This window comes from Plectrocnemia conspersa, unplaced genomic scaffold (assembly GCF_051122295.1).
Source record: "Plectrocnemia conspersa isolate PC_06_02 unplaced genomic scaffold, ASM5112229v1 ptg000014l, whole genome shotgun sequence".
NCBI classification, from domain to species: domain Eukaryota; kingdom Metazoa; phylum Arthropoda; class Insecta; order Trichoptera; family Polycentropodidae; genus Plectrocnemia; species Plectrocnemia conspersa.
In genome coordinates this window covers 20,983,481-21,055,569 of record NW_028277178.1, presented here as the reverse complement: position 1 = coordinate 21,055,569, position 72,089 = coordinate 20,983,481, and the positions used below count along the sequence as shown (strand labels likewise).

At 30.4% G+C, this 72,089-nt stretch overlaps 5 protein-coding genes across 45 annotated transcripts in view; 3 read left to right on the top strand and 2 right to left on the bottom strand.

Moving 5' to 3' along the window:
• Positions 1 to 9,047, top strand: part of LOC148226500 (glucose dehydrogenase [FAD, quinone]-like) — a 16,816-nt gene extending 7,769 nt beyond the window's left edge. Inside the window, exons 2-4 of the mRNA XM_088204608.1 lie at positions 4,534 to 4,691; positions 7,533 to 7,647; positions 7,722 to 9,047. Of these exons, the coding sequence (XP_088060734.1) occupies positions 4,534 to 4,691; positions 7,533 to 7,647; positions 7,722 to 9,047 (1,599 nt within the window). The remainder of the gene's footprint in view (positions 1 to 4,533; positions 4,692 to 7,532; positions 7,648 to 7,721) is intronic.
• A 3,948-nt stretch (positions 9,048 to 12,995) lies between these two features.
• LOC148226499 (uncharacterized) lies at positions 12,996 to 19,048 on the top strand. Its single transcript, XM_088204197.1, has 3 exons — positions 12,996 to 13,318; positions 13,384 to 14,082; positions 16,620 to 19,048. Exons 1-3 carry the CDS (start codon positions 13,199 to 13,201, stop codon positions 16,911 to 16,913), a joined length of 1,113 nt encoding a protein of 370 aa, XP_088060323.1. The 5' UTR covers positions 12,996 to 13,198; the 3' UTR covers positions 16,914 to 19,048.
• A 2,514-nt stretch (positions 19,049 to 21,562) lies between these two features.
• Atg3 (Autophagy-related protein 3) lies at positions 21,563 to 23,496 on the bottom strand. The gene is made up of 7 exons (XM_088204200.1): positions 23,251 to 23,496; positions 22,908 to 23,096; positions 22,731 to 22,844; positions 22,406 to 22,552; positions 22,183 to 22,338; positions 21,988 to 22,115; positions 21,563 to 21,915 (listed from the first exon to the last, which is right to left on the bottom strand). The coding sequence occupies exons 1-7, from the start codon at positions 23,320 to 23,322 to the stop codon at positions 21,765 to 21,767; spliced, it is 957 nt and encodes a 318-aa protein (XP_088060326.1). The 5' UTR covers positions 23,323 to 23,496; the 3' UTR covers positions 21,563 to 21,764.
• Positions 23,497 to 25,582: 2,086 nt separating this feature from the next.
• On the top strand, positions 25,583 to 26,820 carry Fis1 (Mitochondrial fission 1 protein). Its single transcript, XM_088204206.1, has 4 exons — positions 25,583 to 25,647; positions 25,728 to 25,841; positions 25,922 to 26,089; positions 26,279 to 26,820. Exons 1-4 carry the CDS (start codon positions 25,603 to 25,605, stop codon positions 26,393 to 26,395), a joined length of 444 nt encoding a protein of 147 aa, XP_088060332.1. The 5' UTR covers positions 25,583 to 25,602; the 3' UTR covers positions 26,396 to 26,820.
• Positions 26,821 to 33,839: 7,019 nt separating this feature from the next.
• On the bottom strand, positions 33,840 to 50,191 carry ab (BTB/POZ-zinc finger protein abrupt). Of its 41 annotated transcripts, none has more exons than XM_088204141.1 (14): positions 50,093 to 50,191; positions 49,452 to 49,582; positions 43,918 to 44,176; positions 43,688 to 43,835; positions 43,196 to 43,341; positions 42,973 to 43,120; positions 42,655 to 42,883; positions 41,835 to 41,882; positions 37,939 to 38,139; positions 35,864 to 36,002; positions 35,644 to 35,790; positions 35,367 to 35,578; positions 35,118 to 35,300; positions 33,840 to 34,931 (listed from the first exon to the last, which is right to left on the bottom strand). In XM_088204141.1, exons 2-14 carry the CDS (start codon positions 49,468 to 49,470, stop codon positions 34,462 to 34,464), a joined length of 2,349 nt encoding a protein of 782 aa, XP_088060267.1. In that variant the 5' UTR covers positions 49,471 to 49,582; positions 50,093 to 50,191; the 3' UTR covers positions 33,840 to 34,461. The 41 variants fall into 41 exon arrangements, with proteins under 41 accessions (XP_088060267.1, XP_088060274.1, XP_088060277.1 ...); XM_088204148.1 differs by having other exon boundaries at positions 42,973 to 43,069; XM_088204151.1 differs by having other exon boundaries at positions 35,118 to 35,201; positions 35,653 to 35,790; positions 42,973 to 43,069.
• Between the last annotated feature and the right edge of the window lie 21,898 nt (positions 50,192 to 72,089).

Genomic DNA, 72,089 nt, shown 5'->3' with positions numbered 1-72,089 from the left:
CAAACTCTTGCTTGTATATCAACTCGAATTTTAAATAACGTTTTTTAACAAGATCCATTTCTATCCGGCGATTAAATGCCCCTATTTAACTTTTTAGCTAACTTGATTCCCGAGAGGAGAACGCCGTGTTAATACACGACGTTCTTCGCTTGGGAAGTTACCTAAAAATCTCATTTCTGTAACACAACAATCCAAGAACTCTTATTTCAAAACGAGAGATAATTTAACTTTTAATAATCGCATTACATAATACAGTTTAGTATGTTTATATTTATTTCAATGGTCGGTTTAACATAACACATCGGAATTCTAATAATTTATAGAATTATACTGATGAATTTTAATTCGCGACACCTTGAGATTGAAATAAACTACCTTTTAGTCTGAGATTTTCCATATAAAATAATAATAATGAAACATTTAGAATTTGCACATCTCATAGTGAATATTAATTTAACTATGCGCCCCCGTCTCGAACCGTGCTTCCGATTCCCGAAATCGTTACTTTAACGATTAAACTATAAAAGTTAACGACCGTTCGTAATTCATACAACATATATAATAACATAATTTCGGATCAAATTTAATTTCACGCATGAATAGTACAAAAGCGACCGTAGTCACGCCCCACGCACCCCAACCGTGCGGTGTGCGCAAAAAGTTGCGTGAGGCGATTGCGCACTGCGGTTTTGTTTAAATAACGTATGCACGTTTACGTTCACGCACAATTAAGCAGATGTGCAGTTTGCACTTTAATGTCGTCTCTAGGCCGTTAGTGCCGCCACGTTCAATGTTGTGAGATGAATGAGAGCTACTCTCCAACTTTAAAAGTAGTCTCCCATGAACATATAATACACAATTCGTTATCGTTTCATATTTCTATGACGATGAATAGAGAAGCTTTGTGTGAAAGAAAATATCGGAACTGAATACAGTGGATATAAATTCAGGAAATATCGGGGAGAAATTGCGTTTAGTTATAGTCTATGATACATTTACATACAATAAAATATATTTTCTTCTTAAATAAAATTTGCTTTCATGATTCAAGATATCAATAATAAAAAAAACACGCTAGAGATGTTGTATAGACGACGAATGATGATGTGGACCGCAGATCACAATGCCATATTGTTACTTTAAAGTAAAAATTTCTGAACAATGCAACATAAAATAAAAATAATGTATTAAGTATAACTGAAAGTCTCGATTAAGGTCCGATATTGAAAGGGTTCTTTGACCAGATTTTTTTATATGTATTGAAAAACCAGATTTCCATTTATCCGAATCGTTTTGTGAACATTTTTACCGTCTTTATAAGATCTTTATGAATGCTTCGTCTTGTATCGCTTAGTTTCCCGTTTTGGAGTGCCAAATAAGTTTTACTTGTTAGCTAAATTAGACATTTCGTGAATCTGCCTTAAATATATGTATATAGTGCAATAAATTTCTGTCAAGTAAGTTGTCCCAATTCTGGCTTAAAGTTGCGAAGTTCTTGTAAAGTTTGAGGGCAAAGGGTGAAGATATTGGGCCCCAAAATTGAGTGATGTGGCTTTTCTATAAAGGTATCATATACGTTTGATCTCCGACAGCCAAAGAATAAATCCACCCCTTTTGCACTACCCTAACTACAAGTCAGTTTTTAGTTGTTACTCACAAAGCCCTTTAGTATATATTTATTTGACCCTAAGCCCTATGATGATCCTTAGAGGTGGTCAGCTATAATGAATAAGCGTCCATAAATATTCACATTGTTTGTCACTTTTTGTAATTTTTTCAGGCTTTTTGTATTTATTAGGATTAAATTAAATATATTCTTGATATATATTGACTCGGTTGTAACGCATTAGGCTTACGCTTATCAGGTTACAACAGAAGATTGAAAATAAAAAATAATTTAAAAAAAATGATGATGATTTATTGAAATTATACATAATTACTAATTACATAATTTAGATCTCTTAGACATGATAGACATTTAATTACATTTGGATCCATATGCAGTTTGAACCCAAGTCTCTCAGATTTTAGTCACCGACTTATACCGTGCTGATTATAAATATTTATAAAAATATACAAATATTTATAACCTTCACAATCATGATCCTTTTTGGAACTTGTTCCTAATTGAAAATATATTAGTCGATTAATGCATCGTCTATAATATATACATATAAATCTGTAAAGCATTTTACTAGTTTTTTTAATATATTTTTTTATTAACACTCTTTAATCTATTAATATATAGATATTTAGTAATAAAATAATTATAGAAAAATAGTACTAAAAATATATTGATGCGATAAAATAATTGTTGACGAAAATGTTTTAAAATCCTTCAATATATTAAAGAAATTGTGTTTTTTGCTGAGCCAATGTGATTTAAGATCAATAGGAATGAAGACGATGGTGCATGGAGGCATTTAAGAATTGATAAGATTTTGTTTTGGCACAATCTACGATGACAGATGACACTACTCTGAACATTAAATCTCCAACCGAGCTGAAAGATCTACTCCATTGAGTCGAAAGAGAAAGTGTCTGTGAAAAGTGAGTGGTCTGAAACTAATAAAAAACAAAGGTTATTAATCATTGATCAAAAAAAATAAATATAAATTATCAATCTGATTTGGGCAAATTGGGCAATTTTATAAAACTTATTATAAATTTTCATGATCAGTTATAGAAAAGCTTAAGATTTATTATATTATTATTGTATTTAAATATATTACTTTATCTGTTTTTATCGAATTATTCTTATATATATTTTAATTTATTATATAATTATCACGAATAGGATAAAATATACTAAATACGTTGCACATCAATTTTAAACCGAATCACGAAACACAATACATAATTAAATTATTTATTCGATTCGAATTATCCGATTGAACGCTGTACAGTTTGATGCAAATAATTCGTTGGTTGATTCACAAATGGAGTTTGTCAATTGCTCTCATTAAATCTATTCGCGTATTACAAATAAATCCTGTTATGGATTTTCTAAAGTGGCTAAATAAATATCGTCTTTCTATGAAATACTACCTGGCTATTGGCGAATTATGTCGCGGTATGTATATTAAGAGAGCGTAAAAATATCTAGATAAAAAAGGTAAGCTGTAAAGTAAACGGGATTTGGTTTTTCCCCATTTGGTGGAAAAATATAATCCAGCGTAGGGCTTTTCCTTGAAACGTTCCTCGTGTTTTCTATAATCCCTTATCTAGCGGAAAGTGGTGCGAGAGCTTGGGAAATTTTTCGACACACGCGCGAAAATATTATAGAGAATGAGTAAAACGAAGCACGCAAGCTTATATAAAAATATGACATACCCACATATATAATATAAATTTAATTTAAAAAAACGAACCTTTTCATACGCGTTTTTATCTTCTAATTAAGGTATGAATGTACCTTAATATATAATCTGGCGAGATTATATACGGTATTCGTACGTATTTTCTTGAAATTTTGAAACAAAGCAAATTAAATACACTTTATTATTTTATTTAATAATATCTAGATTCAATGTTAACAGCATATAAAACTGGTCACGTGATTAGATTTTAACTATATAAAGGTTATATTTTTGATATACTGTTTCATTACGGTAAAAAATTACGATGTTCATTCATAGTGATTAAAATAAAGTACAAATGCAAATATGGTGAAGTAGGCACAAATTTATATATATTGATCCTGTAATAAAAAATATGGTTTTGTAATAATATAATAGTCGTAATGGCATTACAAACACTACCCTATGAAATCGTTGCGAATTCATGCAATTTTTTATTGCAAATTGCATATTTATTTACTACTTAAACACATTTTCCAACGTTCGTAACAAATACCTTAACATTACATTGTTAAATTGTCTTAAGTGACACAATCATTCACAGTATCAGAACCATTTATACGCATAGAGATTATAGATAACATCAAATAATATAAAATAAAGGTTTTATGTAAGATACAATTTTTGTGTATAAAAATTCTATAGCTACACGTTCTCTAAACGTGTGCGATATTGTTTTCAGTTTAAGGCTAATGTGTATCGTCTGAAACACTCGAGACTGTATCCCCCCTTTTCAAGAACAAAAGTAATCCCCGTGTATATTTTCACGTGTGTTCTGTAGTGTATGTTTATTTTTTTATTTTCACAGCCGCTCATATGGAATATGGAGTCTTTATCTTGAACCATAAAAGCTGCTGCCAGTTTCTGTCTCCATAAGGGTTCAAATATTCAGAGCATTTTTTTTTATTTGTCCTATGTATATCATTAATATAATGCTTGCTGTAAATGATTTATCACACTTATTTACATATATGTTTTTTTATGTAAACGTAATGGTAAAAATTTTACTTTTTATAATGTACATAAGTAAACAAATTGTGATTCACAGATCATATAACTTTTTCATCATAATTTTACATATATAATAATTTCCAACTCAATACATAATTGTAGTGATATCTAATATATATATGTTCTTGAATATATAATTGAAATACTAATTTGTTTTTAACAGGTCCTTCTATTAGAAGCTGGCATTGAAGAGCCCGAGGTCGCAGATGTTCCAGCCCTCGCTCCAATTTTGCAAAGATCAAACATCGATTGGAGTTATAGAACTCAACCGGATAAACGCTATTGCAGGTCCAGGAGGAACGGAGGTTGCGGCTGGTCAAGGTAATTATTATTACTTTTAATCATTTCGTGATACTATTTTTTACCCGTGCCTAGATAACAATATAACGTTTCAATCAGAGCTCGGTTGATTTAGTACTCAAAAGCATTCGCCGCTGACAAATTGCTTACGAAAATAGATTGATTGATTTACGTAAATGTGTTTTTGTGGCCGGTTTCCTAACGACCGAGCCCCATAACAAAAATTCGCCAATGAAAAGGCAGAAAGTAGAAAGTTTACTTTTTTCATAGAATCTGGTTTACGGTCGAACGTTGACTTTTTGTGGCCTTTGACTTGAACGGAATTCAGTTCGGCCTTTTTACTTATAACCGATGACAATTAATCAGCAAAATCGCAAGCACGCATGTGAAATGAACAAAACCTTTATAAACTTATATGTACTTCTTTAGAACTCTAATCAAAGTCATATTTATATTCAAGCTTTAAAGTGTATTTATTCACTAATCCGGCATTAAAATCTAGATGTATCGTATAACTTTAAGATTAGATTTGACATATTAGCATTGAGTATATGAACTATTAATATAACAATATTTTCTACTATGATAAGGATACTACAGATCTTGATCCTAGCATGGTTTAAAAATTAGGTTTTCTTCTAAATTTAAATGAAAATGTTTAACTAGTAAAATGATATGTGTTTTTTATAAATATCATGAAAAAAGAGTATACAATAACATATGTACATAACCGATATGCTTTTTAACGCACTTATTCTGATTTGCTCATACAAATATGTTCATCAGTAAAATAAGCTTATATTTATTATATGAAGACCAACGACTAAATCACCGGCGATTATCAAAGCTTTTATTTTGAATCGAGTTCAACTCGATCTTCGAGCGCTACTGCATCTTCAGATGCAGACAATGCTACAAAAACGTATAAATAAAAATAATTATCAAACTATATGTGGACTAGCTTAAAATTGTTGATATAATCATATATAACAAATTCATCAATTTGTCTTCTATAAAAATAAACACCCTAAAACACAGGTAATGATAATTAACTAAATAAATAAAATATTGCCATAACGTACCGCTATATTTCTATCACTTACTCGAAAAACAATTTTTTTTGATAGCCGGTAACTAAACAGTCACGATTGTGCCCTTTATTCCTAACCGATTAGGCCATTGTGCCAGCGCTCAACGACGCCACTCAAACACTAGCCATCCAGCTATTTTTTTAGCGATAGCTACGGGAAATTAGTACAATTAATGTGTGTAAATATGTTGTATATACGCCAATTTTATGCATTTGAAATACCTATAAAATTTATAATGAATACTATAAAATGACAGACAGACTCAACTTTTAATCTTTCTATGTTACCTGATAGGCCTAAGCCCAATGCGGTACAACATAGTCAATCAGAGATAATGAATACCTACAAGTAAATATTAACCACGAGAGTCCAGGAATCAGTGACGCCTATATAAATAATTTTGAATTATTATTTTCATTTTTAATTATAATCAATAGATTTCACTTTTCAGCTGGATTGATTTTTAATAATAACACACGAGTCTCTTGCCGTGGTTGTAACCCGTGGCCTCAGGGTTGACAATCTAGATCTTAAAAACTACGCTATTCCGACTTTATGCTATAGATGTCGTAGACGTTAATTTTAAGAAACGACGCCATACTTCTTTTATTTTTAGCCATAATGATAAGATAAACTATTTTTTTCTATGGTCTTGTCTTGTTTTTTAAATATTGTCGATTTTGTTTGAAAATTTTAGGCGAAATTTATTGTTTTTTAAACTTTTGCTTTCATAAAATACTTTTCAATAATATTTTGTGATACATTTTAATTCACATTTCATATTAAATGATTTAACATTTTTATCTTCTTTTTGGGATTTTTGCCACAAAGATAAGATAAACTAATGTTTTCCTATAAAATAGTGGTTTTCAAATATCTGAAATTTTGTTTAAAAAATATTTTAAAATAATACATTGTAATAAAATATAATATTTTTTCATAAAAATAAATTTAAGTAATTAATCTTCTTTTTTAGGTTCTTGCCACAAAGATAAGATAAACTAGTGTTTTTCTAAAAATTATTATTTTTCAAATATCGTCGATTAAAAAATATTCAGCGAAATTTATCGTTTTCTTTAACCTTTTGCTTCAAATTTTAATAATACATTGTAATATATTATAATACATATAACATAATAATTAATCTATAGGTTAGTTTTAAAGCTTTGAATATATAAGAAAGTATTTAAAAGTTAAAAAATTTATTATAAAAATGTTATATTGTTTATTTATTTATGCATATAATTATATTATGACTGTGGTAAACAAATATTTACATGTTTACCGTATAATCTATTAATAATAAGCATTATGTCTTATAAATTTGAAGCACCTTTCAACTATTTGCATAAAACTAACGACCTACATCTTATCGCAACTTTATACTTTATAATTTTAGTAATTATTATTATAATTAATTCCGATCTCTTAATTAATTTACAATAAAGTATACCACTAATATTAAAATAACCATAAATATTTTATTAATAACACAGAGGTAATTAACTGATGTTGATGTTTGTATTTTAAAAATCATGAATGAATAACCTGTTCTGAAAAGAATTCTACCTATAACCATATAAATCTCAATTTCGTTATGATTTTATTATGATAATAAAAAGCGTCTCTAAAACGCAAATCTAATAAAAATTAAAAATAAACCCATTCCTATCGTAATTTATCACGATCGAAAGTCGAGACAGTGGGTGCTTGGCGTTTTTGTGTCTGTAATAACCACGAATCACGTCATTTATAATCTTTATCATTTCAGAGGCAAAGTAATGGGCGGATCCAGTACCATAAATTACATGATATATATGAGGGGAAATCGCCAAGATTATGACGAATGGGCGGAGTTAGGAAATCACGGATGGAGTTATAGAGATGTGAGTCGTTTTCCACTTTATCTCAACATCGCACATAAAAAAATATATGAAATATGTATATTCGCTTCTTTCAGGTACTTCCTTATTTCAAGAAATCTGAGAATAACGAAGACGTGGAATCGCATGATAAAAAATATCACGGTAAGGGTGGATATATGAACATAGAACGCTTCCCTTACGTTGACGATAACGTTGTCGCCATGACTACCGCTTGGAAGCAGTACGGTCTTCAAATTACGGATTTGAACGCGGAGAAACAGATAGGCGTCATGGTGCTTCAGACTACTTCGCTTCATGGACAAAGGTATTCGACTAACTCTGCTTTTATACGACCGGTGAGATACAAGAGGCCCAATTTGGATATTAGAACTCAAGCGCACGTCACTAAGATAATCGTGGATCCGCATAAAAAAATAGCTGTTGGAGTTGAATATCTTAAAAATAATCTATTGATCAGAGTGTACGCCAAGAAGGAAATTATATTGTCAGGCGGAACCGTTAATTCTCCGAAAGTGCTTATGCTCTCAGGAATCGGACCCAAACAATTTTTAGAACCGCTTCATATCAAAGTAATTAAAGATTTGCACGTAGGATACAATTTACAAGATCACGTGACTACGGATTCGGTTTTAATTGTACTGAATAAGACCGCAACGACTGTAACGGATGATGAAAGGGAAGAGGAAGTTGTGAAGTATCGTCATGCAAAGAAGAAGGAAGGACCTTTGACGACTACTGGTCCTTTATCTTGTAATGTATTCTTGCAGACTAAATACGAGCACTCGCATGACGTTCCGGATATGCAATATCACATGGATGTGGCGAATGTTAAAGAGTATTTGAAATCTCCCGGTACGGCTTCAGAGGATAATCTATCGGTCTTGGCGTATTATGACGGTATAGCAGCTAGGCCTACCCTGATCCATCCGAAGAGTAGGGGATACATCACACTCAATCAGACGCACCCTTTATTCGGCGCACCTCTTATCTATCCAAGGTATTTTTCAGAAAGGTCCGACATAGACGTGTTGATCGCCGGCATAAGAGAGGTCCAGAAACTGGAAAAGACTGAAATATTCAGAAAGATCGGCGCCACTTTTTCAAGATACCCCTTGCCCGCATGCAGACATCACAAATTCGACTCTGACCAATATTGGGAATGCTGTCTGCGTGAATACACGTCGACGATTTTCCACCCTGTCGGAACGTGTAAAATGGGACCCCACTGGGACAAGACGGCCGTCGTGGACCCCGACTTGAAAGTTTACGGGATAAAGAAACTTCGTGTCGTGGACGCCTCCATTATGCCGACGATTGTCAGGGGGAACACGAACGCTCCGGTGATAATGATCGCCGAAAAAGCGTCCGACATGATCAAGCACGAATGGCTATCCCGTTGAATTTATATAATCTGTGTTCAAGTTTATAAATGTGATAATAGATTATTTTTCAATTGTGTACTTAAAAAATGTGAAAATGCTTCGCGATAATGTTTTATTATTTGACAAAATATCAAAGAAAAGGGGTCGGGATTTGACTTAGTTAAAATTATCATTTCACTATATATTATGGTAAAACATATACAAATCCATGACTCCTGAAGTAAGAACTGAGTTTTAGAGTAACTGCCGGACTTATTACAATTATCAAGATATGACTTAATCCTTTTTACCTTATCTCTTTAAAAGTAATAAATGCATTTTTATCATATTAATAATATTTTACGTTTTCAACAGACATACATATATAATCATTTTGCCATAAAATATTACTCAAAAGGACGTTTAAGGTTATAGTTTTTTAATCGAATATAAATATAGGTTAATTATAACAAAAAAAAACTGTTTATAATCCACGGTTATTATTCAAGTATTTATATAATACTTGAGATTTAGAAAAAAAAAATTATATATAAATATATATAGCCGACAATAATTACTTTTTATAATTAAATAAATATTATAAATGTATTTTGGGTATTTGTCATTTATTCATTAAACTGATAATAATCTGTAATGTTATATTATTATATTTATGATAATTTTACCTATGACTAAGTTTTTAACATGTCAGTTATTGTTTTTAATAAAAATATATTTTAAAATAAACCATATTTGTTTTTATAATATTTAATATTTTTTACAAATAAGTATTTATTTCTATTGTATATTTATTGATTATATAATGTTGATATTGACCACTTTAAAGTAGTCCCCATGGAATATAAAACACTTATGAATTAAATAAAAAAATAATAAATAATTATTTGACTTATATCAGAATGGCAAACCACATCCCTTAGTTCGGCGGAATAGCTGCACTATGGCGAAACTCCATTCCGGTCTGCGGGCGAGTAACGGCGGCTCTTAAACCAGACATCACCTTAAAACTTTTACTTAAATATTACTTTAATAGTTACTTGAATACCTGTACGGAGATTTCTCATCACGATTTCCAGAGAATTATCGAAAAAATTCAATCTCCAAAAAATCGTAATATTGCTATTGGTAATCGCGCACTAAAAACACTAGAACACCTTGAAGGTTAGGTTAACAAAACATGCATTTATTAAGATCGCCTTATATTTCATATGTCAAGATGAAAATTTTATATTTCGGATTCAGGCATGAAAATGTTACATAATATGAAATATACTTATTGCCATTATAATTTTCATTCTTTTCACCATCTGTATATCATATTATATTACCCATTTTTTCCAACCACGAACGCGTATCATCCCGTAAAGGTTTGAATAAGGCAATTAAACGAACATTCGCCCGGGATGGTGTGTGGTTAAAGATTTGCGGTGGTGATTAACCGTAACTAACGACCCAAAGTAATATTGGGACACAGGTGGAAACCTCCGTTGCCAAACGGACTAACGCTTTTGACTGAGCAACGAATTAGAATATATTATATTATAACATCGACGGTCTCATTAAAGCATATCGTCAAATACATGTTTTTTATTAAAACTTTATGGTATATATTTTATATTTTACTATTAGCGGTTTATACATACATTAATTAGTATGTATTAAAACGAATTGAAAAGTCTTTATCCAAGTTGCGCTTCGGATGGTCTTATTGCAAAATTTTTATTGCTGGCTATTAACTTGTGAATAATTGACCTATAAATTAAACAGTAAATCGCAGTCAACATATGTACATACGCAGGATACTAGTAATGCCTTCGCTTTCGCCCCATACCAAAAGGATACAGAGGATCAATTTCCCATTTAAATTTTGCAGACCTTTTGCTAGGGCAAGCAATTTTCGCGAGTATTAATATTAATGAAATCATAAACTATAACACCATACATGCGAAAACATACTACACAATTTAAAATACGATATATATTCATAAATCTAAAGTTTTAGTGTTTTTAATAAATATCTACATATTTATGTCTTTTGTCAATACGTCGCATTTTGGACGTTGTGACTTGAAACCTAAAGCTCTGTGTTATTAATAAATAAGAAAAAAATATTTTGAATATTTTATTCGTAGATAAGCGCATTCCCTATAATCATTGATAATTATGTGGGAGGCAATTTATTTGAATACAAAAACTAGACGACACTGGCATCACCGACGTGACGACGGCAAGAGCAGCAGATTCTTGGCATCATTGATGTTTTGTATATTATTATTTTATTTTTTAATGCTAATTTTGAAATACAACCTATTCACCAATACATCTTACGAAGCTAGAGTTCCAGTTGCTTCCTCTTGTTCCAGGTGTGAGTTCTCCAATTCAAGCCTCTATCAATGTGAATCCCTATGTATTTTTCACTTGTTGATGTTAGGTTCGCTTTGCCATTTTCCACGAGTGATATATAAGTCGCTTCGAAAGTCGCTCGTCGTATGAAAGCGTTCATTCAAACTCGTGATTTTATAGGTTGCGGCAACTAGCTAGTCGCCTGTGTGTCGCCGCTGCGCAGCGACTCGCTAGATGCTCGGGTGACTCGGCGATTACGTGCGTTTAAAACACCCATTTAAAACATATAAAGTAGGTCGCCGGCAACTAGTCGACAGTGCGTAATAGGTCTAAAGAAGACCGAATGAGAAATATCCCTGTTTAACGTGAAGATAACATAGAGAGATTTGTTCGTTGGCTTTGATTCTCTATTACAAGAACCATACTTCTATCTTAATTAAATGGTCTTTTAAGCTCTTTGCTACTACTTTCGACTGCACGTCTGATGCCATGTTAATTGTATCGTCTACAAAAGTTGCTATTCATATGTCATTCGCAGTTGATAGGCTTATTCTTTTATTGTGCAGAATTGGTGCGTTTGTTTTTTTAATTAAATAGATCAAGATTCGATTCAGGAAAATGGTCAGAAAATAAATCTATTAAATCAGTTTTTTTTCAACGATCCGAAAACCAGTATGTAGGCTCTCCTTTTATTATTGGTTTCATGTTGTTTTCTTGGAGCGACATCTATAATTGTCGGCCTTTATGAGAAGGGGCTTGTGATCGCGGACCCCACCAAGGTTATTTGCCATTGAAATCACTTCTGACCAATGTTCTGTTTCTCAGTATTTTGAAAAATTCTGTATACTCAGTGGCGTAGCTATGGCGGGGCGGAGGGAGCGGGCCGCCCCGGGCGGCTCTTGCTTGGGGGTGGCATATTCGCGATGGGATCGTCTAGTGTGATTCTTAACCCTGAATGCACTAAAACATAAATAAATCCACGAATAACAAGATCTTAATAATTACCAATTTATTATTTTAAGAAAAGCTGATTTTATGACCCTGCAAAAAATGTATGGGGGGGCAATTTTAAGGATCGCCCTGGGCGGCACATACCCTAGCTATGCCACTGTGTATACTGCTTTTTCTTGATTTGATGTTTGAAAGAACTATATATGACTATAAAAGATATTAGACCTATGCTGTATTCGACATTGACACTGGTGGCTTAAAGATAATATTTATTGTACTTTGGTTTATCATCGTATTTTTAAAAAGTTTTTCAATTCCTCCGTGAGCAAAACTGTCTGAATGTTCAGTATAATAAATATTTGACTTTTTGAGGTAAAGTGAGTCTCTAATATTATCATTATGTCAATGTTATGGTTTATTAAAAATATTTTTAGTTCTTGAGTTCTTAGCCATCCATTGGAATTACAAATTGCGATATTTGTAATTTTGGTCATAAGTTAATTTTGGTTATAAATATTTTATTAATAATAAATTGTTATTTCGTTGTATTTTAAATTCAAAACATTAAATTATATAATATACATTTAAATTTTATATATTTATAATTTATTATTTAGCAAAATTGGTTATGTTTTGGAAATTAAAATATTTTGTCTATGGCCGAGACATTTTGTCTTTGGACCGCTTAAGCTATAAAAAACATACTAACGTCAAAATATCGAGTTTGCCCTCACTCGATTACGGCATTAGTTTTGATTAAAATCTTACCATATTCAAAACGAATTCATTTTAATATTATCTTAATCGAATCAATGTATAGCTTTATACATTCTGTTTGAGAATTTGGGTTAAATAAGTGTATTAAAAACGTAAAAATGTTGAACGATGGCGAAGAAAGAATTTGTCGACTTTGTCTTGGCCGTCAAGCAACACATCCTATATTTGTCGAAGATTCTTTAATAATTGAAAAAATACAATCATGTTGCCCATTGCAGGTACGTTTTATTTGTTATTTACGCGTGTTTTGTATAGGAATAGTATTTATGTTATATGATTTCAGATGTATCAAAATGACGGACTACCGGATCACGTTTGCGAAGAATGCCTTAACACATTAGACTTGGTAATCACTTTTAGGAATCAATGCGAAGAAAACGACAAATTACTTCGCGAAGGCTTCGCCGACGTCAAACCAGTCAAATGCGAAGTCGAAATTCTCAAAGAAGAATACGACCATAACGACGATCAAGATCATAACGATGTAGACCTATCAAATTATTCCGAAGAAGAGCCTGACGAAGATGATCGATCGGATGATATGTTCGAAATGCCCAAAAAGAAATCGAGAAGAACGCGCAGCAGTAAAATTATAAAAATAACAAGCGAATCTTCAGAAATTAGATGCGTGCAGAAACGCGGGCGAAAAAAGAAAATAACTGATGACAATCAGGGTGGTTTATGTCCGTTCTGCGGAAAGACTTTTCTAAAAATCTCAACCCTGAATGTTCACCTGCGATTACACACGGTCGATAAGACGCACTCGTGTACCAAATGTGCAAAGTCGTTCCGAGAATTGAGATTGCTGAAAGACCACGAAAAGACACACTTGAACATTAAAGATTATCCATGCGAAGAATGTGGAAAGTTATTTGCAACCAAAAACTCAGCTAAAAAACACTTAGAAGCTGTTCATCGTAAATCAAAATATGTATTTTGCAAGTTATGCAACAAGAAGCTGGCTTCTTCTCGCAGTCTCAAAGTAATTTTATACAATTAATCATTAGGTTGTCTCAAATATCTATAAACATATATAATATATGCATATACAGGTAAATCAAAATAATCCATCAATAAAAATGTAACAATGTGGACTAATTAAAAAGTTTTTATATCAAATATACACTAAATAAAATAAAATTAATATACAATAGTCTTAGTTCAAAAAATATTATTTTATCACATTACCGACAGGAAGCCAAATAACACATATTGCTAAGCCAATATTTTGGCTTTGCGCTTAAATTTAATTCATTGCCTTTTTAATTACTTCTTTATTTAAATACTTAAAATTTAAGCTTTTTCAGCTCCGTCAGCAATATTTTGTTGATGTACTTTTATATTTAATATAAGTAAGTACCACTGATAATTTTATTTACTTTTTTTGATAATTAGGAGAACTCCGAAAATTAATGATGATACTTTAAATTCCATAGGAGTGAGATCTTAGTAAAACTCAAGGAATTATAAGTAGAACTTGATTGTCCATAGTCGTTAGCTCAAGATCTTTTAAAAAGGCTCAATAAATAATAGATAGGAAATTTGGATTTTTGTATGACCTTACACCGTCCCTGAGCAACGAATAACTCTTCATCGCTAATGTTTAAACCCGCAGATTAAAAAATATTAACAATAACTAATTTATTTTTTTAAGATAATATAAGTCGAGATAACGATGATAAAAATTTGCAAACTTGTGAGACAACCTTAAAAAACTTCATTACACCCATACCTCGCTTTACGGCCTAGATACGTTCCACGAAACTTGGCCGCTAAGCGAAAAGCCGTATAACGAATCAATTATTCTAATACAAATTCATACAAATTCAATGGGATCGGTTCCAAATTTGTTAAATATGTAACATGGTTTATCATTTAAAATGCATTTTATCTTTTTATTTCATTTAAATCAAAAATACATACATAACAAGTACATACATTTGTACATAAAATAATAACAGACTCCAAAAACCAACAATAATCCATAAACAAAAATGAAACAACTTCATGTTACATAAAATATGTGTATGAATACATACATAATTTTTTTTAAAATGGCTTTAATCTGAAGACGATGAAGAAATGGTAACCTGCAGATCACTGTCGTTCTCATTTTTCGCTGGTAAGGATGGGCCTGGCTTAAAAAAATTGTCCAACGTTGTTTGTCTTGCCTTTTTGTCTCTTTCGTTCTTCAGTGATTAATAACAGCTAATGGCTGAGTAAATTCCTCGAGAAACTTTAGCGCTACGTTCGACTTCAGGATCGTTTTCAAGGAAGATGTTTATTCCTTGTTTGAAATAGGAAAAAGCTTTTGACAATTTTTTTGATGTTAGCTCTTTGGATACAACAGGCTCTGTCTCTTCATCAAATACCGGTTCTGCTTGCAACTGAATGAGTTCCTTATATGAAAGGGGTACCCTATCAGCTTCAAGTAGATCAAGCACATCACGTTCATTCAAACCTTCAAAGTCGAGATCATATGCTAGATCCAAAATGTTTTGCCTACTTTCAGGAAGGCAATTAACTTCTGCATCAGTACTTTTTACACATTCTGGCCATATTTTTTTCCAAACATGGTTCATTGTTGTTACTTTTAATTCCTTCCATGATTCACTGATGCTGTCAACAGCATCCTTGATGTTATAGTTTTTCCAAAATGTTTTAATTGAAGATTTACCATCGGTTTCCCTTATAAGTTGTCGGAAAGTTCGGCGTAGGTAATATGCCTTAAAAGTGGCTATTGCACCCTGATCCATTGGTTGGATCAGAACTGTTGAATTTTTCGGAAGGTACTCAATCATGACATCTTCAGATAGTTCGGATAAATTAGTAGGATGCCCTGGTGCATTATCCAAAATTAGCAAAGCCTTGTCTCGCAAATATTTTTTCACTTCTGTGCAAAAGTGAATTTTGAACCAATCCTCTAAAGTAGCTTTAGTCATCCAAGCTTTCTTGTTGGATCTCCATATGACGGGTAATTGATTTTTATTTAGTCCTTTAAGAGGCCTTGGATTTTCGGACAAATATATTAAAAGTGGTTTTAGCTTAAAATCACCCGCGGCATTTGCACCAAGTAGCAAAGTTAATCGTTCTTTAGACACCTTATAACCAGGCGCAGATTTTTCGGTTTTTGAAATGTACGTGCAATCAGGCATTCGCTTCCAATAAAGCCCTGTTTCGTCTACGTTAAGCACTTGTTCAGGTTTATGACCACCTCTTTCAATAATTCCCTTTAAAATGTTGGGATATTCCTTAGATGCGGCCTCATCGGCGCTAGCTGCTTCACCTTTCATTTTAAAATTATGCAAATTAAATCTATTTTTAAATTTTTTAAAAAATCGACATCGAAAAAAAGTTTTTTTGCCGTTATAGCGAAACATTTTAGGCCGTAAATCGAAAACGTGCCTTAATTGAAGAGGGCCGTTATAGCGAAAGGCCGTATAAAGAGCGGCCATATAGCGAGGTATGGGTGTATTATTATAAAATTAAACATCTAATTGTGTAATGTTTTATTTTTAGGGTCATATGAAAACGCACACTGGTGAGAAAGAATTCGAATGCGACGTTTGTGAACAGAGTTTCGCCTTCAAATGCAGTCTTGTTGTCCATCTGAGATGTCACACGGGAGAAAAGCCATATAGGTGCAAATACTGCGGCTCTCGATTCGCTGCGCTTAAAACAATCAAAGAACACGAACGGTTGCACACCGGCGAAACGCCATACATATGTCCGGTGTGTTCGAAGGGATTCTCGCAAAAGTCAAATATGAAGAGTCATTTCCGTAACAATCACAAAGGCGTCGAACTAACGTAAAAAATTAAATATTGATTATTATGCCAATTTTCCCATTGTTTTGTATGGTTCGTCTACTAATCCGTATTTCAATTCTAACTAACTAAAGAGGCAACCATACTAGCAAGTTAAGCTTACAGGGTTTTTAAAAATAATAATTTAGACAGCCTTAAAAATTATATTATATTAATTCAAGCCTCAATAAATAATTATTGTATTATGTCATGAATGAAGCGAGTAGCGGAGCGATTGGCGTATTTATTTTTAATCGAAGAACTCATCCTATTTGCGAACATTACGTTCGACCTTTCTCATTGCGAGTTTATGAGCTTGATTAGTACTCTATGAGGCGATGGCAGAGTTTACTTCTATTGCCGCTATCATATGCTGTTTTGAAGTCCACATTACATGCACTCATGTACTTTTTCTAATATCTCGTAGTGAGTGAATATGCGTGAATCCTGCATTTATTTTCATAGTCCTCTTGGCTACTATCTGCGCAATGACTGTAGCGTATTTTTGTATGCCAATTTTTTATTGGTTCGTTATTTGCGCACATTCTTCATTGAACCAATCCAATTTTCTCCACGGGTGTATCTTTCCGACTGCTTTTTCCACTGCTTGATTTATTGCATTTTGCCATTGGATCCACTGTTCTTTTATTGCGGTATTTGGCTTTCCGTTTGAGTTTCTAGCATATGAGTTCAGTTCCCTAGTGTACGCCTTTTAAACATCTGGAAGTTTCAGGTGATTCATATTGAATTTATGGTTACAAGGGTGAAGCCTTTTATTTGTGGTTGATATTCGAGCTCGTACCATTGCGATTACTAGCACGTGATTAGAATCTATGTTAGCTTCTCTATAACTTATTATATCCAAAAGGTTAGAGCGGTGCTTTGAAGATATCTATCTGATTTTAAGTATTTCTATCTGGCACACCCCATTTCCCTTTGTGGATGTCCTAATGTAGAAATATACTTCCTTCAACTAATATATTAGTATATATGATCAACCTGATGCCATTATCACTATAGACTATTTGCCAATTCTCGGCTGAACAAATTGTTCTTAACCTATTTTACCATTCATATCACTCAGTATGCTTCACGGCTACGAAGTCTATGACCAGGTGCTTTACCCTTCAAGACACCAGGAATCCAATTCCGAACATATGATGCTGAGGGTGACAACTATAAGTTGCAGTCTTTTATTTCTAAAATACCATTTCCTATCCATCGGATTTCTTTTAATGCTGTGATGTCTACTTTATATATGTTGAGTATATCCGTTAACATTTACAATGCTCTAGGTTTGTAGTGTTCACACGTTCCAAGTACAAATTCAAATCCTTCACTCGTTTTACCATATTCGTTTCTCTAGGTCGTCGTAGAATCAGTCCGGCTGTATACCTTCTTTAAGATTTCGTAACATTTGTTATTTTATGGGATAGGACTGTTGTTTTCTCCATTAACCCCGACCGTATTGTCCAAGAGGGTCGGGTACTCAATCTTCAATACAGTTTCCAGGATCTACCACTAGGAGGTATAGATAGGACCTGATCAGGCACAGGCTATGTGATTCCATCTGGATCAAGCATTATGTGTTGTGCAAATCAGTCCATTTAGATCCCGATCTCCACATTCACGTAATATAATTTTCAAGCTGTCTAAATTAATATTAAAAGAAAACACTGCAGGCTTTGTATGGTTGCTTTGTTAGCACACCCATTAATATACCGCTATCAATTTTTGAGTTTATTTATTTTATCTCATAATAATCTAAGGAATTGATATTATGATACTTATAATATACACTTTTTTACACAGTTTAAATTTATTATTTAAAAGTAATTTAAGAGATGGAAACGTTTTAGTTTATAAAATCATATATGTACTAATGAAATAAAAGTACAACTTTATACAAAAATTTAATACTAATGTAGTCTTTCTGTGTGAAATGCGACATAAAATTTATATATCAGTCCTAGTATCTTTATTTATTCTACAATATTTCATTGTTAATTATCGCACTCTTCTGATTGGTTTAAGATTTTTGCCAAAATAATCAGTTCAACTTGTGTAGTAATTTTGGTTCGAAACAAATACAAAGAACACTGGGTTTACAAGTAAGACATTTACAGCTGCCTGACAGCGACTGACGGTCTGCACAGTCTGGAAAATTATTTTTAGATATTTTATTATTGCTTATTTAAATGAGTTTTTTTATCAATGTTTTATGTTCATACTTATTCTTCGTCTTTTAAATTCTTTATCTAATAAAATATTTTTTCCTCGAAAACTAACAAATTGAATAGTACTTATCGAAAAGAATGTTCAATGGTACCTGGCAAATTTGATTCATTATTTTGTCATATAGTTGCAGTATTTAAAAAAAAAACTTTTTTACCATAAATTTTATATTTTATAATTAAATTTTATTAAAAAAATAGTATGTACTATTACTATTGCAATATATACTCAAATGGTGATAATACTTTTGTTAATTAATATTACGTTTGAATATTTTTATGTTGCGACGTGAAAATATTATATATATAATACATATGTATATTGATTGTTAAAATTATTATTTTTAATATAAAATGTGTTTTATTATCTTTTATATTTCTTAAGCTTATATTTAATACCATTTACTTTTACATTGGGAACATTCCTTTTATTCCGCACCTAGTACACATTAAAAAAACTTTGCATCAATTTAATCAACAATACCAGTTACCAGCTAAATCAAAAGGGCGTACTTAATAATAAGCGTATATTAAAATTATCATTATATATTCTAGACCAGTAGTGAACAACATCAAAATAATAATGAGATGATTAGCATTGTTTTTGATCAACAATTTATTCAATATCCGCTGGTATCGAAGATATTTCAACTCATGTACAGTTTTATGCGTTTCATCACCAAGGCGATTTCGATGCTGGTGTTTAATAATTTTCATTTTGGAAAACAGTTGCTCGCAGAGGTAAGTACTTCCAAATAAACTTACCATTTGCATGGTTAGATACCAATGGTAAATAATGTTTGTAAAAATCAAGAAAATTGTCGTTTTGCAATTTATTTTTCAATTCGGTTCTACATATATTGTAGATCAATTACGATCATTTGAACTTTTTAAAGTGTTTTTTCAATATCTTTTTAGATGGTATTTCTTGCTAGTTCTTCGATTTAATTAAAACTGGAACCCTTTTCTCTCAAAAAAATAAAGTTGTACTGTGTCGCTAATATCACAACATTAATCCTAATTCGCCCTTTTAAATTTAATTCTATATCATTTGAGAGATCGTCAATTCTTGCAATTGTAAACCGAGATAAACTAATTTTTGAGATCGTTTTTTATTCTAGGAAAGCAACATGTGTTATGGCTTCTAAACAATATTTTATTAATTCTTCATCAGAACATAGTTTTATTCTTTTTGCTAAAATTTTACTAACAATATATCTTGCATTAACTGTTGTATCAAGCGATGATGAGGCCATTTTAAAAATATTTCTTTTTCGCTTCAGACTTTTTTGCAACTCATTTAATTTGTCTTTCCACAATTGTCTTTCTATTTCTTTTGAATAATATTTAGTTTTGTAATGGCTCTTGATATATTATTCTTGAAAAACAGATATTTTTCTGAGCATATCAAACAAACAGCATTGTCTCGCAATTCTTATAATATAATACACGTTATAAATACTGTAGTACTTAACAATTTATACATATGTGAACTTATCTATAAATTTCAGCATGCCGAAGACAATCACCTGTTTTTGTCTTCTCTCCATTGAATATCATTATGATTTATTTTTATTTGGTTTTCCTAGATTTTCTTAATCTCGCTGATGAATATCATGATTAATAATTAAATAAAATTGAACTAGATCGTGACATCTATTGATTTTAGGCTGTAATAATAGTTGAAAACCAATCAAATATATGTCACTGATTTACAGACTTTGAATTCAGTCTGATGTCTCACTACCTACTTTCATCTCATTTTGCAATGGAAGATTTGCAATAAATAAATCACTCTTCAATTCGGACTGACACTTTCAGAGTTGTGCCTTGGCAGCCGAGCAGCAATCCAGCTTCAATCTATCTAAAGCAGTGGCTTCCAGCCTGTTGGGTATATGTATTAACCTAATATTTAAACACTAAAACGAATGTTTTCCAGTTTTAACTCTTTAAATAGCCGCAAGATGTAACACAGCAAAATATCATGAAGTTTATCTCACTTTCAAAGAATAATTAATTTAAATATTTTGTTTTTTACATCATAAAATATTTTATATTTTTCCTTAATTTATCTAATCTTTTTAAAACAATATCCTCTTGTAATCTAGAAAATGGTTATGAACCAGGAGCTTGCACTTAATTTTAAAGTATGTATTTTCCTGTTCTCCCAATTTTGTAATAAATGTGTATAAAATAATCTATCGCAGAGCATGTATAATACTTTATATGCGGATTAGTAGAGTAATCCCTCGAAATTGCACACAAAAATATCTAGTACAACGAAAGGGTTAAGGATGCCGCGTGTTACTTAAGATTTAAATTTGTTCCAAGAGCTATTTATATTTTTGTAGAACTATAACTATTCCAACAGATTGAACTGCATGTTTTTATGTTCATATTAAAAAATAATACACACAATAAATTACATGTCATTAATTTGAGCTTTATTTTAAGAAATTACAACACTTTTATTATAAATATGTAATAATATATTAACTTCAATAGCCACAAAGCCAAATAATATTTAAATTGGCAATAAAGATAGTGACGTATTATTATTTAGCAAAAGAAAATAATCCATAATTGATTTTAAATGCAATATGGCATGCTCAAAATGAGTATTTTCACATTGTAAAGTTTTGAGTGAAATCGTATTCTATTGTGGGAATGACCGTTTGAACAAATTTGAGAAAAACTATGAGGTATGAGTGTACCCCTAATTCGCCGCCGCTTTCCATCACAGTCTCTATGATCTTCTTCATAACTTCAGCATGCCTGTAAATTTATTTTTATATAAGTTTTAACTTAAATAGTATGTATCATTTGTTTAAACTTAATTTAAAATACCTGCAAGGATGTACAGATGCCATACTTGGTCCTGGCAAATGCGGATGAGACTCCATTGTAACAGTTTTCTTAGCATGATCTTGCGAAACATCTTCATACATTTGTTCGACAGAAAGTGGTGAACGTTTCTAATATAAAAAAAATATTTGTGATATTTAGATTGTATATTTAATTATTAAAGAAGATATTTAGTACCTCATCGTAACCTATTAACCACAATCTTGGCGTTTGATAATATTTATCGTATGTTATATGTAGATCGTATGTTCTTGTGTGTACTATTTCGCCCCCGTCTTGTTTTCCGGACGACGATGCTTTGGCAGGACTTTTCTTTTGCGTCAAAGCTGTAGACTAAAATTACATCATCAATTAAATTATTTCAAATGTACGTAAATAATAATTTAATTTTAAAACTGACCGGATCTACTTCATCAAGTAAGCCGCTCTGCTGAAATGCTTCCATATCTTCAGCTTCACCCTCTTCATCCTCACCGCTCGAATTACCATCGGTGTTTTCTTCAACATCTGAATCACCAGTTGCGCTTTCCAAAGTCATTTCGCAAACCTAAAATTAATAAAATTGACGATTCAGACCTGTTTTCCATCGCTAACAACACTGATTTAGGTTCACTTTAACTTCTATTGAATTGAAGATACCGATGAAGGGCTATTTCATTATTTTATTGCTATATGAAGCAAACATGGTTGATAATTATAATGGGCCATTTATATAATTGATTTACCTTCTCTTCTACACTCAAAGCACCAGAGTTATCAAAATGATGGGTGTCTACCCAACCTCCCTCGGAATCCTGCTCATCTTCTATGATCTTCTCGTTGTCTTCGCAATATTCCATCTAAATTAAATAATGTGTAATGTGTATAATAATTATCTGTGGTGTGTATTGTATTATTCATACCTGTTTGCACCTCCGATAGCATGGAACGTTTTTTGTTATGAGAAATTGCCGTTCGGAGGGTAGATAACTTTTGATTCTGGCCTCATCTCCAGTCGCCCATTGCCACGTGGGACAGTGATGCACCAAATGATCACCGGCGACCACAAATTCTTCGGGTGTCAGAACTCCAGTTTCGCGGAATTTTGACTCCTGTTAAAATCATACTGATCATCAAAGTTGCTTGTAATAACAAATGAATACTTGGCATCTAGTGATAATTTGTTAAAATATTAATTAAATATCATCAATATTCATATAGGTTAACCGACTTTTTGGTGGTCTAAATTATATACTAATATAAAACCTTGAGCACTGGAGTGAGATATTCGGCAACGCCAAGGGCCGTTCCTTTGACTGTGTTAATTACGCTGTGCATTTTAACTGCTGCTGTCAAACGCGCGGCTGTCAGAAACGCGCTTGACAAACGTCAACTAATAAAATGCACCGTTGCCAATTCTACAAGTCAATACTATTGTAAGCGCTAACGCGACGCTACATGGCTACTCATGTGCTAATATGAAAAACAATGAAAACAAATAATATTTTATAAAATACTATACAAAAATTGTCTTTCTTGGTAGTCTACGTATAATGGATAAAACATATTAATATTATATTTTAATCGATAATAAATTATATTGTGGGGCCTATTTATATTTATATATAGATATTTGTTATAGCCAAAACATGGCGGCACTAGGGTAACAGTAGCGTGATGGTTTCGTCGCGCGCTCGCGCCCCGTATATTTACTAACATGTAACAACTTTATATCGCAATAAATTACTACTACAGCGGCTCAATCGCAAAAATATAATTTTTCATAATATTATACTTGTGAGCTAGTGTTATACAGATATTTTCAATAAAATTGGCTTATCATATAGTTATTTTCAAAAATTGTACAATTAAATTACAATCATAGTTTGTTGTTTAGGGACAGTGATGGTGACGGGTAGCAATTAGACACAGATTGAGCCGCTGCAGTAATATTTTATTGTTTACATTACAAAAAAGACCGAACTCTTGCAAGCTTGCCGGTAGAGAAGGAGAAAACCGTCACGCCAATGCTACTCCAGTGCCGACCAGTTTTGGCCATAACAAATCTAAATTGCCCCCCATAATTGTAATATTTGTTAATTATTAAGTGACCATATTCTGAAAATATCAAAGGAGGACACTAAGAAAAAAATGGTTGTGGAGGGCTATTTGTGTAATAACCATTTAAACTCGGAAATCTACTAAAGTCACCCAATTGCTTTTTTTATCTCTTTACGCAAAAATCAGTAAAAAAAAAGGTTTTCAAGAAAAAACTTTTTTGTGAATAAACATAAAATATCATTTTAAATTAATAAAAATTAAAAATCAGAACACAGTATCAAAGTAAAATTTGCATTTTCCAAAAAAACAATTAAATAATATTTTTAATTAACGCGTCCAAAAGGTTAATATGGCTGGGCTATAATAATCAGTCACCCCAAAAAACGTGCTATGTCTTAAAAAATCGTGAAAATATAAATAAAAAACAGATCGAGGTTGTATAAAGTTTAGAGACGGTGATGGTAGCGGGTGGCAATTATACACAGATTAAGCCGCTGCAGTAGTATTTTTATTGAAGATATAAGCTGCTTACATTGTAAAAGGGCGGACGCGAGACGATGCGTCCGAACGCCCGGAAGATTGCCCGTGTAGAGAGATATTTGTCACGCTAGTGCTACTCAAGTGCCGACCAGTTTTGGCCATAACAAATCTAAATCGCCCCCCATAAAAGTATTAATTTTAAGCTTATTTTTAAAATTTAGTTGGCCCACCCTTAGCTTTAACTAAGTTTGCAACCCTTTATGGCATACTGTCAACTAATGACTTGCAGGAGAACGAAGTCTATTTTTTTCATTCCATCTGCAATTTTTCTCGCAGCTCAATTTTAGATTTGCAATTATGTTGGAAAATCTTTTCTTTTATTTTTGCTTATAATTGCACTATAGGATTAAAGTCTGGTGAATATTTGAAACAAACCCTGATTTTTCACGAAGTATGGCACGGAGCGTTGTTTTGCTGAAATCGATGATAGCGTGGTCTGTGCTTGGAAATACTTTCCTGTAGGAATCCCTTAAAGTGGATTCTAATATTGATATCACTATTCATACTACCCTCGCAAATGTGCAGGTTTCCTACCCCTATTGCTGCCATGTAACCCCAGACCATAACACTTCCGACAAAGTATTTAGCTTTAGGTACTACATAATCAGCTAAATATTCTTTGACACACGTATACAATACTAGGGGTCCTAAAAACATAAAAAAACATTGAAAAATGTATTTTTGGGGGCTACTTAAATTTAGATTTTGTTATGACCAAGACTTGGCGGCATTTGAGTAACACTGGCGTAACGTATTCTCTTGATTTTTCGACGCTGACAAAAATTTATAAGGGATTAAATTTATATAAAAAAGTAATGTATTTAAGGCGCGTTGTTTTTAAATTTATCTAGAAACAAAACCTATAGATATATTTAAAAAATAATTTGAATAAAAATTGAACATATTTTTGTTTGAAAATGAATAAATCATAAAAAAATTGTAGATTACAACATTGTTAAATCGAAGCAGTATTAATATATTCGCACTGGCAACAATTATTAAACGTCGTACGTCAAGATGGAACCAGGCGATCGTGTGATCATTCCAGAAAAGGAGTTTTCAGTATGTAATTACTATATATAAATGAAAATGACATGGACTTAACGGTAACAAAAATGTGAGCAATATTTTGTAATTTTCAGGAAAAAGAATCAAAATACAATGCAGCGACTAATGACAATAGTATGACTAATGACATTGCATTTCAATATGCCTGGTGTTTAATCAACAGCAAATATCCAATCGAAATCAATAAGGTAAATAAAATGATTTGACTAGTATAGATATAATTATCTATGATTTCACATTATTGACATTTATTGCGTTATCTTTGTAGGGAATACACATATTGAACGGTTTGTGCAAATCGACGACTGATCGTCGAGATTACATGTATTATTTGGCTGTGGGTTATTCAAACGTTAAAGAATACAAGAAAGCTCTTGAAATACTGGATATTATGCTTGAAAGCGAACCTACAAACATGCAAGTGGCCAGTTTGAGGGTATGAAAATATTTTAATGTGTAGTCATCCCCCGTCAGTTTGATCGATTAAAATGTTGGATTCTATTGCCATTTTGTGATATTTTAATTTTTCATTTATAATATAAAAAGATACAAATTGAGATTGCTATATTTTAAAGTTCGATTTCCCAATATACGATGTTTTAAAATATATTTTGTTAATTTTCAGGAAAAAATTCAAAAGTTAAGTCAAAAAAATACACAAGAAAATGCCATAATTGCCGGAGGAATAGCTCTTACAGCAGCAGGTATGTTGATGGCTGGTTTTGCTCTTGCAAAAAAATGACATAAGGATAATAAATGAGACGTTAATTAGGTGCACCACTTTTTAAAGATTTCAGTTCACTATTGTATGTATATTTCAATTTTTTGTTGTGCCTAAATAATATCATCATGCTAACGTGTAAAATGAGTTAGATTTGGATAAAAAGGAAACCAAATAATATGTATTTAAATAAAAATATAGTCATTTCATGTAAAACTATTGTGTATTAGATATGAGTGAAAGCTTGCGCGCATCACAAGATTTCAAGATTAAATTTATTTGTACTAAACGAAAATATTATCAATGTTTCGGGAATGTGCGCTGTCTCCGTTTAGCAAAGAGAAACAAATATTCCAGTGATTAAAAATTATTTAACATGTTTTTCAATATTGTATGTTAATAAAATATGAATGTTTAAATTTTAATACATTTTTGCCTTCTTTAAATTCTTTTCCTTATTTATTCAGAGAATAATCACTAAATGCTTTCTATAAATTCTAGATGTAGAATTACTGCATTTGAGATCTGGTGAGTATGGTAGATATTACGACTCAGAATTCAGATATCCTGTGACATTGTGGTCAAAGTACGTAGTCGAGCAATTGATAACAAATCACTCGTACTTAAAAGTCACATTGTTTCGTTTCGATAAATGCCTGAAGAATATTTCTTTGGGTATGTAGAGTTCAAAAATTACCCTTCATTCATCTTAAAAGAATACTTTGTTCGCTCCAATGGTTTTCGGCTGATGGTAGTGAACCCAAGAATCATTCTGCTGCAAAAGTGCTTGACAGATATCAAAACACTGTTCTTTCAATTCTGAAGTCAGTTTGAGTAAAACACTTTGTGAAACTGCAGAACATCATAGACAATTAAGTTTGCTGATACATGTCTGACCTGGTCGAGAAAAGTACTACAAAATTCACGCCATTTTGGTATTTTAAAATCCAATAGTATACTTGTTGGAATGACAGACATGCATCTCCTCACTGAATCTGTTTAAAATATCCTATCAGTAAGGTGATCAGATTTTGAAAATAAAAAATCAAAAGAGGACAGTAAAAAAATGGTCATCTCGAAAATACTTATTCATAGATTTCTTTGAGATCTATAGTATTTCATTGAATGACGTCCCTGCATTCTATATTAATAACATACTACTCTTTATTGTCATTAATAAAGAGTATATTATTATTATTATTAATCGAAATAAAATAAGGAAGGTAGTACACATAATTATATTTTAATTATCATATTGTCTGGACTGAATCCTATCTTAGCTTTCACGTTAATTATTACAATACAATATACATATATTTCTTTTCAAATATTTTAAAGGTTTTCGTTATATTTTTTTAATACTTGGGGTAAAGGCAGGCATTGTGTTTTTAAATTATTTTATATCATTAATTTTGTGGGGGCTTATTTATAGCGTAGGGGGCTTATTTATATATGTATTTACTTAGGTTTATTATGGCCAAAACTTGACGGCACTCTGGTAACACTGGCGTGACTGACTCTCTTTTCTTGACAACTTTTGTTTTAACATTTAACTGTAATAATATTCAATAAAAATACTACTGCAGTGGTTCAATCTGTGTCTAATTATCACTGTTCACTCCTCATCGTCAAAATGTATTTATTTTATTATGGCCGAAAGTTACCAGCACTCTGGTAACACTGACGTGGCGGCGGCAAAAGGCAGCAACATTCTTTTGCTGGACCTCGACGGATAGACAACGGCCGTTGTTGTCTCGTTAACTTTTCATTAGTAAAAAAACAACGTGTTAACTATATATGTAACTTTCAATAAAATAATACTGCAACGGCCCAATCTGTGTCTAATTACAACCCGCCATCACCTGTCCGCCAAAATTTGAATGTTTTATCAAGCCCATCATTTCAAAAATTCTGTAGCACTTAATTTTTCAATTTTCGAGAAGTAAAATTTTAATAAATCAAGAAAAATCGAATTATTTCATCATCGAATGTGACCAGACATACTTCTTAAAAATATTATCCTCCATTTGTCTTTCGTCCTCCTCTGTTTTAGCTCCCTCAGCAATTTTAAATCATAGATGTAGATTAACTTTTATTTTTTAAAGTAAATCTATTAGTAGTAAATATATCGTTATTATTAAATTAATAAAAATAAATTATTTTTTTGAATGTAATGTTGTATTGTTCGTTTTAATATTTTTTTATTCTCAACTACAATATGATCCTGAAGTCAAATGGTTATTTTTTCATGCAACATACTTGTTCTGATTTATCGCTCGTATATTGTTTGCGGCCTTGAAGAGGTGTGGACATGGGAGTGAGCTTATTTATTGTTTAAACATATGGAATAGATTAAATAAAATATTCTAAAAGAAAATAAATAATCTTAAGTCTTTTGAACACCTAATAGAAAAGTAGACACGAGGGTAAGGCTCATACGCAAATAAGAAACTCACCGACTTCCAATCGAAAAAGTTAAATAATACTGTAGGCGTAGGCTTTTCTTCTTTTCTTTCTTGACATATGATTACTCATAGGAATGTTCATACAAATTAGGACCATTGTTGTTTATATTAATAATATAGAAAAATGTAAAATACATACATCTGTTTGCAGATAACACTTTACTGTTTCGGCGATAGCGCTAAAGAAGTGATCGATAACTTAAATATCGAATTAAGAATTAATAATAATGTGCTTATATTAAATAAAAATAAAACTAAATATATAATTATTAATTATATGTTATATATAGGAGTTAATTTAGATGAAATTTTGAAGAACATTGTAATTGAGTAATCAAACAAAATAGTTGAAAAATAGGTACATTATCTAAGATGAGAAATATATTAAGTGCAATTACAAAAAATCTACAATTATATTACATTGCCTCACTTTAATTATTGTGCAACAATATTAAATTTGTTTAATGAGTTACATAAGATGATGTTGCTAAAATTATAAAATAGTACAATGAGAGTGGTTTAAAATAAAAAAATTAATTTACTATTTGTAGAAGTATGATAGAAAGATTGGAATGGTTAAATTTATATTATACATAAGCTAGAAAATAATGTGTTACCAAAGTATTTAATATGAAATAAAAATGTACATACATTTAATTCTATAAATAAAGATAATTCAAGGGTAGATATTCTTAAAAAAATATATTAATGATACAATTTTATATTATAAAATTTTCAAAATATCTATTAATTATTTTTATTATATTTAATGATTTAATTACCATTGTATAATAACAGATCAATAATTTATGTAAAGTTAATGTTTATATTCCATTTCAATAAAATTAATTACTAATAAATTTGTAACTGTTTTGAGAAGTAACATTTTTTATTCATACCTTACCTTTCCTTATTCATTCTAGTAGTAGTCTTCGAGTTACAATGCTTCGACTTACAACTTTTTATAAAAAATAACTTATAAATTAATTATTTCATCACATGAAGCACCCTGGCAAATGGCTAATGCATGCAGGAAGAAATACGCATTGATTATACGTTGTTGAAACTTGTCTTATATATGTGTATATAATGATAATTAAAAGAGCTATTATAATTTTTAGATTCCGAGATAAGAAACGTGTGTATACGTTTATAAAAATATATAATTTTGCATTTGGGCTCATTTCATCTGGTTAATAGTTTTTAAGACGGATTATATTATTTATAAAATTGCTTGGGGAGGAGTGAAGTAGAGCTCACATCTCAGGGTCTATGGCCCCATTAGAGTTAATTTGATAATAACACTGTGAAAGCCAGTGTCCATTTTTGATATATCCAATCACACAAATTAAATATTTTATATAATAAAAATGAAAACACAGTGGCCAACGTTTTGAACACTTACTTTATTCTGATACAAATCATAGTCGAAGCAGTACACAGCTTTTTCAATTATATTTTTTATATAACAATATATGGCAAATGTAAAAAAAAATTAAAAATAATAATTATAAAATTAAGAAGTCAAAATATAAAAATCTATAAAGATAAATGGCAAAAGATGCGACAAGTTTTAAATTAACCAATTAAACAAAATGAATTAAAATTGATCTCATTTTGTATTTTAACAACAAAAATATACGTACATATAATAATTAACATTTTTTTTATGGAAATCTTTAGTTGAACGGTTTTGGCTTTGCGATTGTGTTTTAAAATACACTGATTTAATATTCTTAGATGAAATGCCAAAATAAACTGTTTTCATAAAACGTCCATAAGTATATATACCACACTGTCTCAGTAAAGCTCTTAATGTATTTTAATGGCTTTATTGTTACAATAGTATACATATAATATTTTTTAATATATGTATTTATGTTCACGTCAGTATCATTTTTTAAACATCATATTCATTAATGACTAAATCTTTTGATGTTTAGATCAGATTAGTTGTGGGCTTATTTGAATAATATAATGATTGGTAAGGTTTATATACATTACTTAATATATTACTATTATAGGGAGCAAGTATTTAGGAACTTGGAACGCCTGATTATCGTGTCACAGCGCAATACTTTTTTTGCATAAACGTTGTTAAGGCACGCTGATAGTTTTCATGGTTTTGCGTGAATGCACTAATAAACTACATATTATGTTTTGAGAAAACGTCATAAGTTGTTTTTATGCGGATGAAAATCTGACAACAGATCCAAATAATCCAGGCTCATTCATTTTATATTTTAGAAGGCACCTCGTCCCTCAACAGTAAGCATCTAAAACATCAAAAATTAACATATTCTTTCTTCTAATTTTTATTTTCCCTCCATAGATCTACAATATTGTTAATCTAAGCAATATCTCTTTTTTACATGTATAAGATTTATTAACGCGGCATTTAAACATACGGCATGTATTTAGAATGCTCTCTTTGTATTGATCATGTTGGAAAAATCTATACGCGTGATTCGTGAAGTATCAAAATTAAAGGTAACAATTTAAACACATTTTTAATAATTAATAAGGGTATTTTATGTACGATCTTTAGACGGATCGCGCCTAAACAAATTAAAAAATAAACAATCGGATGATAATAATAGTTACCTGAGTAATATGGCACCAAAGTGATGGCGACACCAGGCATTTAACAATATTAAGCTCGTACACTTACATAAATATAAATATGCTAAACATTATCAAACTAATATTTTTTTCTGAACGAATAAATAAAAATTATCCCTTAAGTACTTCTAAAATATTATCATTTTGCAGTAATGATATATATTTTTATATATATATATGTATAATAATAATGACTTATGAAAACATAAGCTAAAGCCTTTATACGCAATGTTCAAAACATTCGAAACAATCAAAAAAATTATCACACAATCAAGACATGGTTTATAGATTCAAGTTTTACATTTTGTGTAAGTTTACTCATAGTTCGACATCCCGTTGATTGTTTCTTATTCTAACAAATCCTTTTACTCGCCAACACAATAAAACAATTACGAAACGTCGAGAAAAGGAATAGAAATAAAAATATATACAAAAAATAAAAATATGTATAAAATGCCAACATTACACAAGACAGAATTTAATATTTAAATAATACATAAACACAAATGCAGTAATCTTTCTATTTATGTGCTTTTATGTTTTAATAATTGACACTATGTAAAAATATTTGAACAATTTCATGATGAAGATATTAAGCAATATTTTGACGATGGAATGTTTCCGATAGTAAAAAAATATTACGGTTGATTGAAATGAAGGTTAAATTACAGTGGGCAATAAGTGAAATATATGATTTTAAAAATATGCATTTATTTGAAAACGTAAATTAGTATTTTTATAGCCCAAGTACTTCTTTAGATCATTTTCTAAAAAATATCAAATGTTTTTTGTCCATCTTGACTTTGTAATATTTTTTTAAGTTTATGGAATGATTCACAGTGTATATTATGAAATTGATTGCACAATTGGAAAGATTACTGTACGTATATTCAATATAAAAAAACAATCCGTAATATGAAAATAGGAGATTCCTGTCTGTGTAACATCAGCTAAATAAAGGTGGCAAGTTAAAAATTATATTTTACAATTTAGCAAGTATACTAAGCACCTTTAATTTTTTTAAATATATTTAATCGCATTTTTCTCTAAACCTACATTTTTAAAAATTATAAAATGCATTTTATTTTATAAACGATAAAATTGTGCTATATATATATATATATATTTTTTTCAATATATATTTATGAACAAACTAATCAAGTTTTACGTAACACAATGTCGGCCTTTCAGTCCAATGAATAACAAACGACTGTTAACCTTCCGTCTAACACAATAATCTAAGAGACAGTTACTTAACATATATTTTAAACTATACATAACAAGTATATTATACATTCAAACGCTCTTATATTTTCCAATCGATTGCGTATAATCTAAGTACTGATTTATACATATAGATTTCATTATAACAAAATTATTAAAAGAAAACATTATACAGCCTGTTGATCTGAGGTATATCTGTTGTATTATAAATTTATAGTCAACGGATCAGTATCATATATTTTGATTTGTTACAACAACAAACAAATATAACAAATTGAACAAAAAAACAGTTGTGACAAATCAGTGCTTCCGAATCATTTTTTTACATTTCTTGACTTTCCTCATTATTTGGGAAGCACTAGAATATTTTTATATCAATATATACATGTATATTATAAACACTTGTAATCAAAATATAGAAACATAACCTGATAAAAATATTCCCATCAGTTATAAATAAGTTTTTTTTAATGTCTCAACAATTTAATATTTACCTATGGCATATGTATATTTTCAAAAATCGTAAGTTTTTTTAATATCGAAAAATCAATTATTCAGTCTCTTTAAATTACAATATATGTATATATATACAATTTTAATTATATCATCCCTCATTTTGTGTAATTTCTTTTCCGTTTAAAAGCAATCCATTTAACCGACAATTATTTTAGCATAACAATATTGAAGCAATATTTTAAGGATGTTGTTTAAATGATTTAAATAATCGTGTATATATAATTTGAAATAAAATAATGAGGGATGTTTGTATATGGGAAGTTGTAATCTATTAAGAAAAAAAATATTTTTATAAATAATCTTGATGAGAATTTTGATGAATGTATTGCATTGCTCTTTTTTGAACTATACTTTCAATTATTTTAATCTTTTCACTGTCCATTTTCACTGATGAGAGATATAAATCAATGTTATCTGTTAATGTGATAAATTTGCTTAAAAATGCGTTTCAAAAAATAGTCTGTATTTTACACACTAACTTGATTAAAATAAAGGCAGAATGTTTTTTTTTTCACTTTATGAGGTATACATTATTCTTAAATTTTTTTATTAATTTTTTAGTATAAAATTTCAAGCTCTAAATTTCTTTGTCGTATACTTTGTTTTTGTTGTAATAAAATTCTAAAAATGTTACCTAATTTTTATTTTTGATTCTATGAGGCAGTTATTCACGAGGTACACAATTGGAATTAATTAGGTGTAAAAAGATATTTTTTTTCACTAATTTGTGATTAAAATCTATAAAATATTTATCTAATTTAACAATAATGACATTAAAATTAATTTATCAATCTGAGGTAGATGGATGGAATTATATGTTTGTAAGTTTTGAGGAATAGTTTTTTTTAACTATTATTGTAAAACACTACTTTGAGGTAGATGGATGGAATTATATGTATGTTACATACATAAAATATTATCATCTTCAAAATGCTGTTCAAAATTTGAACTTCTTAATCCGGTATTTTTGTATTAACTATCTTACTGCACTTAAAAGAGTGTATATATCAAATAAATGGCACAAATAATTAAAAATTAAAATACAAATTGTCAACTTCCATAATATGTATAAGAAGTTCTGGCAGTCTTCTGAATTATTTAAATCTTATATGTTGTTAGTTATTTCTTTTTCTTCTTCGAAATACAAAATTTTCAACAACAAAAGATTAAAATAAAAATATTCCGATTTACAAAAGACTTTCCCCAACAATACATACATATGTATAAAAAATTATTCATTTCCTATATTTGTATTATAGTCTATTCACAATCTTTTTGTAAATCTTCGTCAGAATACTCCTCTTCTTCTTCTTCCTGTCCACTACTGTCCGCGTGAACTTTGTCTCTCTTGTCCGATCTAAAATTTGTCCTATTTTCTCTTTTATCGTAGTCACTTAAATCTAATTTACGAGTATTTCTATTTTGATCCGACTCTTCATTGCTGTCTCTTTCAGTGTCTATTTCCACAATTTCCCTATTTCTGTTTCTATCCTTTTCCTTTTCTTTTCCAAGATTTAGAGCGAGAGCTTCGTCGTCTCGAGGATCTCTTTTTAAATAATGATGATGCATTTGCTCCAGAAAATGATGATGCAAAGCGCCCGGAGGTGGAGGCGACAATTTATTGAGAGAAGACGTCAGCTGTTTTGGATCTAATTGCGTTCCCAGAGCGTTCAACTGAGCTAACTTTGCTGCATGCATTGCCGTTATTTGCTCTTGTGACATTCCAATCGCTAAAAGAATTATAGAGATAAGTTAATTGTGTTCTAATAATAATAAAATAAATAAATAGTTTTATCGTATGTTCAGAGAAAAGACATGCATTTATAGAGAGATATCTCACGTTACATATTGATCGTATTTGGCACATTAGCACTTTCTCAGTAAATGTATATCATAATAATGAAAATAATACCAACCATATGAGTTTTCCGCCATAAATTGTAAATATGTATCTAATATTGCAGATCCGCCCAAAGCAGCTGGATAATCGTCAGGTTTTCCTGTAAGATTTTGGGCAATTGAGTCTATGCTTTTAGCGGTAACTGCTTTCATTGCAGGAACTTTTGTAATAGTTGTATTTGAATGATGGTGATTTAATGCTAAAAATTTCCATCGATAATTGAATTCGACGAATTCGTGAATTAATTTTTAAGTAAAATACTCACTTGGCGGAGGCGACATGGGTAACATTTCGAAACGATGGGGAGTTATCGTTAAATCTTCAGGATCGTTGTCGCCGCAGATTGAACTGGTTTCCGAAGCTGCTGAATGCGCACTCTTCGCATCCAGTTTGACGTCAGATCTTCTCTGGCCTGTAGGCGACGCTCTTGCTCGAAGCTCAGCTGGCGATATCTTCACACCGGCCTTCGCGAGTAACCTTTAAAGATATCAAACATGACGTTGACTTCAATTTTATTTTAACTCCATAAAATATCTGGTAACCTTTGATACCTGCTAGCAAGCTCGGGATCGAAGGGACTTGGCATCGGTAAGACGGGCAAATCTTTCGTAGATATCCCGCGGTGCTGCCGTGACATGTGAGAATGCAGCGAATTTCTGGATTTTGCCACAGTTCCGCATAGCACACATCTGTTTTTTTATTGTAAATAATGTTAAAAAAAATGATTTTTATATATATTTAATATGTGATTGAAAAAATTACCTATATCCTGGACATATTGTATGTTTATCTTCCAAATGGGTACGAAGGGTGTGTGCCGATCTATAAATTTTACCACATTTTGGACACGGACGGGGATCAGTCGCTCTTACCCTCAACATATCCAGCGATCTTCTCGATACTGTTACAAATTATATGGTATTTAATATTTTTGTTATGTAATACTTATTTTTTAAAACAATATTTAATTATAACTTTAAAAATCAATTATTATATTATTTAAATTAGTTTGTAAATATTTATTGTGTAAGTCTCTTCATAAGTGTATTTTTATTTATGTGATTTATAAATGTTTTTAGGGATGTGGAAAATGTGTTAACCCTTTGAAAGCAATACAATGATATAACCAAAAATGCCAAAAATCATTGTTTTTTTATGGGGCAATTTATCTTAACTAATCTAAATTGGAATTATAATTAATAATTCTGATCATATTTAAATATATAATCAATATGTATTACCCTATTGTGCTGGTAAAGCTATCATTTGCCTTTTCATATGAAAAAATTATGCGAATTATGCAATTAATTTAGATTTTTAATGTAGGTGTTTAAAGCATTTTTTCGATATACATATGTAAATATAGTTTTATTGTGACACCTTTTATCTCGTTAATGGTAGACTAGGCTAAAGCCTGGTCTACCAATAAGCATATATCATTGCATGGAAGCCAAAGGGTTAAATATAACATCAAAATAATAGAGGAAGATGTATATATAATAGGCTGGCCATAATTTAAATCAGTGTGCTTTAAAGCATAGTAATAAAAAAAATAGCCATGCAGAGAATTTTTTACACAAAACCGATTTATTTGAATGAAAGTAATGTCATAATTTATTACGATATGCAGAAAATAATTTCAGATTATTTATCTCAAAGTACTAATTAATACTGGTTTTTAGAAAATTTTCAATAAATACATATTTTATTTGAAAAACTGTAACTTCTTGGCTATGCAGTAAAATTTTCCTATTTTTATGTTGGAAAATGACAAGGAAGTTAGAAATCTTAATTTTTTCAATTTTTTTATATAAAAAATTGAAAATTTTTACTAAAATAGCTGTGACATTGCACATTATAAAAAGAGTAAGGTCAGCCTATTAATTATCAAAATAATAAAGGATGTATTATAAGCAACAAGGAATAATTTATTATAAATGGATGATTATTTGGGTAAATTGTCAAAGAGCAAAAATCTAATTCTTTTATAGTATTTATATTTGAAATTATAGCGAATATAACTAAATATACATTATATAAGCTTTAAGTTTTCAACTCTTACATGATGACAATAATACTTTATATAAGTATGTGTGCATATATACACGATTGTATATAATATTACACAATTAGGCATATATAGAAATAAATTATATCTATTATACTCTGTTTTACAGAGATGAGGAACATTGTATTCATTTAGTATATATGGTAAATCTATTGTTGCCAATCTAATATATTTATATATATATATTTACATAGCTATACTTTTATTGCCTCATTGGCTAGATATCAAGTATATATTATGTAACAGTCTGATAATCATTATATCTATGCTTTAAATAATTAAACTCAGTCAAAAAATATTATTTGGTAAAAAATCATTATTTACAACTACAACTCTGTCGCTATATATATATAATATATATATATATATATATAATAATAATAAATGCAATATATGAATACAATTTTATACATCATAAGATTAAACATGCTCATGCTAAGAGTTTTATCGGTGTTTAATTAGTTTAAATCGCTATGGAAATCTAGGATGAGCTAAAACCACCGTTTATTATAATAATATGTAACACGACGATACAATATTTACGAATTCCAGCCACAACTCCATTTTAATGTCTTCATTTTATCCCACTGCTCAGGGTGTTTAATGCGCATGTGGTTCCTAACTGAATTTGGATGTGCGAAAAGCCTAGCGCACGTGCTAACCGGACATAGAGGACTATCACGAGGATAATGAATGTCAATGTGTTGTCGGGCCTGAGCGAGAGACGTCAATAACATGCCACACAGAGGACAATCTAATTCACCATCACCTTGAAACTGTTTTACAGCAATGTTATTCTTAGCACTACCGTTTGTTAGCATTTTCACAAAATCGCTTTCTAAGTAGGAGAAATTTTGCTCTAGATGTGGCGATAATTGAGTCTGCTTATAGAGAGTAGCGTCGGGAGACGCAGGGGCTTCAGCTTTTACTATCTGGGAGACAGTACGGGTGCTCGGCAAAATGGCGGCATCTGTAATGCCGATATTAAACTGAATTAAGTTTGGTAATAATGAAAATTAAAATATAATATTAAATTGCGTATCTCCTCAGAATAGTCATAGTAAACAATAAAATATATACAACAAAATAAATATTGAAAGCATAACAAATTGAAAATGACGAAATTAAAAAAGAGTGTGGTGTTTTTTTATTATGCATACTATTACATTTTTATACTATTTATTCATTATCATCAAACTTTCTAGTCTTTGGTTGACCATAATACAAATAAGTAGCTTATAAAAAAATAAGGGTTATCTTTCTATACTATTTGATCAAAAGCCAAATATTATGAAATTCAACAGATGTTATAGTTATATCGAAATATATCAAACTCGCCCAAATAACTCATATGTCAAGCTAGATGATGTAAAATAAATATTTGTCTATGCATATATGTATGTTATGTAATCAAAAATTTCTAATGAAAATATATCTAATATGATTGTCTAATTTCTAAAGACCTATGGTAGAATTGCTGGAAGACTACTACTACCCCACTGCATTAGTAGGACTAAACTGGTGATTAAGTATTAGTAGTATAAATTATTTTGAACAAAAATAAATGTCATTAAATGGAATCGGAATTATCATAGATGTTAGTAGTTATTATTTATTATTATATTATTTTAACAGAAAGTAAATATGGAAAATTGTCGGTTCATTTGTATATCTTTGATTTTTCAATGGTTACAATATTAGTAATACTAATAAATTACTAGGGGTGTATGCATTTATACTAGTGAATAGACAAATGGTAAGATGATGGTAAAGTATAAAAAATATTTTTCAGTTTGAAACATCACTAACATGGGCAAGTTTGATATCTAACGACAAAATTGCTATATTTTTATTTATAGTTACCAATTTTCTTATATCCTGTTTAGATGATGATTATTTTATTATAAGCTTTATGTTCCTCTTAAACATATTTCATGTACATATTTGCATGTCTATTTACTATTATTATTACATTTTTTCAGGCATATTTGTATTACGTATATGTAGGAAAATACTATATATATTTAATATGTATATCATTTAATAATTATATGAACGTTCATAAGAAGTTTTCATTTTATCTCTAACAATCTATCAATGGAAGCTGGAGAATATAATCTTGATTGGTGTATATCCACACGTTTCTCAATTTAAATATATCACATATAATACTGGCACCTTCACAATTTGACACAACATTTTCGTCACCATCGTCTTTTAATCACAATCACTGCATATTACGATAGTTTTCAATTTTCGCTCAACGCTTCGTTCATTATGTGCTCTGTCTTTGTCTGATTCCATGCGCTTGGAGCTGATGGTTGATGAGGTAATGTTTCGTCTTGCACTTTTTACCACAATGTTGGCATCCGTGCCACTGCTCTCTATCAGTCTGAGAATGGACGTTTAGAATGTGCTGTCTAAGGTTGGACGTTGAGGAGTAGACGCGACCACACATGAGACACTGCGGGCGATAGGATGAAGGTCCACTCATAAGTGCCGCCCCTGTAACACAGAGGCGGCCATTAATTACATTACTTATAACTTCCAAGTGCAATTATCAATACAATTAATACAATATGTTCATAAACTCTATGCTTTAAAGCATGCATATAAATACATCTATAAAAGATGTAACTTACTCATGCACAAAATAATGTAATATTAATGCTATAAATGAAGAGAAAATGTGATTTGAAGACAAAAATGATTTTAGACGAAATTGTGTGGAAGATAAAAGTATGCCTTATGTCTCGGAAAGCGTCGTTATATCCATTTTCAAGAGGTTATTATTCCAATGAATACTTTCAATTTAACTGGACACTAATAAGAATAAAATAGATGCTTGTGTACTTATTGGTTACTTTAAAAAATGCTCCATATTGTAGCAGCATGGCAAACTTTGCATCAGGGTAAATGAAACATTGCAATAAAATAACTGTTCCAGTCTACAGATGTTACAATGCAAATATTACTAATTTAAGAATCCATTTTATATCATCAAACGCCGTTTTCACCCGCAGGCTGGAACGAAGTGTTGCCATAGAGATGCTCTCATTTCGAGCTATAGCCCGTGCGAAATTTGCTATGGTGTTTTCTGCCTAAGCTGGTGGTATCTTATTGCTCTCTTTTTTCAGTCTTGTATTTATTTAGCTTCCAATTTATTAAGAAAAATTAGAACAATGAATACAATGTTTTAATAAAAATATTATATATTAATATGTACAAGTTTTTGATATTTTAATGCAATTAAATTCGTGCGGTGAAAAGTTTTAAACATATTAAACATGACATCTTAAAAATTTTAATTATATATTATTAAGCAATTGGCTTTTTGATTATTCACATTTCGAGTCCTATGTTAAAACACCTAATTGTCTTTAAGAACTATTTTTTTAATCATTAACCTTTTTTTCTTTCCCCTTGAAAATAGAGATGGAAGTCATATCTAAAACTTCAAACATAATCTTATCTTCCACAAGATTCCTCAGTAATTCTTTTTTTCTTCAAATTCGAGGGTTCATGAAAACTTTCACTCATATCAGAAAATCTTGGCTTCTCATTTGGGAATTTTGACTTTGATAATATATGCGTTTAATTACATTCCCTTACCATATTTGTCCGTATGAAAATCATGATTATTGAAGGAAATTGTATCACTCTGACTTTCTTTGTCTAATGCCGTGTATTGATAATGAATGAATTTGCATGTATTGCCGCGTCTTAAATCCCTTATGGCACACAGGACACCGAAATATCTCGTTCGGTGTCGAATGTAAATTAACAATGTGCTGTTTTAAGTTACTGTTATTGCTATACACTTTTCCGCATTCGGGACATTTCGGTTTTATCTGAACGGTCGTTTGCGCATCTCCGAGTATTCCAGTGTTACTTTGGTACAAAGGAGCGAGTGGAAACTTCCCATAACTTGATTCATTGAATAGTTTTCCTAAATCGCTTCCGATGTGATGCTGCGATTGCTGCCAGCCTGTCGCGGCGGTCGCCAATAGATTGCTGTTCTGTGTTGAAGCTCTCGAATCTGTTTGGCCGACAGAGTTACTGGCGCCGCTCATCCACTCGTGTCCTGCGGCAGACGGACACCCTCATGATTATCATAACTTGTCAATCTGGTCTATTCAATGTTGATTTTTTCATGAAATTTGCCGCTAACTAGTATATTTTTACCTAAACTTATGCAATCCATTATTATACAACACATTAAATGCTGTATGCAAATTTCACATGACAATTAATGATTAACGAATGTTATCAATAAAATGAAAATCTTCTTATTTTGGTCAAGGAGTTTCTTAAATATATATTTTGGGAAAGCGTTGCTTTCATTAGATACAAAAAAACCTCAAATATAACGCTAATTAATTAAAAATACATTTTATTTACATTTATGTTCTAATGAAGTTCTTTAGTATTGTTAATAGTTTATTCATTTTTCATTTAAAATATATTCATATTAATTTAGAATAAAAATGTATTTATTTATTAGCATATTGTATATTTTTATATATGATTGTTAATAAGCAAAAATCAATTAACGTTGTAGTTAAGCATATTTATAGTTATTAGGTTTAAAATCTAGAAAAGCTCAATGTATACAAATAACATGCTGGCTCTTTGTATATATTAGTAAGAATGAATATTACTTACCGAAATTATCAGGTGTTCCGTGCATTCCAGAAGGGCCAGGTAAAAGTCCTAAAATAACAAATTTAGCTATTAAAATTTATTCAAGAAAGTTATTTTAAGAAATATAATAAAAGCCTAGCACCACCTAGTTAATTTGTATTACCAGTGAAGTTATATTTTAACTGGCGTTTTAGTGAAATCATATCGGAATATATTTTCACCGGTAAATATATATTTATACTAGTGAAAATATAATTTAACTGAGAGGTGCTGGTGATATTACATGCTCGTCTATGAAACTCAATTTGATAGTTGCTAAGTGTCCACTGCAGTTCAAACTTTTGTAAACGAAATAACCAAACCCAACTTCACCTAATGAAAATTTTAAAACCAACTATAGTTTTTGAACTTTCATTGGGTTAATAAGTTTGTTTAGGTTAAATAAGGGTTTGGTTTAATTTATTTTAAATATTTTAGTATTTTCTAAAATCATGTGATGTCACAATTCTGTGAATCTCTGATCATGTGGAAATATGCATATTAAGTCAATTATTTGTGAAGAGATACAGTTTTACTGATACTGAACATTTTGATAGATAGTTGGTGTTTTACCAAAGAATTGTATAATATGCAGTATTTTATACATGTCGATTTTCTCATAGCAAAAATGTCAAAAATCGATGAATTTTGTTGGAAATTTTTAATAAGAAAATAGACGATATATTAATAAAAACAAAACATTATTGCAAAAATTATTAATAAAGCTTTTTGAAAATTTTTTTGTAGTGTTGTTATAGTACATATGTATATATATAAAAAAATGTTGTTAAATATCACACACCTTGTAATCCTAGTAACGCTCCGGGAAAATTAGGATTTCTCTGAGGATCTAACAACCCGCCATTATGACCACTCATGGCCATATCTTCGCCACAATATTCCTGCGGTTCTTGCTTGGCTATGGGCGCATGTCTAGGTGGCAAATCGTTTTCATTGTCACTCATCGCCGCATCACTCGAAGAATCCTCACCCGTCGACTGCGTATTCAGTGAATTTTCTGAATTCACCTTCTACAAAAAAAAAACATAAATTAATATTGAAACCCTAGACAGTATAAAGTAACACGACAAATCAAGTTTTGTTTTTTAAAATGTTTTACCATATTGTTCTGGTTCGTTGGTGTACTGCCTTCTAATGCCTGTCCAAGAAGAGTTTCCCGTAAGTCTAAACCGTTATTGATCGATCTATCTGGACTCCTATGATTCACCATGGTTAATGATTCGACCCTGTCCATGTAATAACCATTACTTTAAATCAAAAATATGCCACAACAGTTATAAATGAAACGTTTTTACATTCCACATTTTCTTTGATGCGCCTACCTATTCCTTAATTGTGCGTTATAGAGATCAGATGAACGAGTACGTTTGGCCGGTGGCGGCGAGTGTCCGTCTCGTTTGGATGAGCGCATCTTATCCCGAGAGCTTTCTGAATGGGGAGCGTCGGGCCATGCCATGCTGGTAGATGACTGAAAAAATATTTTTTTATTAAATTGCCAGTTAGGTTATCTATTCATCGATTTTTATTAGATTTATTAGATTTTTATTTGATTTATTCGTCAATAGATATATCTTTGTTACATTTTATAGTATCAATGAAGCGTTACAGAAGGAGTACGCATCAGTAGAAAAATCATAAATAACATTTGATAGGGAGATGACACATCTATTCTGTAGAAAGTGGCAACGAAAATGATATAAAAAAGACAACTTTTAATCTTCAAAAACTAGCATATTCTAATAGGTTAAAATATGTTGCAAAATACAAAGAGAAACTACTATATTTTTTATGATTTTAAATCATAAACATCTCACCGGTGATACTTTATGATGATCGATGCTATTAATTGGAACACCCGGCGTGGGCACGTCAGCTAATCCTCTCACTTGAAGCATCTGAGCAGCTTTTAGAAAATCTCCTAACTGTTCTTGTCCTATGTGCACTTCTCCATTATACATAAATCTGATGATTGTATAAAAATAATAAATTAGAAAAAATACAACATAGACATATAGTAATACATAATTATAATATGGTTACTTACTTCAATAAGCTCTCCATGTCCTTTTTTTGTATGTCCCTAAGTATCACGATGGGATGCTGGCAAGGGTTGGCTTTCAGAAGCTTTCTGAAATATGGACTACATGCTGAGAGTACGACTTTGTGGGCGCTGAAGGAGCAACCATCACAAGCCAGAGTCACGTCCACGAAGTCCTCTTCGTCACGCAGATGTCGAAAGGAAGACAAGATGGCTGAGTGGAAGTCATTCCACCGCAGCGAATATTGCTGTTCCGCTGGCCCTACTGGAAAGCAAATGGAATAATTATAGTTTATAAAATGGTCTTCAAGCAACTTTAATAATATATTACTATATATTTTAATTATTAGATATTTTTATCTCTAGTAACATCTCTATATAAACACGTGTTTGTTTCACATAAGGAATAACATACAAATTTATTTATTGTAAATCTTCCGTTAAAACATGACAAGCGTTAGTACAATGCGTTACAATGGGATAAACACAATCAACAACCACTAAGTAAATAGTGAGACATCAGAATTTAATCAAAAACAATTTTGTAAATTAGTAGCATTTATTATATAATTACAAACTAATATTACAGCTTACAATATAAGTCACTATGCCCATCCAAGCTCAATTATGTTTAAATTATTCATCCGTGAGATTTAGAAAATATAAGAAAACCATATCTGTGATGATTGATTGGAATTATAATTAAATAATAATCATTAATTCCTATCCACCAGATACGGTAGAAAAACATTAGGGGCAATTTTGGATTAAAACTCATGTCGATGTACAACTAGCTTTTTAAGTGATGATAAGCAATTATTGTAAACAAAAAAATTAAAAACTTAACTTATTTAACCGATAATATATTTAAAAGCATGTAGGGTCCATACGAAATCGTCTAAGACTTAACATATATTATAAAAAAAATACGAATGTTTAATTTTTAATACATTCGCAACTTTATAAACAATATATAAAAAAAAATGTAAATATTTGTGTTATTAATGGTTTTAAGCTTGGCTAAATTGAATTATCAACTATTTTTAATATTTCTTTGAGATCATAGATGTCTACTTATATTTAAGAATAATTAAATTTTATATTGATAGATCTATATATGTATGTATATCATAATGAGTGTTATTTAGCAGGAAATTATTTTATTAAGAGATATATGCATTTAAATAAATACTTTGTTCCACAAAACAAATTGTTTGTGCATCTATGTAAGGTAAATATTCGGATATTTCTTCGGAATAGGATTCGTTGCAGAGTTATTCATAAGGTGTTCACTGTTCTGACCAATATGCTCGCTCGCACCAAATCTGTTCCACAGTAATGCGCAAACAATTCGTTTTATGGAACCATTATTTTATATATTGCGCATTTAAATTGTCCTGAAATATAATATAATATCAGTTCATAAATATTTTGGATAATATTCATACTGTTATAATTGAGTTATGCATCATGAATCAATTATATATCTCATTGATAATGATATAAAAAACTGTCTGCTAATTTATAATATATTTATGAAGACGATATAATCAAAACAATATCAAATTTTTTCTTACACTTTCAATAGTTCCATTCTTTAAAAACAAATAACTTTTTAATTTACAAATCGAAAATAATTTCAGTTCCGAAACTTCTGAAATTAGTTTGCGATTTTAATTAATCGCGAAAGTACAGGCTCTAGTTGCAGAAAGGTTAACCCAAACAATAATACAGTGAAACAAGTTTAAGAACAGCGGCTTTTGTTTTGTATATTTTAAATTGATGAAATTGTTGACTTATTTGTGTAATTTAGATTGAAATAAGGAATTGAAATTTTTTCTTTAATTACAATTTTTTTATGATTCATATAAGCAATTTCCAAGAAATCTATTGGCACTACATTATGTATAATCTCATTAATTGTTACTCAAAATAACATCGTTAAGTACACAAACAAATAAATAAAAAACCCAAACAAGCATTTTTTAAAATTAATACAATGCAAGTAAATAAATTTATCTTTTAAAATGGACGGAAGGAACTATTGTATCAAGCGTAAAAATTAAACTTGCGTGTTACAGTTGAAAATCTAGCGATTCTAGAATATATTTCCAATAATAACATATAGATAAACTATAAATATCTATCATAACAAATTTCGGCGGCAGTGTAATTCGCTACTTGCTTTTTACATAACATTAGTGCGCAATATTGCGAAAAATACGACGCATGAACGTAAAAATAGTAACATTAAAAAGTGATGGCATTTGCGATTTATTATTATGGTGGCAAATATATATTTATTTATTTTATTTGTCGCACATTTTTTTTCACTGATTGCACAAATTATAAATTGTTTTGATATTAATGTTTATTTATAACAATCCATTAGCGAAGGTATTTCTGACTATTATTTGTGTACTCGTAGCTTATCTCATAAAATATTATTCTACAAAAGTTCTTTGAATCACAAAAAATATTTTTTATGTATGGATATTTTACAGATTGAATGATTAAAATTATTATAATATGAAAGATGTTTTAGGAAAATTGATTGCATACATATATTCGTATCGCTATTTTCCTGAAACGCAATACTTTTATAACGATATTGCTCAATAAAAATTGGCTTGCTCGGATTCAGGAAATCCGGTAAACGGAAGACCTTCTGTTGGGATATTTTTTTATAAATAAGTGTTGTATAAAATTAATTTCTAAGAAAAATACTATTTTTTGTTTGGAGATAATATCTAGGGAATTTATTCAATCAAATTACGTAATTATTAAGATATTTTATGGAGCTATTTAAGATTTCTAAAATATATAACTATATTTGTGTATTTAATAACCACACGATTGCAAAGCTTTAAAATCAAATATATTTCTCATCAGAAAGTTGCAAAAGTGTAAAGAAATATTAATTTTGAAAATATTTTTATAAATGTTTGTATTTATTTTGACATACTATGTGTTATCTATAAAAATATATTACCGAGATATTATCAGTAAATTATATTTTACATTTTTAGTGATACAATATATAACGGGTAGAAAATTCAATCGATCCAGAATATCTTATAATCAAATAAGAAAAATAATCCGATGCATTGGAAAAATTTGTTATAATTATTTGTATATTTATGTATATATTATGTTTATAATAAAGTATAACAATTTCAATTGTAATGCTTATAATAAGTATTATTGTTATATTAAATGAAGTGCTAAGGACGAGCATTTTGTAGCATCTTGAATAGGTAATGTGTTTTGTGTATCTTTCTATATAATTGTAAGGACGAACAACGATTCAACTAAATGTGTAAAATAAAAGTGTAAATGTGTAAAAAAAAATAAAAAATAAAATAACGGAGAGGAATGGAATTTTCGTTTTTTTATAACGCGCCGAAATTTAGTTTGTAAACAAATCACATTCAAAATGTCGAAATTAAAACACATACGTATAAATTGCTATAACGTTATATATAGTAGTATATTACAAAAGCGATATAATTAAAAAAAATATATTATTTAGCTTTTTCCCTAGATGTTTTGGAGTAGTTACAATTTCTACTGTTTTGAAACAAGTTGTGCAGAATAAACTGGATAACGAAGTTAGCCGATTTATTTAAAAGATGAGATTTTCAGAATAGTTTGTTAAAAATCTGATTAAAACTATGGCAGTTATCATGTCTTAAAAGGTTGTCACTGAGGGTAGGTTTTGCTAAAAATTTTAGGACATGATAACTGCCGTAGTTTTAATCATGTTTTCAACAACTATTCTGAAAATCTCATCTTGTAAATAAATCGGCTAACTTCGTTAACCAGCCTATTCGGTACAATTTATTTCAAAATAGAAATTGTAACTACTAGGAAAAAGGCTAAATAAAATTCAAACACTTATTTTTATACTCATTCGAAGAAACTAGATTGTTCTTAGTTACGAATTGGAGCCAATAATATCTAATTTTCTATTGAAATAAACCAAAAAGGGTCAAATTTAATATTTTTGTATCAAACTAGCGATAAATGCATAGCGTTAGACACTGAACTAATGAAGAACATCGATAAATTTGAGAACTAGCAGACAGTACTATATATTTTGTTACAGTACCGAACATTTTAAATATTAAATAAATAATATGTATTATATATTACATACATATTTTTCTAACCATACAGTAAATATACATGTTTTTCTATTCATACAGCAAATAATAATTTGGATAAATATGACGTATTAGGATTATTTAAAAAAATATATAACAATTAACCAGATTATATCAACATAAATCTAATACGTTACTTGATTATAATACAATATTTTAATTATATTTTTAATACTTGTAACATTTAATTAGTCTGCCGCTTTTTATATAAATAAAATGGCGTAGATAAAAGAGTAATGTACAATAAATTAAATTATAAAAGTATATTGTGACATTTATATTCGTTCAAGTTTTGATTTTTTATTATTATATACATATATTTTTACTGTCAATAAGTCAAAAAAGCATTAAAATCGTTGTAAAAAATATAGTATATATTCCTTTGATTTTAAAAACATTTTTACCACTGGCATACGTAGAATTCACGCTAAAAGCAGTAAAATCATAATTTTAATTAACGGTATAGACGGCGACTCTTTTTTATAAGCAATACTTTATATTATAAAAGCATATTGTATGTCAATACTTAATTTATAATCATTTTAAGCTCTCGTTTTTACGAGTTGATTGCAAAAAATTCAATTCTCGAAAGTCTAGAATTTATGTCAAAGGCAATTAAATCGTCATGTAAGAAGTGGTGTAGATAACGGCCCGTTTATAAACGATAAATTATATTATTAAAGCATATTGTATGTATGGCAATACTTGATTTTTTAAACCATTTTTGCTCTTTTTACGGTTAAGGGTTGTCGATAATCGCAAAAATCTAACTTCTCGAAAGTTAAGAATTGACGCCAAAAGCAATTCAATCGTATTATAGATACCGGCCATTATATATATCTATATACAATAAATTATATTATAAAAGCATTTGTAAACATTTTTATCTTTTGCATACATATTCGATTTTTTTCCCTTTAGTATTATATGTTTTTGGTGTTGTAAATTAAGTAGTATAGATACCGGTCCTTTACAATAAATTATATTGTAAATATGATATATCGACCCTTGATTTTTAATACGTCTATTACCTCTCGCTTTTAAGCATTTTATTTTATATTTTAGTATTATAAATTTGTACAGTCAAGAGTTGACATTAATCGCAAAAATCTCACTTCTTGAAATTCAATAATTTACGCCAAAAGCAAATTAAATCGTTTAAGTAGTATAGATACCAACCCTTATTTTTATATTCAATAAATTAATTAAATAAGCATATTTTCTGTCAACCCTTGATTTAAAAAAAATATTTTATTATTTAATATTGTATTATACAATTTTAGTCAAGGGTTGGCATTGATAATAATAAATGTCATTTCTCGGAAGTGAAGAATTTACATCAAAAGCATATTGGTCACTTTTCAGCGGGCTCACCGGTTTGTTCAGCGGCCATGATCGGCGTCGTAGACGGCGACAGGGTTGCACACTCGGGGGTCGCTTTTCACACACGAAAGAACAACACGAAAAGTCCGACGCTCATTCCGTCATATAAAACTTTCACAAATCTGCAAAAAAAGTTGTTTTGTATTATACCGTCGTTGATTTTGCAGTATATGGTATGTGCACGAAAGACGCTTTTTGGACGGAGAGTTGTAAATTTATTTTGTTCGAAAACCGTTTTAGATATGCATATAGCGGATAGTGCAAGTTCAACGACGATATTACGTAAGAGGAGATCGGGGAAAACAACTCGTTAAAAGGATCGAACGTGTGTGTAGTATACGTTAAGTTTATTTCGGTCGCGGCGGCTCGCAATTATTAATAAACTTACGCACGTGCGTGTGTGATTCGGATTGCAAAAATATCGGTATGTGAAGTTCGCGAACGATGCAGAAGCGGCGAGGGGAGGGAAATCGATACGTCCATCAGGGGCGGGGCTGCAGCGGCACTGCACTCGAGTGCGTGCGATTTGAATGTGCAGCGGGTGGGGGTGGGAGTACGTGGCGGGGGTTGCGTCGCGGTCAGCGCGGAGGTATGTACGCGGGCGATCGCGGCGAGTACGCGCGTGGACGTACGTTTAGCGGTGCGTTATTTACGTGTCGGGGGTTTGTTTTGGTCGTTGGCTGCGTGCACGTGCACGCGCCGACCGCTGCGGCGGCGATCGCGCTGCGACTGAGCGCCGCTCGGCTGCTGGCTGCAGCGCCCCACTCCAGGCCGAGGCGAAAACGGCGCGGAGCGAGCGAGAGCGACGCTAGAGCTTCGGCTCCGTCGCGGGCGGACTCGGCTGCAGCGCATGCACTCCATTCATAATTCGCGGACACACGCACTGCCACCGCCGCCGCCGGGAAAACTCGCGACGACGTTTTCCCGACGTATCGCTCTACGTACGCGAACGATGCGTTTTCAGATACGCATCAGCGCAAAGAAACTTCGTTAAAAGCTATAATTTTATAACATCAAAATTTTACAGGAGAAAGAAAAAAAGTTTTGACACTCATAAAATGTAAATAAAAACATCCAATACTATTAAATACATTTAACTTGTTTCTATTTTGAATATAATTTTAGTATACGATTTCAAACATTCAACATAAAAAATATAGAAATAAAGTTTTTCATAACAATATACTTGTTAGTGCTGATTCCAGTGGTTTTGGCAGGTGTGTAAATCTAGTAAATTTACACCATAAACCATTTCATGCCTTAATTTTTTGCAAAAGTTGTTATTGTTGTTTTTTCTCTTTATTTTTAGGTAAATAATAAATATTCAACAAAAAAATAAAAATGTATTTTTTAAAACATTTACTCGAAAAAACCCGTTTTTTATAATATAATAATAATAAACAATGGATAGTCCACAGGTGTAAGTAGGAATTGCAATAATACCGGGATTTTCAATACCGGTATTACCAAGCTAAATAACAGTCAATACCGATATTCAGGCCTGCCGATAAAATCAATATGTAATGCAAATACTGAAATAAAAAGTATTTTATCTATAAGGTTACTAAATGAAATAAATCAACTCTTAACATTTTTATTGGCTTAAGATTATTTTATACCTATCAGGGATATCATTTGAGGGAGGGGCAGGTGAGGGATTTACCCCTCCCCCTTGAAGTTGGCCAGAAAAATGCATGTCATTCAATGAAATACTATGAATCTTATTAAAATCAAAATATTAAGAAAAAACGACCACTTTTGCACTTTTGCACCATGAATATGTATTTTTCAGTGAAGTTTTATTTTTACTAGTGAAGTACAAATACATTTTCATCAGTGGATATATATATATATATATATATATATATATATATATATATATATATATATATATATATATATATATATATATATATATATATATATATATATATACATACACATATATATATATATATATATATATATATATATATATATATATATATATATATATATATATATATATATTTATATATATATATGGTTAATATTTCTAGGAGTCGGATTACTCCGCGTACTTTTTTGATTCCGTGTGGAATCATGGTCCCTACGTTTCGGCCAGATTCGCCCAGCCATCCTCAGGGGAAAATTGAGAATATGAACATCCGGTGTGGGCAAAGCCCAGCATGTGGTTGTTCAGAACGTAGGGACCATGATTCCACACGGAATCAAAAAAGTACGCGGAGTAATCCGACTCCTAGAAATATTAACCAAATATTTCTCCGCGAAAACGCATTCAACCACATATATATATATTAGCGAAAATATATTTTAACTGATAGGCGCTGGTGAATTATATGCTGCTCTAAAATGTCTATGATACTTAATTTGACAGTTTCGAAACGTTCACTTGCTGTTTAAACTCAAACCTAATCTAATGAAAGTTCTAAAAATAAAAATAGTATTAGAACTTTTATTAGTCCCAAGTCCAAAATACAAACTAAGCCTACTCATCTCTCAGAGGAAAATATGCGGAAGAAGTACAGATAGACGTCGAATCTCGCATATTGCTCCATAGTTTGTCTGCACTTATTACACTATGTTTTAAAAATATGAAATCTATCCTTATCGATATTAATACGAACTTTTGATCAAAGTATATTCAAACTGAATTTTGGTCAGAAGGAGGGCGCAAAAACAATTATCACTTCTCAGAATTAAAAAATTCACGTCAAAAGCAATAAAACCATGCCGACCCCGTCGCAGTGGGAAAGCTTGTTACAGATTAATTGTTTTTTGCACTCTTCTATTGGTCAAAATATTTTTTTTTTGGTATTACGGTTGTTTTATTTTGTAATACCGGTAGTACTGAAGGTAGATTTTTGTCCAAATACCAGTATTACCAGTATTATATCCCTAGATGTAAAGTCCAGACTCGGCATTCTGGTTTGTACATGTTTTTCATTGCTTTAGAAATGAGAATTCTCATTTTCATTTCTCGATTCTCTCGAGAATTCTTAAAAAATTTTGACTAATAAAAAAGTGTATTATTATTGATGAACAGAGAAGTGGTTGATCGTTTAAGACAACTTCAATAGAATAATGATTTGTTATGATGGATGCGAATAATCAAAGGACCAGAACGGATCGATCTACTTCGATTGCTTACATAGAATCATAGAGAAAATGATTAATAACAATGAGATCATTGACAACAGAATAATCTAAATGTATGTGTAGATAACTTTACATACATTTATATTTTCAAATATGACACCAATAAAAATATTTTTTAATTGGATCGTCATACAATTCTACTTCTTTATGGACCTCTGGATAAGAGCTTCGTAAAACTCCTTTAATAGTATGAAATTACAAAAATTTAAGCTCCTGGAAAAATCACTTTTATTAGTTTTTTAGTATCAAGTTCAAGGAATTCTTCAAAAAAGGAATCCTTCAGCTATAAGAAAATATGTAAAAAAATATCGATCAAAATGGCGCATAAATGATTGATTAAACTTATTTAATAACTATACAAATAAAATAACGTAAACAGATATTTTTTACGAGCCAATATATAATTATAGTTACGTCACATTTTTCAGGTATTAAGCGTCTTACAAATGAATTACATCGCAGTGGCTACCCAATTTCTGTCTATGAGCTTCAATGCACTTTTTAATTTTTCTAATTTTGTAATATGGTAATTATATATTTATTATTTAAGAAAAAATATTAAAAAACGGATAATAATGAAGAAATACAATTCAGCACTTCAAAGAAAATATCTAAGTTTATATAAATAATTTGCATCTAATCATAGTAAATGCCATGGAAAAATATATATGTATATATAATATAATATCCTGACTTAGAGTTTTAAATTTAATTATAAAATTTATTATTATCCTATGATTGTCTATTAAAAATATACGGTACATAAATAAAGTGCGAATAAAATCAATAAGCTCCTCCGTTTCTTATCTGCTTTTGTACATTTGTTTGTATTTTTGGTACTTAACGAGCGTCCGTATTATTATCTAATCTTTCACAGCGGATATGATGTATTACAATAATTGTATCAGCATCCTATTAGTTTGCAAATACGTATTTAATACTGTTATTAAAATACGATAGATTAAATTAATCACATCTCATTTAATTAAAAACATACGTATAAACTGGTGTTTTTCCCCCCGAAAAAGTTATAAATAGACACAACAAAAGCTTCATACGCTAACATGACAACAAATGCGAGTACAAATTTCGTAGACGTAAAAGGTTTTACGCACGAAATTTCATTCATAAAATAAGCGACGTAATATAAATAATATATATAAAATATGTCGGTAAAGATTCTTTTTCCGTAAATGGAAAAAGCTAATATGTGTATTGAAACATAAAACGAGGTTATTGAAATCTATGATCAGTGGTGTAGCTATAAAAATCGGGCCCGTAAATATATTTTTTCTGTCACTCAAAAACAAAACAACGTTACTAGTAATAAAAATATGTTTGAAGTTTAAATCACAGAAAAATTCGCATTGAGTATATACGAAACACAAAGTATGTATATTTTTTTTATATAACAAAAAAATAAAGGGCTTGTAAAAAACTTGCACAGGACACATGATAAGCTAGTTACATCACTATATATATGCATATATAATCGTTCAGATTTTTTGTAATTATATTATATCGCTGATGATATTAATCAACGATAAATTAACTTTGATTTGTGATATTTTCCATTGTCTATGCTGGAGATTCACACTCTTAATACATTGGAAAGCATAGATAATTAATCTCGCAATTGAGCTGCAAATAATTAAAAGAGAAGACAAAAAGAATAATATAACATTTATTTTTCATGGTCATTTAACTAATTTTGGCGTATATATGTATTACGCTCCCTTTAATTTATTTGTATTAGCTAATACGGATTAATTCTATAAAAAAAATATATTTTATTTTACTCATATTGTAAGTGATATTAACATAATTTTATGAGATGTGTTAGGAAAGTGTATATATTTTTAAATCACGGTGTAACATCGAGTTGCGGACAAAGCATGGGTAATTTGACGCAATTAAATATTTTTAGTTTAAAGAGTTAAGACTACATATATTAAAAGTGAATGTGAATTTATTACGTCTGAGATATCTATTACATATTAGTGGTGAAACGTCTTAAATAAGCGTTTTTTTCTGCTCATTTTTTCGGCCAAAACATTTATTTATTTATTTATTTATATCTATACTATACTAGAATTTTCCCGAGATATCTATAAAATTATTCAATTATTTTTCGAAACCCAAAATATAATTAAATCCTGTAAGATTTGAGATTTTGTAGTTATTAAAATCGATGTTGCTATTACTAATCATAATAATTAAGATTTTTTTTTGATTTTGCGGTAATTTGAATTAAATTTTATTTTATTTTACCAAGTTTAAAGATATTTAGAAACACAGTAATTATAATACAACTTCAGTATTGCAGGACAACGGTAAATATATGGTATATGAATGTATTTATGTATATCACTAAAATAAATTCTAAAAAATAATTATTTTGAATTACGTAATCAAGGAGTGGTTTTAGATAAAAGGTTACGATATAATTGATCAAAATTTTTGGATGATTGCAATTATTAAATAAGTAAATTTAATTAATATTTCTTTGGAACTTTGATACGCAAAAGCCCCGCTAGAATGTTTTAGTCAGTATCGTTACAATACACCATCGCGTTTATGCTATTATACATAGCAGCGGCGTTGAAGCCAATTTAAATTTTAGGCCTTGCAAGTATTCGCCGCTGCGTGCCAGTGTATGTGCGTGGTATATTATAATTTTCCCCAATTATAATTCGACATTCTCACTTTACTGCATAATATCGAATGGGGTGCCGTTTCCTCTTTCCGAGGGGTCGGTGCGTGGGGGTGAAGCACGCTGGCACCGCATGTCACCGCCCCGTCACTTTCGCTTTTCATTTCCACATGAAAAGCGCCTCATTTCCACCCACTCTTCACCCACCGAGCTGAATATATTCAGAGGAAAATAACCGAATGCATTTTCAGACCCCAGTGACGCAATAACCTTTCGTTATCCTATTATATATGCATAAAAACTATAATTATGACATTCTTCTACATATACTGAATCACGAGGTTTTTTGGGTTTACATTGAAAATTTATTGTTTGGCGCGGCTCCAAAAGCAGTGGTTCATTTCCAACTCTATTACCATGTTCATGATACACGAGCGTTGGGTGCAGAAATTATAGATTTTTTTAAATATTCACCTAATATAATACTACTCTATTTAAATTAAAATTCAATAAAAAATCTATTGTAGCTTTCTTGTTTACACTGCTGTTGTAAATTTTATTATTTTTTACGGCTAAGCATGATGTGTAACGATTTGAAATATTGGAGGTCGATTTTTACTCAGTTGAAAAATCGCGGCTCTTGAGTGCGACGTTTAGATAAATTCAATACTATTGAGTATACAATTATATCTTTAGGTTTATTTTTAATGTAAAATTTGTTTAATTGAATTTTTATTCAACATATAGAGGGTTAAGCTCCTATGCATTATGAGGTCGACAAAAGTTTTACGTAACGTTTTTTTTACGCAGGCGACGAGATATATAAATCTAGGATTTGGCGAAGGTACTGTTAGTCAGAGAATTGCAAGACGATAGTTTGAGAAATTTTGTACTTGTGATAATAATCTTATAAATAAGTCCCACGATAACCTTTATCTGTTGTCGATGAAACAATATTAAGAAACACTAGAATCTAATCCATAAATAATTTCTCGGGCAATCGCAGCATACTTAAAAGAATCCCCTAGAACCGTTTACGACAATGATATGGCATAAAAAGGTGGAAAAAATTAACATATGGGTATAGCACGAACTAGCTGAAAGGCAAAAACAGCAATATTTCGAAGTCTGTCATTCGTTAGTTCTCAGAAGCAATAGGTAATCATTATTAAAGAAAATTATTTGCTGCAATGAAAAGTAAATTCTCTACGATAAATAGAGGGATCAGTATAATGTTTAGACAGCAAAGAAGCTACAAAACATGCTTTAAAACCGAATTTGCACCTGAAAAAATAAAAAGATAGTATGGTGATGTTCTGGGTGAATTATTCATAGATTATTGAATTATTATCCACCCAGGTGAAACTATTTCAGAATAATCATATTGTTGGGAAATTAAAACCATGCATTAAAAAATCATCATAAAACATCCAATGTTGGTAAACAGACATGGAGCGATATTGCCCCAAAATATTGCAAGACCACATACTGACAAGACCAAAACCTCATACTCATACTAATGTCCTGCAGTCTTCATCCACACACTTCGTCTATCGTCTTCTCTGAACATTTCCTCTCGAGTTTCCACAGGGTCATTATCATCGGGGCTCTGCTACTTGGCTTTTTCATCATATGTCCAGTCCAACGCAGTCTTTGAAATTTGCAATAAAAATCTTGGGTACTCTTTTTTACTCTTGGGTACTCTTTTTTACCATTATTTGCAGCTAATCTCTTATCATTTCAGTTTTTTTCTTTCTGTACAATTTTTTGTCTATTTTGCTCTTTTCTTTGTATACATGTATCTATATATCTCTTTTTTCTCAGCGATTGTGACTCTGCATTCTTCGTAAAACCATTCCATATTAATTTTATGTTATCTAACCCTTTCACCACGGGTGGTTTCTATAGAAGTCCTCAAGAAAATCGCCAGTACTTGGGCACCTAAAGGTGTCATAAATATTTGAGCCAAATAATATGGTTATTTAGTATAATTTAAGGCTGTAAGTCACTTGAATTTATTAAACCATAGGATTTAAAAAAATATGGCATGAATAGATGCCCCCTGCATATTTTTTAAAATTTCGAAATAGCGCGCAAAAGTATCAGTCGCGGTGAACGGGTTAATATGTTTCTATGGTCTCTTCCGCGTTGGCTACTATGCTTTCCTTATTTCTTTCCCAGTTTGCATTGATGTCTTCCGTTTCATTAATTCTATTTAATTTTTCTTCCAGAGTATTTTGATAGTTCATAATCGTGTCTTTGTCTTTTAGTTTTTTGGTTTGCTACTTTTTCCTCTTTCGTCCTTCTTTTTGTTGAATGTTTGAATTTAACTTATTGTATGTTTTGATGTGTATGGAATTTTCCCTTCTCTTAGATATCATAACATGATCTATTCGATTGCATAGTATGTTATCTATTATTTTCTACGTACCTTTACATATATTATTATGTAAAAAGCATGTGCTACTAATTATTAGACTATTGGTTGCGCAAAGTAGCATAGTTTTTCACCATTATCATTGGTATTTTCGTGTAAACAATATCGTCCTGCCTCTTATCTAAACATATCTTACTTGCTTATTTTGGCATTGAAGTCTCCTAGACTTACTAAAGCGTCATGTTTGGGGACTTTTCCTTATTTTCCTCTTTTGTCGAAGCATATGTATTGCCAAAATTTGTATTGAATAAAGTCCCTTTTAGTCTTAATTTGTATAGTCTGATTAGCTCGAATCCTAGAACTGATTTGGTAGTTTTACCAGCGACTATGAATCCTGTACCACGTTGTGCCTTCTTGCTTGAAGGTGTAATTTCGTTCGTTTATTTGTCCTGCGTCTTTTCATCAGATTTATTGCAAGGCTACTAGATATTTTTTCCATAAAGTATAACCTCGTTAAGCATTTAGACTGATTTCTTCGAACTACGGAATTAAATAATCAGAGCGATATTATAAAAGCATTTGATAAGTAAAATTCTTGGCAAAAGACCATTTTTGTAAGTTTTTAGTTAAAAAAATATAGCGTTATACATACATTTTACTAATAAAAATCGGGCAATTCATATGAAGCAATTCAATAGTTTGCCAGAATTACGATTTTTTAAGATTCATTGACCTAATTTATCTGTGAAATTATGTCATCATATGTAAATATTTAGTATTGTTTATTGTATTTTTTTTATTAAATTTAAAAATGTTGTAACACGTAACATTATTACTAAAAAGCGCATAATTTTTCATATAAACTAGGATAATAAATCTTTGAGGCAATCAATTATAATCAAGTAATCTAAGCGAAATAATAAATATAAATAACTACGTATACTAAATACACGTCCCATTAAATAAAGCTATTTATTGAGCACTAAATACAAATAAAATTTCATATACCACATAAAAAAAACTAGCTGCTATTTTTTATAATTGTAGAGTAGTAGATAAAAAGATTAGATGAGTTAAATATGTACCACGAATTATTATATATTATAAAAAAAATTTACCAACTTCATGACATTAAAAAGAGCAATGCGGATTGTTAGGAAATAATAGTTAATTATTCTTGTTAGAAATGCTCGATTTTTATTGTAAATTATAGTTTTCACCTAATATCATAAGTTATTATTAATATTATTTTTAGTAATATAATACAGTTTATCTGTAGTATTAATAATTTGTTGAGTATTACACTTAAAATAAATATGATTAATTTTGTAGAAAATTATCAAAGATATTTTTGTAAAATAAGTGTAGTTATCTCATAAATTTCACATTTTGATACAGGAATTTAGGAGGGACGCAAATTGCGTTGTTCTCCGTCTATAGAATATATGCGAATTGTGGAAAGGTTTAATTCATCTGGTCAAAGATTCAACAGATTAAACTGTTCCAATACCAAACACCATCGCTGCAGCGGTTATAGCAGTTGATAACAATCCCAGTCTGCGTCGAACATATTTATGTAAACCAAAGAGTATTTTATGTATTCTATACAAGGTTTGAAATTTATTTCTGCATACGATTTAACTTGTAAACTACTTGAATGTAATTTACAAGTTAAATCCGATACCAATTCGAATTGATTTCTGCTATACGTTTGCATGCCTCTTTTCAATTCACGACACCTCATTGCTTTTGACTTTTATTTATGTGCTTATTGTAAACAGGATTTGTATTATCACGGTATCATCCATAAAAACCGAAGGAATTTGAAAGTATTTATATTTACTAATTATATTATGCGAATCATAACTTTAATGTAAATTAGACAACTTTACTTTTCATGTAATTTTAATTTAATCTAATCAAGCTGTGAAAAACTAGCATCTCATTTTTTTTAGAACTTAATCTCATTAAAAACAACACTGCAATATATCGAAAAATAAATTCACATAACCGAATTTAAATTTACACAGTTAAAATATTTAAACTCTTGGCTTGTGGCGGAATTAACATTTTATGGCGATTCTAACTTTAGAAATATAAATTGGTATCATTGGTCATAGAAAGATTTTTAAATTTTGCCATTTTTATTTATTTTATATTTTAATAGTTTTGATATAATATATACAAACCAGATTGAGAAAGCCCTTATGTACTACCGCTACTCGTTAAAATGAGACATTAGTGCGATTTACATATATTTTTTTGCCATTGTTGTCCAAGATGACTATTGACAAGCCCGCGAATGACCGGACAGACACGCTTTCGTTCCTATTGTGTCATTATTGGGACCGTTGATGGATTACCCGTCGGATTGTGTTCGAGCTTTCCTTGCTTTCCATTACAATAATATGACGTAGTACTATTACAAGCGTGCCAAAAATCGATTTTGCGGAAATGAATAGATGGCCGGCGCGGTGGGGCCGGAATACGCATCGAGGGGCTTATTTTCGGTTTTTACGTGTTTGCTGTGTAGTATATATTTATGCGTTTTTTATTTTATTTTCGCAATGACGAAGCAATTTCCCCCGCGGTATGAAATTCAAGTCACCCTCGCCGACGGTGATTATAAAGCGGCTTGTATTGTATGCGGCGTTTTTATTTTTATTTTCACTTGATATCTTCATAAAAAGGAAAATGCTTCTATTATACTTTATTAATTTATTCAGATTTTGAAAGCCACATTTTTCGCGCAGCGGGTTTTGAAGTAGTAAAAATTCCTATGATATAAAATAAACATAAGGGTAATGAGGTAATCAAGTGAAAATAAAAAGGGTTTAGGGTATAGCCACAACCCTTCAATATATCTCCGTATTTGAGTATAATGAAATATAAGTATAAACATATATATTATTATAAAATAATTTTATGGTTATATGTAGGGATTATAATATTTCATCAAAAGGATCTACTATTGAAAATATTTTGCAAACCTATATTTTTAAATAAATTAATATAATAATTATATAAAGATTAATACCAGATGGAAGTTACTTACATTAAATACAACTATAGTTAGGGCATTCGAACCGGGTAGAACCGGAACCGGGTACCCGGTTACCCGCTATGTTTTTCATGGAACCGAAAACCGGGTAATTTTTGACGGGTATCCGGTTAATTTCATTTAAATGATTTTTTCCATTATTTCAAATTAAATGGAAGAGCCGAATCGGCGTTCTTAAACGACTAACGTTTCTGAACGACAAAAAAGGGACAGCACTTAGCAACCTATAGATTTCGAGATAAGCGAATGCATAGATAAGGATTATTTTGAAAGGATGCAGTTGTAAATAAAAATAAATTTTAATGCGTTGTAGGGTGAAAATATAACACATTAGATTCGTTAGTGTTTTTAAAATATAACTTTTTACAAAAAGAACATCACTAAGACTTTGTTTCTCTACCTACATATAATACATATAATAAATACAATAATCTAATTTCTTTTATAATTTTAATAAAATTTATTTCCTCAGTATTTTTCATGTGCAATTTGTATTATTATTATTGCCAAATATGTGTTAAAATAAATATTTCGGTTTTGTACTATTACACATGTATGTAGTATGTAAGTATATGTATGTATATATGTACCTACCGATGGAATGTAAAAATATTTCGATTGAGTAAAGTATTAATAATTACATAATATATTAATTTTATTTCAATACCTTATTTTTTTTAAAAATAATATTAATTATTAAAGTAAAATTAAATATATCACGTCATATTTAATCAAAGATTCAAATATAATAAAAATTGGACTTTTAACGGCTTACAAAAAATACCCGGAACCGAACCGGGTACCCGGTTTCCCCCCGAAAAATACCCGTATAACCGGGTTATGAATTAGGCCGGGTATTTGCATGCCCTAACTATAGTGGCTGGGATCATAATCTATTTTAATTAAGTCGTAAACACGAGGTTGAATCGCAAAAATAAAAAACAATTCACTTAAATTTCCCCCACAGGAAATAAAATAGTTTGGCAATATTATTATAGAAACGGTGTCTCAGTTTGAAATATATCCAGATGTAGATGCAAATACATCTTGGAAACAAATCGAAATAATTTCATCTGTCATCTGCCACAAAGAGATCGTTATTAAAACTGGATCACTGATAAAACACGGAACTTGATCAAAAAAGAGAAATAACTCAAACAATCAGGTATAATTACCGAGAAAGACCTTCACAGACAATTTCGGAGAAACTGTAGACATGACAAGAACAAATAAATCAATGATATAATATCTGCGCAGAAATTGAAGCAAATGCACATACAAATCAAACAGAAGATCTATTCAAAAATATAATTTTACTCACCCAAAACCATGAGTAATTAAGGACAGATCAGAAAGCTCAATGATGAATCTCGATAGTTTTACAAAAATGGAAACAAAACTTATCTAAATAATTCAGAATTCTAAGCAAATTCAGCATTGAATAATAAATCTTACCAGGGATGATTTCTTAAGTTATTAAAAACTGAAGATGAACAAATCCCTAATTAGCAATAAAGTTTCAGCGAAAATGGTTAATGACTGGGTGGAATCTATATTTATTCTGTTGCACAAAAAGAACCCACCAAAAAGTGCGCAAATTATAGTAAAATACTATTATATGTAATACAAGATCGATTGCGTAATTATATATGTTGGCAAATACCAAAATAATAATCTGGATTTATGAAAGAGAAAATACTAAATATTCGGCAAATTTAAGAATCAATAAAAATAAGTTCAAAATTAATGAAGCTGTAAGACAAGGGTACATTTTATCACCTGACCTATTTAATACCTACGGAAAATATATAATGAGAAAGGCACTGATTGGATGGAATGGCGGCATATCAATTCGAGGAGAAAAACTGTTGAGCTTGAGATATGCCGATGACACCAAATTAATATTGAAAACTACCAACGAAATGGTTGAGCTACTAAGCCGCATCGAAAGAGAGAGCAATCTACTAGGGCTTAAAATTAACAGATTCACGATCAAAATCATGATTATCGATATAAGTGATGTTTCACGTGAAAAAACGAAACAATGGGGACAGTAGATGAATTTGTGATCTTGAATCTTTAATAAGTAAATACGGAACTTGCGAACTCGAAGAAGACTTTGCATGAATCAATTTATCCGATAAAATAATATATTTTGAAGAATTGACTATTCTGGCTTTATGTGAAAGTTGCGCTAATATTGATATAGTACAACTTGTCATTCTAAGAAAAGCGGATTCCAGTTTTAACGTTTTTAAACAATTAGCATTCTTCAATTACGTTAAGATGTTTATGGAAAACTGAACTATGTAAATTAAATATTATTTTTAAATATATTGTGAAGATAATAATTCTTGACTAAATCATCGTCAATTTAAGCTTTTTTTTAAACATATGGAAAGCGATTTTTCTTAAGCGTGTATCATTTGAGGACTGATTTTAAATATTAAAGAATTACTCTCTTTAGGAATTATTGATAATAACTGTATGAAGTATTTTAAATTCTGTATTGACTTTACTCAACATTTTAATAATTTGAATGTCAATATGCAAGGACCGAAAAATGCAACTTAGAAATAATAATATGGTAAATATATTTTAATTTTACTAGACTAACAAGGATTTCATTAGCGTTTTAATACTTTTTCATCCTCTTTTAATTAATACGTTATATTAATTTTGTATACTTGAATTAAAATAAAATAAAAAACAACAGTTAAAATATATATTTTTACTACTAATTTATATATTTTTTTAGTAATTAATCGTAACTTTAATCACAAATTTTAGAATGCATCAAAAAGCAAGTTTGCTAACGGAGTTTCGTACCCTACGGGCCCAAGCTAAGCGCATGATGATCTCCTGTCACTGGGATTACTTCAGAGAATGTGAAAATTCTCTTATCTTAGACGGTTTTAGAGACTCATCGGTTTTAAGCTGGCGAATGATCCACGCTCATACATTGCGCTATAAAAACGTTTGACGCTTTCAAGGAATATTTTTAATCTCGCTATGATTATTAATATTCGGCTCACGATAACTATCGTGGAACAACAACACGGTTTTCGATTGGCTATCAAAAAGTAATAAACAGTTTGTGGTTAATTTATTTTTCCGAAATTAAATAATTCTAGTTTTTCAAATTGCTTTTTTTTTAATTACACGTCGGTATGCGATCTATGCGTTTTCGTTCGTTCTGGAGTACTGCAGGGGCTTAATTTGGTCCCGCTGCTCTTTATTAATGACATGCGGCCATTGAGAATTCAAATAGATAGAGTTGGTTCAACATCGCTTAGTGTCGGTTCGGTGATTATTACGCAAACAAAAATTGCGCACTGCGAAAATTTCAAACGGATTGACGGGTATTTTATAAAATCAAACTTGATTTATACTTTATTTTCTCAAGTAAATAAATATAATAAATATATTTTTTTATTGTTGTACCAACTAAATATTATTTTTTTTATTACCTCGCATCATTAGTACACAAAAAAAGGTGTGAAGAGTAAACAGTATATAACATAATTTATTTAAAAATGCAAATCAATGATTTTTTTTTTAAAAATCGCATAAGTTTGGCCAAATTGTTTCGAACTATAATATTTACATAATTATTTATAGCTCCAATTTAATTACTGTTACTTTTATCATGAGTAGAAATAAATTCGTATACGAGAAACAAATCTTTCGAAAATAAATATTATTGCGATATTTTAAAAGTAATATTAAATTTGCAATAATTTAAATAAAATAATATAAATAAATCACATCTAATTAAAAAAATATCACAATGATCAATCATATAGATATGCTTGTTGCGTGTTGAACAAACAGATTCACAATTATCTACGCATTCCTTTCTCATAAGGTTCTTTCGGATAATCGTAACTGACAAAAAATAATGAGTAATATATTTTATTGGAATAAATTGCCAGATAGTGCTTTGGCCCCTAGTATAAAAATTTAGGAGGCATCCAGAAGCAGTTGATCAAATACGATATTTTGTCAAAAACGATCTAGTTCTAGATCTATTGTTCCAAAAGAAAAAAGTTTTGGTGCTTGAATTTTTGAAAATATTTTTTTATAATTACTGAAAGTGTTTTAATTAAAATAATTAATATTTCTTGGAATTAATTTAACCCTTTTATTGCCAAGCGAAATTAAGCGGTTTATTCTAAGAATGTCAAGCATTTTCTGGCATATATTGACGTTTTTATTAATATATTTAAAAAAAATTGTGTTTTTGTGTACTTATATTTATTATAAGAACAAAATAAAATGTAGCTTATACAAGTAAGAACGAGAAAAGAATCGAAAAAAAATATTTCATAGTTTTACAAAAAATAAATACAAAACTAGGAACGGAAACCCGTGTCTCAGCGGCATTCAAACGGTTAATAAATAATTCCTGGGATTCATATGTATCGTATTCGCCCATTGCGAAGTGTTTGCTCGTCATCAGAATAATTAAATCAGTGATGCATATGTACATATATACAATGCATCACCTTCCTCTTAGACATGATTTATTTAAAATAAATTATTGAGCGTGTGTGGGTCGAATTTGTGTGTACGTTGCGGCTTCGCTCGCGAGGCGTCAGAGCCGACGCCGGAAAATCGCTGTCTTTACGCGTCGCATTTTTCTGCGGAATCGCATCCGTTTCCGGCGCCTTTGATGGGGCGCGCGAAAACCGGGGCATCGGCCGGGTGGTGGGGGCGGTTTGGGGGCGCGGCGGGGTGCGCGGGGGGCGCGTGGCGTATTGATTGGTAAAAACATTACGGCGTCGGTAAAGCGACGGGAGAGAGTAGGAGAGATACGGCCGCGTTTTAAGTGCGCAATTATAACGAGAAAAAATATTACTTCCGCGTTATGATTGGCACTACGCGACCGCGTGGGCCAGCGGCGGTACGCAGTACGCACGCAGCGCGTAACGCAAGCGCGGTGCACGGAGGCCCACCACCCCGGGGCCGCGAACACCCACACACCCACACCCACCGAGCCGCCCCTAAAAACAAACCATATCGATTTTAAGAGCACCGTAGTGCGGCTCTAATGTGGTAGTTGCGCCTTCACTTGCACCGTCCGAAGAAACTTCTCCGGACGAGCCCCCCTCACCCCCACGCAACCCCATCCCCCACCCCTCCGTCGTTAGTTTTCACTGGCACTTCGCACGCCGTAAACGTCGCCCACGTAAATATTGCCGATTCTGAATTGTTTATACGCGTATGCCTCCTTCAGCCGTAAAACGTCAATCGGCACTATAAAAATACGTGGCATATGTATGTATAGAATAATAAAACGCATTTAGATCTTTATTTAAAAATGCATTTGAAATAAATAGACAACAGCCCACATTTGAAGGGGGCAGGCAGAGGAATTTCCTCTCCTTGAATTTGACCAGAAAAGTGCATGTAGTTTAATGAAATACTATGAATCATAATGAAATCGAAATATTGAAAAAACGACCACTGACTGGACAACTTTTGCCCCTACCTGAAAAAATCGGAAATGATGTCTATGATTCTAAACCAGAAAGTCTAAAGAAATATAAAAAACAGTCTCGAATCTACCCCGAAAATATTTTTTTAAATTTATCATTTCAGTGAAATCAAATCGGAATAAATTTTCACCAATAGATATATATTTTTACCGGTTAAAATATAATTTATTTGGCAAGTGCTAGTAAAATTACACGATTTCAACTTTACTATACGTTATATATAATATTTATATTTATATACTTATCATCAGGGTATTTCAGATAAAATGCGAGGCCCGGGGCAACTAATATTTTAGAAGCCCTTCAGAATTTAAAATAAAATTGTGGACAAGAAAATAAACTCAATAGTATTTATTATTTTTGGATTATTACATTAAATTATTTTAAAGAAGCTAATATACGCACTATATTGTAATTAATGTTGAGTGTTACTAAACCATTTAATCGTTCATGACACATTGTCGATCGTAGACAGTTTTTAATTATGTTCAGAACACTAAATGATTTCTCACCTTTTGCTACACTCAGGCCTGCAAATAGAGGGGGGAGGGGGAACAAACTCCTGGGGTCTGACTGCAAAAAATCATAGCAAAAATATATTTATAAAAAAAATAAAAATCGAACTTAAATAATGTATCTGAACTAAACTACAGTTATTTGAGATGTATGTACTGATGTATTTCAGGTATAAGTTCCTTCAAGAAATAAAAGAAGCGGAACGTTGCCTTCAAAAGCACCTACTTTCTAGGCAGTATTTTCACTATAAATCATTTAAATGGACAGATTATAGTTTTTGAAGCGGCTCCGTTTGTGTTAATTTTTTTTGCATATTATTGCTGATTATATTGATTTTTGAACGCTAAAAGAAATTAGACATGAGAGGAAATATTCAACGAATGTAAATTAGAAAAATCAACAGCACCAGCTGAATTAAATAAATTTAATGTTTTTATAGATTGTTATATCGGTAAATTGACAACTAGATTTAATACAGCAAAAAAAATTAATAATATATTCAGCTTTATGTGTTTATTTCTAAAAGAAAATCTAAAAAAAGTCTCCGATCTATTCAAAAATATTTTTTAAAATGTGTCATTTCAGTCAACTCATATCGAAATACATGTTCACCAGTAGATATATATTTTTATTTATTAAAAATATATTATTTCAACTTTTCTACATGTACTAATATATTTTTACAAACTTATCATTATTTATTTACATCCTATGTAAATGTTTTTAAGTATTGTTTTAAAACCTTTCACATTTTGGACTTTCTAAAGACACTAAAGAAATCAAAATCTTGCTGGATACTACCAAAGAAAGTTATCATATCCACTCCGATAAGATTTAAAGTATAGTTTCCACAATCAGAGAATTTACAATTGCTATTTTCACGCAAAAGAACTGCTTGCACACTATTATACTTTCCTGTCATATTGCCTTCGTTATTGTAGCCTTGTCCTATATAGTTTTTAAAATTCAATTTAAATTCCTATAGCAAATTTAAAAGTCGGCTACGACTTCTTGACCAGTTTTATTAGAAAATATATTAAAGCATATAAAACGTACTTCAATTTAAAATTCCATTTCGCTAAATTTGACGTAACCTTATGAGACAAATCTGAAGTTGTATCAGCAATAATAATATTTAGCCTTCTTAACTTCCTCAATAATCGCGTTTTGAACAAACGAGCCGAAAATATTAACAAACTTGTTTTGTATTCTGAACATGTAGGTAATAGCGATGAAAAACATAAAAATGTGAAACCGTATGATTGTACGACAATTCTGTCCTGTGGTGCTCGTATTTTTCCAGACACGAATTATGTTTTATAAAGATCCTTTCGAACGGATTTAGACAATTGAGTTGTCAAGTTGAGGTACCTAATATTGCGAGGCCCGGGGCAGCTGCCCCTCCTGTCCTCCCCTCTTATTGACCTTACTTATCATTACTTATTTACATTCGATGTATAAATGTTACAGTGAATGTCTTTTTTGGTAAAGTTATATTTTCACTAGTGAAGTCTAAATACATTTTCTCCAGTAGATATACATATATCGCTAGTAAAATTATATGCTGCACTAAAATTCATATGAACTTAATTTAACAGTTGCGAAACGTCCATTTGCTATTCAAACCCAAACCTAACCTAATGAAATCTTTAAAACTAATTACAGTTTTTAAGAACTTTCATTAGGTATAAAATAGTGAATAAACAAACTCTCAGGGGAAAATAAACGGAAGAAGTATGTAGGTACATACAGGCATCGAATCTAGCATATTGCTTGATAGATTGTCTGCACTTTGATAATACACTATATTTATAAATATTATAGCTATCCTTATCGATATTACTACGGACTTCTGATATAAGAGTATCGATAGGAGGGCGCAAAACCAATTATCACTTCTCAGAAGTAAAAAATTCACGTCAAAAGCAATAAAATCGTGTCAGAGCCATCGCCAATTTTTTGTTCTCAAATTTTGAGCAATAAGAGGACGCAAAAAATAAATATCCCTTCTCAGAAGTAAAAAATGTACGTCAAAAGCAATAAAATTACCGAGCGTTTCCACTGCGATGGCGCAAAGATTATTCAATTCCCTGTTCATCAATAATATAAAGATATCTACATTAATAGACTCTATTATTATAACAACATTATATATATTACATATATTTTTATATAGCAAAATTTCTTGAAAAGTAAAAAAATGCGGTTCGGGGATTATTGCGTAAATAAAAATTGCAGAAACGAAAATTACGCACAGAGAATTTTTTTAACAACAAAAATTCTAATCATAGATATACATATGTATATGTATATTTAAGAATACGTAAATACATATATATAAAATAATGTCTGTATATATAATATAAATATAAAAATATACTTCAATATAAAATAGTAAGAAAAAAAAACTAGTATAATTTTTAAGAAATTGAAACATATGTAAAAGTATAACTAATATACAGTAAGTAATATCTTTGTATATGGAAAACATTTTAATTGATTTATATCAGAACAATTTAGGTTATATTTATGGATGTAAAATATTATATATAATAGTTATTTATTAAAACCTAATTGAACGCGAACAATAAAAAATCATATACATATTAAAATATACTATTACATAATTATTATATAATATTAATTAATTTTAATTTTTTATAATAATATTTTGACTACAATATTTACTGCATCACATGATATTTTCCCTCGTATTTTGCAAAAATGATAACTTAACCTTTGATTTGTGTAGCATTCACAAGAAAACATTGTTCAATTTAGTCGGCAAACGAATCTTTGCTTTCAAAGGTTTATTAATATATTCATTCTTAAGTTATCGATCCTTTTATTCTTAATTTTTATTGCCCGAAAAATGTTCAAAGAAGTTAAAACGAAACTTTTGATAATTATAATTCCTAGAGTCGGTCATAAAACTTGTCATACAACAATTTCATATAATTGTATAAATTAAATTTTTAACTAAAAAGAATTTTAATGGAATTATCGAGAAATAAGAAACAATATTTTAAATTTACAAGACTATATTTTAAAAGCTTGTAAAATAAAAATTAAGAATAAAACAAAACACTATTTCCGTCTATTTTGCCAAAATAACTTAAAAATCACTATTTGAACTAATTTTTTTTACGTTTGTATTGAAATAAACATGTTTTATTATTTTTCGTCTAATATATTTAAAAAAAAATTTAATATTTTTAACTAAAAACTGTTGTATAAAAGTGGTAAAAAGCGTTTACTATCAGACAAACAATCAAACTAAAAGTACTATTATATGCAATAATAACTAAATAATTAAGCAAACTTTTTATTTGATATTTGATATCAAGCCATAAAAATGTTATTATAGTTAAACTCATTAGATGTAATATATTTTCATTTATTTTTGGCACATTGTAACTATCAGGTATAGTATAATAGGATTATCTTGCAGCATCTAAGCTACAGATACGACAAGATAGCATTTATACGCAATTCAGAAATTATAGTCAGTGGAGAACTATCTATTTTGTCAATTTACACGAAGAAGAAAGATATGCCAACATTTGGGTAACACATCTATAATTCACCTCACAAGTCAAGACACATATGTATGTACATACATACATATAATATATGCAATCGATATGTTCGTCATCACTCCTTTTTATTTTTTAAACAATTTAAAATTATTGTTATAATTTATTTAATTGTTATTCATGTTATGAGTATGCTTATAGTTGAAGTACTTATCATTATCATTGTGAAAGTAAACGCAATATAGTAAAATATAATACACAATATATAAAAAATACAAACTACATGATAAAAGCAAAGGTATGTATGTACATGTTATGCAGAAAATACAATATAATTCTAACCAATTTTTAGAAAAACTTTAAATATGCACTTCTCAGTATGTGAGTAAGTATACAATATATTCAGTTTTCAATGTTAAACAAAATATATAGTCATTGATAGTTTCATATAGGGTGTAATAAATCACGTTTATTTTTATGACGTTTTTTAAAGCAGAAAACATCGATTCAAATACATTTGAAAACGATGCATTAATTGGTCAAACAAAACAGTATTATCAAATATGCATGTTTTTAATATCGATAAAACAATGAAATATGTAAAAATTGTATCAAATCAATAAAATACTTTTGTACTGACTGGTTTTTGATAAAATTACGAGGTCGAGAGTCTCTAGTTAATAATATTAATATTCTATAGCTTATATACGACTATCATACTATTGTATACTAAAAGCTTTCACATCTTAAAAATTTTGCAACACATCGTATAAAATAGCAAAAATGTATACAATCTGATTTTAAAATGTTATAGCATATATATTCAGACTCTTTCTATGGAATTTTGAAACTATGATAGAAATCAATTATTGGTGCTCGGACTACAAAAACACTTTACTCTATCAACCCCCATTAAAAATGGCATCAATGGAAAATCTTCAAAAATAATTATTGATATATTAGACAAAACTGCTACATAAAAAAATACGACAGTTGAACTTTTTAAAAAAGCTATGTATAAAAATAATATTATATTTCTATCGGTTGATAAACTATTAAATATGTTTATGAAAAAATCTCCATTGATTTATACATTTATATGTTACATCATTGTTTGTGTGAAAATTAAATGGAAGTAATTTTATACATTAAATTCAATATCCATATTATAGATTTTGATTATCAGATTCGATACTAGCGATATTTTTATGGCTTAAAATATTAAATAAATATATTGGCGACGCATTGTGGAAAAGCACCCCGAACAGCTTGCAAATGCCGATAAAGTACACGTACTCTAGTTTTGGTGTGAGCGTGGAGTAGTGTTGTTTTCGTAAATCAAAGAAGTTCGCTTTACGTTTCCATTGCCGCAACGAGCTTTCGAGTTGAAGCGAGACCAAGCTACGAGCTTTTGCTCCGTCTACTAGAATCATTCCGTTTGTTTGGCGTGCCTTCTCCAGATACTATTTGTCTTTATGCGGATAGATTGACGCGATACCTACACCAGGGTACTGACTGATGTGTTTGCGCGTCTACACCATGCACAAACGAAAATACCATTCGAAGACTCGAGCGAAGCTCGTGGGTAAGTTTTGATCGAGTTCGTCTTTAAGCGGTATATTGTAGAACTTTCGATCATTGCAAATGTGGAAAGAAGCCTAAAATAGTCGGTGCAAGACGAGGCAAACCTGGAAGCGATAGGAAGGTATATTTTCCGCGCTTCGTATAGATTTACTCTCTAAGATAATCCAAAAAAAATATTATTATACACAATATGACTTAATATATGAGGGGTATGTAAGCAGGTATTATTTTTTTCTGGGCAA

Bases quoted from the DNA above. Each gene is read 5' to 3' on its own strand.
- LOC148226499 (XM_088204197.1), top strand. From the start codon at position 13,199: ATGTTGAACGATGGCGAAGAAAGAATTTGTCGACTTTGTCTTGGCCGT. The intron at 13,319-13,383 runs GTACGTTTTATT...ATATGATTTCAG, and splicing joins AATCATGTTGCCCATTGCAG to ATGTATCAAAATGACGGACT. The intron at 14,083-16,619 runs GTAATTTTATAC...TTTTATTTTTAG, and splicing joins CTTCTTCTCGCAGTCTCAAA to GGTCATATGAAAACGCACAC.
- Atg3 (XM_088204200.1), bottom strand. From the start codon at position 23,322: ATGCACAGCGTAATTAACACAGTCAAAGGAACGGCCCTTGGCGTTGCC. The intron at 22,553-22,730 runs GTAAATCAATTA...TATTAATTTTAG, and splicing joins CTTTGAGTGTAGAAGAGAAG to GTTTGCGAAATGACTTTGGA. The intron at 22,116-22,182 runs GTACTAAATATC...TTTTTATATTAG, and splicing joins GGTTAATAGGTTACGATGAG to AAACGTTCACCACTTTCTGT.
- Fis1 (XM_088204206.1), top strand. From the start codon at position 25,603: ATGGAACCAGGCGATCGTGTGATCATTCCAGAAAAGGAGTTTTCA. The intron at 25,648-25,727 runs GTATGTAATTAC...TGTAATTTTCAG, and splicing joins TTCCAGAAAAGGAGTTTTCA to GAAAAAGAATCAAAATACAA. The intron at 26,090-26,278 runs GTATGAAAATAT...GTTAATTTTCAG, and splicing joins TGCAAGTGGCCAGTTTGAGG to GAAAAAATTCAAAAGTTAAG.
- ab (XM_088204141.1), bottom strand. The intron at 43,121-43,195 runs GTAGGCGCATCA...TTTGATTTAAAG, and splicing joins AACGCACAATTAAGGAATAG to TAATGGTTATTACATGGACA. The intron at 38,140-41,834 runs GTAAGTAATATT...TCGGCATTACAG, and splicing joins CGGAACACCTGATAATTTCG to ATGCCGCCATTTTGCCGAGC.